The 72,089-nt window shown below is 41.8% G+C and overlaps 1 protein-coding gene and 1 long non-coding RNA gene across 2 annotated transcripts; both read left to right on the top strand.

Annotated features, from left to right (window-relative positions):
• The first annotated feature begins 33,634 nt into the window (after window positions 1-33,634).
• LOC121321162 (zona pellucida sperm-binding protein 1-like) lies at window positions 33,635-35,453 on the top strand. The gene is made up of 6 exons (XM_041260061.1): window positions 33,635-33,692; window positions 34,014-34,194; window positions 34,487-34,631; window positions 34,756-34,831; window positions 35,023-35,187; window positions 35,329-35,453. The coding sequence occupies exons 1-6, from the start codon at window positions 33,635-33,637 to the stop codon at window positions 35,427-35,429; spliced, it is 726 nt and encodes a 241-aa protein (XP_041115995.1). The 3' UTR covers window positions 35,430-35,453.
• A 29,597-nt stretch (window positions 35,454-65,050) lies between these two features.
• Window positions 65,051-67,278, top strand: LOC121321126. Its single transcript, XR_005950912.1, has 3 exons — window positions 65,051-65,288; window positions 65,386-65,507; window positions 67,087-67,278. It is a non-coding gene; the product is annotated as an uncharacterized LOC121321126 (long non-coding RNA).
• Window positions 67,279-72,089: the final 4,811 nt, after the last annotated feature.

Genomic DNA, 72,089 nt, shown 5'->3' with positions numbered 1-72,089 from the left:
GACATAAGTAAAGCTTCATTAATACTTTCATTTCCCAGTATAAAAAAATAGACTATACAATAATTATCCAAGCCTACAGTCAGAACTTTTGGAGATTAGCAAACTAACTAAGACCCTTTAGTTACTGTACACTAGCGAGTTAACTTCATAAACAATTGAACTTAAACTGTTCTATACTATGGTGAATTTTAAGATTAGCGTGCATTTCATGTCAGGGGTATCAAATTATGAAGGCCAATTACTGTACCCTAAACAAACATTAAAAAATGATCAAAATCTAAACTTGCATTCATGCTACACAATGTGTTTGCAAACATACGTGTCTAAAAACCCCAAACCAAGGTATGTATTTATTCTTTAACTCCAGTTATTTGTAAAATGAACTAAGTCATTAGCAAATTATATACAGAGAGACTGCAGGATACTTAACATATTATGACCCAGCTAAGAGTGTAGATTTGATCTTCAGCGCTTCAGTAAGCTACTTTGCAAAGTTACAAATACCCTACTCACAGGACCTTAATAATGTACAGTGCAATATATATATATATATATATATAGTATGTGTGTGTGTGTTTTTCTTTTGCAAGTTCATCTTATTCATCACTTTTGAGACCCTGATCTTTTCATCTTTCTCAGCAGTGGTTGAAGTAGCTCTAAAAGTCTTTGCAAGATGTGTGCCTGAAGTTGTGCTGTACCAGCAGGATCCCTTTCAGAGACTCCACAGCCAAGTTGTTCCTTTCATTTGCCCACTGGCTTTGCATCAGTGAAAAAACTCGCTCTACATTTGCATTATGCGAGGGAACAGCAAATAACTGTGCAATAAAGTATATAACAGTGTTGAATGACATTCTATGTTTTTGGACCTGTCGAAATAATTTGCCTATTTTTGGAATGCTAGCAAGTTCTTGAACTCTTCATCACTTTTACAACCTTCCACACATTTCTTAAGATTGCAGAATTGCAAAGCACTTACCTAAGCAACAAGAAAACATTTTGAATTTGGAACTCACTGTAGCTCGGTGCTGTTTACATTATCGTTTGTGCCTTACTGCAGTTTGACGTTCAATCAACATCTACGTATTTTAAGTGATAGAAACTGAAACTTTCAAAGTATTTTTAAATACAGTTTTTTTAAATACCAATACAGTACTGGTAGCATTTTAATAGCAAATTGTATTTATCTTACATACCGGTATTTAAACCTCAGCGTTTCCTGAAATATATTTTAAGGGGAATTCTCATACCTCCCACTATAATCTACATTATGCCACACTTGCTTTAGCGTTCATGGATAATAAAGAGCACATTTTAACATGAAAATTGGAAGTTCTCAAGCCTCCGCTGGTAAAAGTGCAGTTTGTCAACAATACTTACCGGTAGTGATTTCGTTATGCAAATCTCTTTGATTTATTTGTGCAGGGCAACTGAATGAACTAATTCCTGTTTATTTATTTATTTAGCAGACGCCTTTATCCAAAGTGTTACATGGCAATACAAGGTTAAATAATATATATATATATATATATATATATATATATATATATATATATATATATATATATATATATATATATATATATATATATATATATAATGTGCATTTATATAATTTTTTTCTAGTGATGGTCAAAAAACAGAAACATACAAAAACATGGTCAGATCTTTTTTTTTTTTTTTTTTTTTTTTTTTTTTTTAATTAGTTTTGACACATTCATATTTGGCTCGTTTAACAACGTGTGTTATATTATAGTTGTACCAAACAAGTGTTTTATTTTTGTTGTTATTTGGTGGCTGTGATGCAAATGTATTTATTCAGTGCATACAAAAAATAAGGGCTGTTTTATCCTGCTTCATTGTACTATATTTTATATTGCAAAGCGCATTTATTTGAAGCAAAACTAAAGTATTACAGAGCGCTCTATAACGCAATAAACCCGAAGAGGCTTTTTTGCCGATCACTAAATACGCACTACAGTCAGTGTATGAATGAGCCGCTGTATTTCCTCCATTTAAATACGTTCGATCAAGCTTTGATCCGAATGTGATTCTGCTCTGAAGCAAGATAGAGTTAGGATCAGACTTTGGGATCAACCGTTATTCTGTTAGTATAAACCAGTACGTCACAGGAGCAAGATCAAATCTGGGATCCAGTACAACTGGCTCCAACGAACAATACAGTCGTCAGCGCTGGCTCGTTGCTATCAGTACACGCCGGGAATTCCAGATCCGCAGGTATCAACAGCAGCAAAGGGGCGAGCAAGCAAAATCACGGGCATTTGTTCATTTTTCGAAAATCCAACCGGGATGAGATCGGAAGGCCAAAAAAGAGGACATGTCCGGGAAAAAAACGGACGTTTGATAACCCTAGATTAATTATTAGATAAAACATTTTTATTGTTTCTTTCATTACGTTCATTCTTATATCTGATGCAATGCTATTATTATCTTTCAAGTATAGGGCACATTTACACACGATTCTCAGCATTCGCATACTTACATTTTTTTCTCTCGAGCACAATTTAGTCTAGCAGTGCTTTATTAATTATCTAAGAATGCTGATAATTCAACGGCAGCAATTGGCTTGCCAATTACAAATTCAATTAAAACACTTGAATCCTCACAATTTAAATACCCGCTCCCTTAGCACGCAGACATATTGACTGAGTTCTTTTGTTTTTTTTGGTTGTGTTTTGTTTACAGTAACGATGTTACGGAGAGGGCAGACAATGCTGCCTCTCTTCTTATTGGCCTGGTTTTTGAGGCTCACACAAGCTCTAGCTTCAGCTCATGATGGGCTGCAGGAGGAAGCAGCTGTGAATTCCATGTCAGAGACAGGAAGCTTGGATCGTGGAGGGAACTTGAGCTTGCTTACCGATTTAGCCTTTCCTTATGCTGAGGACCTTTTTTCTGAACAGGATTACTTTTCACCAGAAGGAGAAGGTGAACTTTCTGAGACTGCTGGTTATTTTGCAGATCAACAGAGGCAGTCTCTTGATCGTGTATTTGCTGAGACTGAATCTGATGCTGCAGACTATGGGCTTTTTGATTTCAGTCAGCATTATAGATATGATGAGGATGGATTTGAAGAACCTCTCTCTTCTAATCCAGATAGTGATGACTTTAGTTCTGATTTGATCAAGAACTCTGTCCCTCCTGTTTCTGATGAATACCCTGTGGCTTCAGAATCTGAAGGAGTGGTGGAACATGATATCTTTACTGAGCAGAGTAATGACCCTGATGCTGACTTGACAACTTCAGATAAAGCGAATGAGTCTAACACCAGTGCCCTTGATTTTCTGGAAGTCAATGATTCTGTTAATCTTGCAGCAGGAATGGGTGTAGGTGAACATGGCAAAGCGCTTGACTCTTCTGACAACAATAAATCTGGTACCTATTCTGAAACCCTAGGCTATGATTCTGCTGCCTTTGCAGATCTTGAAAAGGAAGGCATTGATACTTTACATTCCTATCATCTTGAGGACCTAGATACTGGTGACCTTAATGGAAAGCATGTTTCTTCTTTTGACTACTCTGTGCTTACTAATATAAATCTGTTGCTGGACGAAGCTCTTTCTCCAGCTGTTAAGATTGCAAGTGAACTCAACTCTACTGAGCTCCCCAGAGGTCAAGGGTTGCCAAGCAACATCTATGATGCCTCTGTAGGGCCCTATGGTGTATTTAATCTACCTGTTGCCCAACGAGACCCTCCTCCCGATAGCACAGAAGAGCCCACCACCCTGGCTTCAGCAACTACATGTAGTGTTGAAGACATGACCATCAAATTGTTCGGTGGAAGGTTGACAGACCTCAAAGTGCAAGGTAAGGGTTTATGCTAACCTGGTATCTGTTTAATTCTGGAAGAGGTCTGGTTATCAAATCTCATTGTAATTATTATTATTCCCCCCCCCCACACACACAGCTGCCTTTACGTTTGTTGAAGTAACCAAGATTATACAGAGATGCAGCTACAAGGTGTTGGAGAAAAATGGAGTTGTCCACTTTACAACTGCCTTCAAAGGTTGCAATGTGAAGGCACTGGTAAGATTTAGGTTGCAGACTTTTTTTAAAAAAAAAAAAAAAAAAAAAAAAAGTCTGCTACTCTGCCATCAGATATGTACTTGCTGGCCTTGTACAGTATAAATGTTAAATTGAGAAAGCAAATGCCACATGACTGCTGTTCCACATTTACAACTAACTTAAATGTTCATCTTTGGTCTTTTTGTCAACTACAGAGTATCTGCATTCAACTCGAGACTTTACAACCACAGATGCTGGCTATTGCATTCCTTTTCAGTCTGACTTCTTACCTTTGCTTTTAGGGTGGGCAATATGTCCTGACCCTGATGTGGAGAAACAACTATGTGCATATGTCCTGTCCAAATCCCACACCTGATGGACCTATTACAATCTGTGGTGAGAGTAGCATGACCATCAAACTCCCAGCAGGACCAATAGAAGCGCTTCGTGTACAAAGTGAGTTGTTTCTTCCAGGCACTAAATTACATTCTACTTTGAAATGTATGGGTATTTATTTATTTAACCATATACCTTGTTGCAACTAATTGAATTTGGAATGGTTGCATGTATGCTGCAGTATTTGTCCTTTAACACAAGGACTACAGCACCCTCTTTGAGTTTCGGTTCAGTTTTAAAATAGCGATGTAGTATGGTGGTCAGCCTTGGGTGCAGTGATGGATAATATTGGGATCTGTGAGTAAGATGAGGTAATGTGTGTGTGTTTGTTTTGTTTTTGTTTTTTTTTTTTTTTTTTTTGTGTAAATGTTTCATAGCTATTCTGAGTAACTAAATACAAGATTCTGTAGCCTGCTGCTTTGTAGCTAATTGAGAAATGCTGTCTGTTAGATCAGCAGATCTCTCAATTCTTTCCACTTGTAGATAAATTCAACAACTGGGTATCCATTTACGAAGTTGCTGTTCAATGCAAATATCAACTGTTGAGTGATTCAGAGGGAAGGATCACTTTCACTACTTCATACAATGGATGTCATGTGAGGAGAGTGGTACGTGTATCCTGCTTTCCACCAGTATAGGAAACATTGTGCTCTATACATACGGCCTGCATTGTAACCTAGGAAGAATGGACCAAGCCAGTATTTCACTTGTGTGCCCATACAACATGTGTTAAATATATAATGGGTTTATTTTCCCATATAAATATTGGAACTGTTGCTCAATTTGGCTGTTCACTTGCCTAATATGAAACTAGGGTAGCCTTCCTACCCATAGGAACAGGATACTGTGAAGATTATAACTCCAGTGATGCTATTTTGTTTTTGACCCTCCTAGATGGATCGCTATTTCTTTAACATCTACTATGAAATGGCTCCAGGGAAGCTAGGGCAGGCACTCCTGTCTTGTAGGACCGGAGTTAATGTTACAGTCCCACCTGAAGAGTCTTTGCCATCAGTGTTTTGTGCCAAGTCTGGCATGATGATCAAATTGCCTAAGGGAAGTCTTGATGCAGTCAAAGTGAGAGGTGAGTTGCATCTGTGTGTCAACCGACCCCCTCCTTATTAATTCACGTAGAAATTGAAGTTGTGAACCGTTCACACGTTCAATTGCAGAGGGTTCTTAGCTTGCTGGTTATAACTGAAGCCTCGAACAGACCTTGTATAATAAGCATGTGGACAAACTTGCTGTTCAGGGAACTCTCCCGGAATGTGTCTTCTGCAGATGGGTTTGGCGAGGCAATACCTGTCGGTAGTATTGCCAAGAAATGCAATTATCAACTCATTCCAGTGAAGACTGGACACGTCATCTTGATTGCTTCCTTCCAAAGCTGTCAAATTGCATTAGTGGTAAGAATATTGAATAATTTCTCCTTCCCCTTTGGCTATTAAATGTTGCTGCATGCTTCCAGTAAACTACTTCAGTACAAGCAATACTGAATATGCCAATAACAGAATCTCTCTTTTTAAGGATGGTTGCTTTGCCTTGAGTATCCAATTCCAGCATGCTGATGGTGTAATGGGAGAGGTATCTGCACTTTGCCATGCTGGTGGACGGTCAAAACCAACTTACCAACCTGAGAGCCCTGCAACTCCAGAAGTAACATCCAGTGTACTGTCTACAGTACATCCTGTAGATGTGTCTGCTACCATCTGCAACAAGGATGGCATGACAGTGGTTCTACCCAGTGGTCCTTGGTGGGGGATTAAAGTGAAAAGTGAGTTATTATATTGACTCTTCCCCCTCCCCCCAGGACATAACTTCATGTGAATTAACTAATGGAGGTACCTATGCATACAGATTCACAATGTTATTCCTTCACTCCCCTTGGTACCTTGGTGGGCATTTCGCAGCACTGATTATCATAATATTGGCCACTATTCTTGGCTCTTGGAAAGCCATTCAAACAACTGGTGACGGAGCTCTGATGCCTGGTTTTAGCTGGTGTAAATAAGCAGTGCATGGAGAATGCATCTTATGCTTGTTCCCTTTCTTTGGCTTAAAGCTGTAATGGAATTTCAGAGACTTGCACTTGCTGTAATGATGTCGTCTTTATTGCAGATCTTTCTGGCAAAGAAATCGCTGTGACTAGTGACTTTGCGGAACGATGCCATTACAATCTCTCTCTGCAACTGGAGAAAATAATATTTACAACTGCCTACACTGGCTGTTTTGTTGAGCAAGTGGCAAGTACATTTCAAGTGACATTAGAGCACTTCATGGTTACCTGGGGGCTAGCTTGATATGTAATCCTTAAATTTCAGTTTGACCTTGAGCTAACATGTTCATCCATGAAGTTGAATAGGGCTTTACTGGACAGTCTGTTTGTACATCCTTACATGGCAGTGTTACTTGTGAGATTCAACTTTTACTCTTGGTCATTTTCTGTTCCTACTAGGGAGACAAGTATGTCCTGACTGTAATGTACAGGACAGCTACTTGGAATCGAGGGTCTGTGCGGATGGAATGCCCAAGCAGTGCTGGAAGCCCTACAGAATTGCCTCCTCCTCTGACAGCCACTGTGGGGAAACCCATTCCTGTCTGCAGGTCCTCTAACATGACTGTGGTGCTGCCTGGAGGATCTCTGGATAAAGTCTTGGTACTAGGTGTGTTACAAGAAGGATGTGGGTACTAGAACATTTTTACGATAGGGTACTTGCACTAGCAACTATCAAGGACTAGTCCTATCCTGGATGTGAACGCATGGACACATTTTGTGTTGCAGATGAACTCAACAGGCCAGTTAAAGTGATTGATGCACCCCAGTCCTGCAATTACAGCTTGGTGGAGAGAAGAGACGAGATCCTCTTCACAGCTCCATACAGCGCCTGTGATGTCAAGATCCTGGTAATTCTCTTCAGTGTTTGTGTACTCTCTATAGTCAATTACACTGTCTATTTGTTGAAACTAACTTAAAAGCCCCTTAATGTTTTAAGGCATATTAGAACCCTGGAACTCTGGAATGTTTTAAAGTGGGGCTGGCTTATCTGAAGGTGATTTGAAAGCATGTTTGCCTTCAGCCAGCAGTTGCATTTTCAGAGTTTGAACAGTATCCTGACTCCTTCACAAGATTACCTCAATCTTAATCCTAAATGACACTGCTTTGCTTCTGGGGGATATGGCAGCTGTCTTTCTGTCACTGTTTTGAGTGTGTCTGGAGAACAACTTGTCTGTCAAGTTGGTATTAACATTTAGCTTGAGTATCAGTTTCTGGGGATAAGTGTGTTGGTTCATCTGCATGTCCCTTGCATTTGATTCTGGAAGTTATTTGGTTGGCTTGCTATTTTTGTATGTAATGTTCTGGTAATTGATTTTCCTAACTGATGCGCTAATGTTTAATCTTTTATACCCCCTACACACCTTGTGGTGAGACTGCTAAATCCTTAATTTACTTCTACTTGATAGCAAAATTGGCAAGGCAATATACTTGTAATTTTAAAGTGGGAACAAAGTTTGGGTGGTTTGACTACTGAATTGGCTTTAGATGGGCCAAATGGCCTCTCTTCCTTCATAAATTATTATAACGGCATCAAATCAACTAGCTTAGAGTAGCATTTTGTCCAACTAATGCTTTACTACTTTGCCACTGTCTCATCCTCCTCCCCTTGTCCATCTAGAATGGAAGCTATGTCCTAATCATTATCTATACAACTTATTCTGGAGACTTTGCATCAGTGGAGATAGAATGCCCTACCACTGGAGAACCAACAAAACCCCCACCCTCTACAAAACCCATTCCTCTAACTCCTGTCTGCGGAGCTTCCAGCATGATGGTGGAGCTGCCTGAGGGACCTCTGGAACAAGTCAAGATAATGAGTGGGGAGTTTTTTTTTTTTAGTGTGTGTTTAAAATATGTATTATATTCTGTTATGGTAGTCCTCATGGAAACATATCTGCTTTGTAGATAAATCCAATGGAATATGGGTAGCTGTGAAGGATGTCTCCAAGAACTGCAACTACACGCTGATGAAGGAAAGAGGAAGAAGCATCTTCATAACCTCCTACAAGGCCTGTCATGTCAGGATACTGGTAATGACTAACCCCAGTGATCTGGGCAACATGATATAAATGAGCAGGGCCCATAATATTGGGTTCCATATAATGTGCATGTTTAATGGGGAGGCATTGAGTTTATGGAGGCTTCTTGCTGGTTAACTTTCACTTATTTATTCTTTTTTTTACTTGCACATACATGTGTACTGTAATGCTAGTTCAGGTGTTGCTATTGTGAGAAGAAAATTGATTATTGATTAGTGCTCCACCTTGGCAGCTGCGATTTTTGGGTCGGCACCCCTTGCTGCTTTTTTTTTGGGGGGGGGGACACAGATGAGGACCAAGCATTTCAGTGCGATTCTCCCCCAGGACAAGGTGCTTTTTGGTTATAATTGACTCTCTTCCTATAAACTCACTAGAAGCCTATTTTGCAGTAGCATCTTGCAGATAGTGTCTTTTTAAATTATTTTAAGAACACAATTTTAAATTGCTTTAGAAACCATGTAATTTTTTTTTTTTTTTGGTAATTTATGTATTCTGGTTAGATAAATGTAAGGCATTTTATGACCAGAAGGGCCTTTTCAATACTTCCTAAATATTTGTTTGGGCAGATTACAAGACATTGTTTTTCCCCGAGGCGATTGCAGTAACATTAATACACATCTTATTCTCTGGGTCTTATAAGCAATGGACACTACTCTATTCTCAAAATAAATATTTGTAAATACCAGAAGTTTCATGAACTAAATGTATTTGCTCGTTTATTTTATAAATGGTAAAATATGTTAACACAAGACGCTAAATGTTCTAATCAGTCAAATAAATCCGATTTAGTGTTCCCTTTTATTAGCTCAAGTTTCTTTTTTGCTTTTGACTTCCTGGCTGCCATAAATGCTCCGCCCTTTAGCCACAAAATGCCCCTTTAGTGACGTCGCAGAAAAAAATCAGGAAGTGAATGTTGGTCCCTCCCCTATCCATTGTGTGCTTCAGGCCTGTACTGCAAAGTACAGTGGCCCTGTAAATCCTCTTTTTTCTATTCTCCTGGTTTACATGGTCACGGTCTTCTGCCCAATTCCGTATGATTTGTGTTAATGCTATCCTGGTCCTTAAAGGGTTAACTAGTAGAATCATTGAGCCATATGACTGGCCTCTAAGTCTACCAGTAAATTTGTCGTTTCTTTAGTTTGTCGGTAAGTTTAGGCTTTGAATGTCATGTAGAACATTTGATTCCAACCAAATCAGTTGAGAAATGTTCCCCCCCTGTAATTGCTTGGTGTCAATGATGTTCCTGTGTCTACCTTTTGAACTTTCCAGAATAAAAACTATGTCTTGACTATAATCTACACAACTGCAACTGGGATAAGAGGGATGGTGCAAATGACTTGTCCAGCTGTAGAGACAACAACCCATACTACTAGGACTACAACTACTAGGAAGCCAGTGACTACTGGGAAACCTACAAAACCAACTCTCCCTCCCACTGCTGTCTGCAAAGCCTCCAGCATGACTGTAGAACTGCCCTCTGGGCCACTTCAGGTTTTGTTATGGAGTGAGTGTGAATTCAGTTCTAATGGTTTTGGAGGGAACTGATCAATCCTGGTAGTTGATGGGAATCCTTGTTTCTTTGTAGATCTGTCCAATGAATGGGTAGATGTCAATGATGCTCCCAGTTACTGCAACTACAGTTTGGTGCAGGGAAGAGGAGGAAGGAACTTCTTTACAACCCCCTACAGAGGTTGTGATGTCCGGATACAGGTAGGAATCATATATTCTATGCTAATCTGGAGTTTGATCTCTAATGCTACAACCTACATAACTATTTTTTCTCCGATTTGCTGATTAATATCCCTTCACTGGCACATTTGACCTGTGAGGGCTCTATATGGCTACAGGTGGTAACTTTTTTTTTTTATATTTAGTTTAGTCATTCTAACTACAAATTCATGATATGGCTGTACTTTTGGTCTAATTTGAACAACATTTGTGTGTCTTTTGGCTTTAACTGTCTGGATACAGGTAGGAATACATTATGCTAAACCTCAATTTTGATCTGTAGCAGTTATTTTTCTATTAATCTTCAGTAATATTTGAAGGCAGAAAATATAATGAAGGAAGTGACTTGGTACCCAACTACATACTCTTGATGTGCCAATTCCACGATGTACAGCTAAGGCCAAAAATCAAGATAAAAAGGGATATCTGAAATTGTTACAAGTAAGTGACACTCGCCGGCAAGCAAAAAGACTTTTCTCATTCAAACTGTCACAGCATGGGTGAAACAAAGTCTGGGAAAAGAAGTGGCAATCACAGCACCCACTGGAGTTGCAGCTTGCAATATCAGTGGGATGACCACTCACAGACACAGAAAAACACTGGTGTATCGTAACCTCTCTGATGAGGTACTGCAATACCTTCATACAGACATGTGAGATGTGACTCTCCTCATTATTGATGAGGTGCCCATGATTTCCAATATCACCTTATTGCACATCCATTTTTGTCTGTGTGAGATTTTCTAGGCTGCTAACACAGATAATGGCTGGTTTGGAAAAATCAACATATAACTTCTGGGGGATTTGCTGCAGCTTCCACCTTTGCATGAGGAACCACCTTTTGTGCCACTTACTCAAGAAGAATTGCACCAATGTTTGCGTATGATGAACTCACACTTATGTGCCAGAAACAGGACATAACTTTTTGGTAACCTCCTTAACCGTCCCTGACTCGGAGCCACCAACCAAGCTGATCGCAGACTGCTGACTTTAAGCGCAATACCTTTGGAAATAGGGAATGCTTCCAGCTACATAAAACAAATTATCAAACACATGAAAGACTTAGATGACAAAGATGCAAGCTCAACCTGCGTCATGCCTACTGTAGATGCCTGTAACCAGATCCAGACTGCTGTGCTTGATCATATGCCTGGAGAAGACATTCATCTTATGGACTGTGAACTGTCCTTTTAACTTCCAGAGAAATGTGCTGAAAAAATGAATGCCTACAAGGCTGACTGCAGTCGTACAGCTGGACTGGAAACTACCATACAAGTCAAAATAGGCTGCAAACTGGTGCTTCACAAGAACATTGACATTGCCACTGGTCTCATCAATGGAGCAATATGGAAGCTTCAAGCTGTTTCCTACTATCTGGAAAACACAAGTATGGTCAAAACCATAACCATCAAATTTAACAATGGAGTCACCCATACCTTTGAACGTTTACGCTCAAAGTTTGAAATCATGGACAGAGCAGTTCCCAGTCATTGGTGCTCATACAATCACCATTCACAAATGTCAGGGTATGACTTTAAAAACAGTTATGATGGATCTTGGTAACTCTATTTCCTCCTATGGACAAAGCTGCACTTTCCAGAGTTATATCCTTAAGTGGTGTCCAGCTTGAAGTTGTACAAAGAGCCTTTCAATGTGAAGTGGAGCGATCAAAAAAAGAAGCCAAGTTAGAAGCAACAATTGTGTGAATGTTGGGCCCCAGCACCTTTCCAATTGTGTCTATTTGCTTGATGCTTGATAAGGTTGCCGCAATTACTTATCCTCTTGGGCTTTTTTGTTTGATATCACCACTTTAAACGGCTTTGGCGTTTTTCTAGATTGTTTTATTACATTGACATTTGTTATAGATTCAAAGGACAGCGATCCCTAGGAATTTGATTCTTAATATTAATAAACTTATTTTGAAAGTAATTAAGAAATTCCTACCATTTAAAAGCTGATAATTCAAAATGAGGAGGATCATCAGATCAGTGGCATAGCCAGGATTTTTAAAGATCTGTGATATGTTTTACATTAAAACCATATTTACAGCCAATACAATGCATTTACCAAACATACAAAAAAGGTAAAATTAAATTACAAACAAAAAAAGTATCTTACCTTATAGATGTTTAGATCACTAGGTCCACCCTTCTGTTTTTCATTCCAAACTTGACAATTACTTAAAATCGGGTGACACTATAATGTTACTGTGCTCAGAAAGCAAAGTCAGTCCATTCAATCTATATTCTCCCATTGTATTTATTGCGTTGGATTTCATTTGAGACAACCATGAGAAACTTACATGAGCAGTGGTCACTGGCATTGTTGCAAAGATCCCTATTAGTTTGAAAATGTTTGGAAATAAGTTCTTGTCGCAATTATTTTGAGTAGTGGTTCTTAAGCTTTACTGCAGCCTGCACCCGTTTCGTTCTCAAAATATGTTCTCGCAACCCTTCTCAAAAATCTTTGAAGTAGGCCAGTTCTTTAAACCTATGGTATATCATAACTATAGAATGAAATAGATAGAATTATATATTTATTTTAATTTTGCAGTAGATTTAAGAATACATGAAAAATTACACACTTTTTTAAATTTACACTTGTTCGAGAAACAAATAACTTTTTTTGAAATAGCCACATGCATGTCACCACTCGCATTTAAGTGGTTTCTGGCCTATGTTTTTATATGTAAGAGTGATGAAAATCCTATCTCACACAAGCATGTAGTTGCAAATGGAACAAGGATCTCCAGCGCTGTCTTCGCCAGTTGTGGAAACGGTGCTAGTTGAGCACACCAAAGATTCTCAAGCTTCATTGTCTCAAACTCCATTCGGATTCGGTCATTGGCTCATAATTCAATGAGATCATCTTTCATCAAATCACTACTGGTGATGGAATCCAGGTTAAAAAGAAATGTATCCAGTATCCATTTCTTTGCCACATCAAGATCTCCAGTGGAAAAATATCCTTGGAAAGAGTCACTCAACTTTTGCAAATGCTTTGTCACTTCAATTGCAGTGGTCATTCCTTCATTTTCCAAAACAACTGTTTCTTCAAGAAAAGGAAAGTTAGTGAAATTTCTTTTCTCAGCACACTTTATCCAAACTGGAAGTTTCTGGATAAAAGCAGTTAACTTCTCTCTGGCCGTTACAGTGTTCATCCCAGTTCCTTGCATAGATGTGTTGAGTTCATTTAGGTGAGTGAATACATCTGCCATGTACGTTAGGCAAAGAATAAACTCTCTATTTTCAAAGTCATCAACTAAATTATTGCATTGATTACAATAAAACTGACTTATTTCATCACATATTTAAAAAATATGAGTAAGCATTTGGCCACGGGAAAGCCACCTCACTTCTATATGGAAAAGAAGGACAGTGTGCTCGCCACCAATTTCTTCTAAAAAAGTACTGAAGAGGCGGTGATTTAGCGCACATCCTCACTGCATACCTGGATTATAAATAAAAGAACCTTTTCACTGGATTACTGTTGTCTGTCTGTCACTCCTGCATCGCATCACCGCTACAACAGTTCCCCTTACCAACCACTTTGCCACGAGGCGGGTAACAACTCGGGTACCACCAGTCGTCTTGACACGGACAAGTAATGACACCTTAAAAAGTATCGGTATGTACAGACGGTTTTGCTCAGGGTACCACTCGAAGTACTGACACGTAACTACTGTGTTAGACAGCATACGCTTTGCCCAGTTCGGGCTCTGCGCTGTTAGTTGGATAGGACGGCATCCTGGAGACAGTCCAACCAGCTGTTTGTCTGCTACGGGTCCCGCTCTAGAGGTCAGGCCCTATCGAAGCAACGTCTAGCGCACTGGGTGACAGATGTGATATGGCCCATTCTACCAGGGGCCAGGCAACTTCGTGGGCTTCCTTTCATGGCGCCTCCTTAGATGAGTTATGCAATGCTGCTACATGGACAGGTAGTCAGACGTGTGTGCGTTTTTACCGCCTTGATGTTACAAACCGAACGAGACCCTCTCTGGGCTCTAGAGTTTTGCAGGCAGCATGCCCTTAGGCGTCATGTGGGCTCTGTTGCTATCGCCGTGGGGCTGTACTGTCGGTAATCTGGAGCCACGACAGCTTTGGTACAGCTTCCCATTCGGTAATGGTTGTCATTCGAATTGAAAGGGAACGTTAGGTCATTACCATAACCCTGGTTCCCTGAAAAGAGAATGACAACCATAATCCTTTGAGGTCGTGTCCCCAGCTGACCTCTGTTTTCGAAAGAAAATGGCGATGTGCTACTGTGAGGACGTCCCTCTTCAACAGGAGGTGGGAGGGACTTCCCCCTCACAGCAGGGCCCTGATAGGGCAGCTTTTGTATATTTGCTTAGAGATTGACGGTCAGAGAGGCTCTTCCCATTCGGTAATGGTTGTCATTCTTTTTCAGGGAACCAGGGTTATGGCAATCACCTAGCGTTACTGGGCTTCACGAGGCATAGCCCCGGCACCTCTTCAGCTATTTAAAAATAATAAAGTGTTTTGCTCTCATAAAATGTTTTGCTCTCAAATGCGTTTTCTTACAGTTCTCAACACATTCCTCTGCCAGGGACATTTAATTACTTTACGAGTTCAGCTACGTACCATGAAGAAGGGCCGCGACTCTATTGTCGTTCTTTATATACAAATAAGCTTAAGATGCTTTGAAAAACGTATTGAACGATACATGCAGATTCTTACAGTACCTTGCTTGATTGAATGAGTACACAACATGCTTCAATATGACAGCTGAACATTAATTTCAATAAATTGTTTTTGTTAAGTTCCAAAAAATGACTTTTCTTTTAACATCCGATGGATCTGTTCATCCACAAACTGCCCTTTATTTTTAAATACCACTGCTTCCGATTATTATGTAGAGTGCGGTGTATGTTTTTTTTTTTTTTTTTGACACAGTCGGCCTTCTGGAGTCACCTGAATGCCTTTCCACTTTTTACATTTGATTTAATTTTAAACCGTTTAAATACCAAACCACAATAAACCATAACAAACACTGTAATAGTGCATATACACAGAACAAAAAAAATAGTTGTCGGGGAAAATAAATAGTCGCACCAGGGTCCCTTTAATTTATTTTTCTGCACATACTACTACTTTGTATATGATGTAGAATACGTGATTATAAAATATATCACCAGTGCATGCTCTTTTATGTGCGGTTCATAAGAACGATATTATTGTCATTGCTTGCGCCCCGGCACCTCTTCCTTTACAAATTAAGCACTGGTGGTTACCGGTTACAAGAATCGTTGCTTCTTCATTGTTATTGTTTCTTTCATTACGTTCATTCCTATATCTAATGCGATGCTATTTTCATCTTTGAAGTTTAGGGCACTTTTACACACGTTTCTCAGGATACACATACTGACATTTTTTGAAAATTAAACCAGGTGATTTTCTCTCGTGCAGAATTTTGTCTTGCAGTGCTTTACTAATGATCTAAGAATACTGATAATTCAACGACAGCAATTGGCTTGCCAATTACAAATTCAATTAAAACACTTAAAGCCTCACAATTTAAAAACATGCCCCTGTAGAACGCACCCATATTGACTGAGTTTTTTTGTTTTGTTTTGTTTTTGTTGTTGTTTTTTTTTTACAATAACGATGTTAGGGAGAGGGCAGGCAATGCTGCCTTTCTTCTTATTGGCCTGGGTCTTGAGGCTCACACAAGCTCTAGCTTCAGCTCATGATGTGCTGCAGGATGAAGCAGCTGTGAATTCCATGTCAGAGACAGGAAGTTTGGATCATGGAGGGACCTTGAGCTTGCTTACTGATTTAACCATTCCTTATGCTGAGGACCTTTTTTCTGAACAGGATTCCTTTTTGCCAAATAGAAAAGATAAACTTTCTGAGACTGTTGGTTATTCTGCAGATCAACAGAGGCAGTCTCTTGATCGTGTGTTTGCTGAGACTGACTCTGATGCTGCAAGCTATGGGCTATTTGATTTCAGCCAGCATTATAGGTATGATGAGGGTACACTTGAACAGCTTATGTTTTCCGATAGTGAGGATTTCAATTCTGATTTGACCAAGAACTCTGTCCCTTCAGTTGCTGTGGAGTACCCATTGGCTTCAGAAACTGAAGATGTGGACCATGCACTCTTTACTGATCAGAGTAATGACCCTGATGCTGACTTGCCTGAAGTCTTTGCATATGCAACTTCAGCTAAAGAGAATGAGTCTAACACCAGTGCCCTTGATTTTCTGGAAGTCAATGATTCTGTTAATCTTGCAGCAGGAATGGGTGTAGGTGAACATGGCAAAGCGCTTGACTCTTCTGACAACAATAAATCTGGTACCTATTCTGAAACCCTAGGCTATGATTCTGCTGCCTTTGCAGATCTTGAAAAGGAAGGCCCTGATACTTTACATTCCTATCATCTTGAGGACCTAGATATTGGTGACCTTAATGGAAAGCATGTTTCTTCTTTTGACTACTCTGTGCTTACTGATATAAATCTGGTGCTGGCTGAAGCTCTTTCTCCAGCTGTTAAGATTGCCAGTGAACTCAACTCTCCTGCCCTCCCTGGAGGTCTCAGGTTGCCAAGCAGCATCTATGATGCCTCTGTAGGGCCCTATGGTGTATTTAATCTACCTATTACGCAACAAGACCCTCCTCCCCATAGCACAGGAGAGCCTACAACCCTGGCTTCAGCAACTTCATGCGGTGTTGCAGACATGACCATCAGATTGTTTGGTGGAAGGTTGACAGACCTCAAAGTGCGAGGTAAGGGTTCTTGCTATCCTGGTATCTGTTTAATTCTGGAAGAGGTCTGGTTAACAAATCTCCTTGTAACTATTCCCCCCCACAGTCTCCTTTACATTTGTTGAAGTAAGCAAGATTACGCAGTGGTGCAGATACAAGGTGTTGGAGAAAAATGGAGTTGTCCACTTTACAACTGCCTTCAAAGGCTGCAATGTGAAGGCACTGGTAAGATTTAGGTTCTTTAACTTAGACTGCTACTTTGCCATCGGGTATGAACTTGCTGGCCTTGTACAGTGTAAATGTTAAACCGACAAAGCAAATGCCACAGGACTACTGTTCCACGTCTACAACTAACTTAAATGTTAATTGTGGCTCCTTGTGAACTAGACAGTATTGGCTTTACAAGCGCAGATGCTGCTTATAATATTCCCATTCAACCTGATTTCTTCCCTTTGCTTGCAGGGTGGGCAATATGTCCTGACCCTGATGTGGAGAAACAACTATGTGCATATGTTCTGTCCAATTCCCACACCTGATGGCCCTATTACAATCTGTGGTGAGAGTAGCATGACCATCAAACTCCCAGCAGGACCAATAGAAGCACTTCGTGTACAAAGTGAGTTGTTTCTGCTGCGCAATAAATGACAGCCTACTTTGGAATGTATGGGTGTAATTATTTTTGAACCATATACCTTGTTGCAACTAATTGCATTTGAAACTGTTGCATGTATGCTATAGTATATGTCCTTGAACACCAGGACTGCAGAATCCTCTTTGAGTTTTGGTTCAGATTTAAAGTACTGATTTGGTGTGGTGGTCAGTTATGGGTGCACTTCAGTGATGGTATCTGGGATCTGTTATTTTATGTATTTGTCAGTGTTTTGTAGCTCTTCTGAGTAACTAAATGCAAGATGTATTGTGTCGCCAGTTTCCCATTACTGCTGCTGTGTAGCCAATTGAGAAATGCTGTCATGTCAAATCCTCACTCAATTCCTTCCAATTGTAGATAAATTCAACAAATGGGTATCCATTTACGAAGTTGCTGTTCAGTGCAAATATCAACTGTTGAGTGATTCAGAGGGAAGGATCACTTTCACTACTTCATACAATGGATGTCACGTGAGGAGAGTGGTACGTGTATCCTGCTTTCCACCAGTATAGGAAATATTATGCTCTATATACATACAGCCTGCATGGTAACCTAGGAAGAAAGGACCAAGCCGGTATTTCACTTGTGTGCCCATACAACATGTCTATAAATATAGAATGGGTTTATTTTCCCATATAAATATTGGAACTGTTGCTCAATTTGGCTGTTCACTTGCCTAATCTGAAACTAGGGTAGCCTTCCTACCCATAGGAACAGGATACTGTGAAGATTAGAACTCCAGTGATGCCATCTTGTTTTTGACCCTCTTAGATGGATCGCTATTTCTTTAACATCTACTATGAAATGGCTCCAGGGAAACTAGGGCAGGCACTCCTGTCTTGTAGGACCGGAGTTAATGTTACAGTCCCACCTGAAGAGTCTTTGCCATCAGTGTTTTGTGCCAAGTCTGGCATGATGATCAAATTGCCTAAGGGAAGTCTTGATGCAGTCAAAGTGAGAGGTGAGTTGCATCTGTGTGTCAACCGACCCCTCCTTATTAATTGACATAATTGAAGTTGTGAACCATGCAAACATTCAATTGCAGAGGGTTCTTAGCTAGCTGGTTATAACTGAAGCCTCGAACAGACCTTGTATAATAAGCATGTGGACAAACTTGCTGTTCAGGGAACTCACGGAATTTGTCTTCTGCAGATGGGTTTGGCGAGGCAATACCTGTCGGTAGTATTGCCAAGAAATGCAATTATCAACTCATTCCAGTGAAGACTGGACACATCATCTTGATTGCTTCCTTCCAAAGCTGTCAAATTGCATTAGTGGTAAGAATATTGAATAATTTCTCCTTCCCCCCCTTAAGGCTATTAAATGTTGCTGCATGCTTCCAGTAAACTACTTCAGTACAAGCAATACTGAATATGCCAATAACAGAATCTCTCTCTTTCTTTTAAGGATGGTAGCTTTGCCTTGAGTATCCAATTCCAGCATGCTGATGGTGTAATGGGAGAGGTATCTGCACTTTGCCATGCTGGTGGACGGTCAAAACCAACTTGCCAACCTGAGAGCCCTGCAACTCCAGAAGTAACATCCAGTGTACTGTCTACAGTACATCCTGTAGATGTGTCTGCTACCATCTGCAACAAGGATGGCATGACAGTGGTTCTACCCAGTGGTCCTTGGTGGGGGATTGGAGTGAAAGGTGCGTTTGTTATATCTCTCTCTCTCTCTCTAGGACAAAGCCTCCTGTGAATTTGCTAATGGAGGCACCTATACATACAGATTCACAATTTTATTCCTTCACTCCCCTTGGTACCTTGAGGTGGGCATTCCGCAGCATTGATTATCACAACATTGGCCACTATTCTTGGGTCTTGGAAAGCCATTCAAACAACTGGTGACGGAGCACTGATGCCTGGTTTTAGCTGGTGTAAATAAGCAGTGCATGGTGAATGCGTCTTATGCTGTGTTCCTTTTTATCTTTGGCTTAAAGCTGTAATGGAATTTCGGAGACTTGCACTTGCTGTAATGATGTCTTCTTTATTGCAGATCTTTCTGGCAAAGAAATCGTTGTGACTAGTGACTTTGCGGAACGATGCCATTACAATCTCTCTCTGCAACTGGAGAAAATAATATTTACAACTGCCTACACTGGCTGTTTTGTTGAGCAAGTGGCAAGTACATTTCAAGTGACATTAGAGCACTTCATGGTTACCTGGGGGCTAGCTTGATATGTAATCCTTAAATTTCAGTTTGACCTTGAGCTAACATGTTCATCCATGAAGTTGCATCGGGCTTTACTGGCCATTCTGTGTACATCCTTACATGGCAGTTGCTTGAGAAATTCAACTTTTACTCTTGGTCATTTTCTGTGTCTACTAGGGAGACAAGTATGTCCTGACTGTAATGTACAGGACAGCTACTTGGAATCGAGGGTCTGTGCGGATGGAATGCCCAACCAGTGCTGGAAGCCCTACAGAATTGCCTCCTCCTCTGACAGCCACTGTGGGGAAACCCATTCCTGTCTGCAGGTCCTCTAACATGACTGTGGTGCTGCCTGGAGGATCTCTGGATAAAGTCTTGGTACTAGGTGTGTTACAAGAAGGATGTGCATACTTGAACATTTTTACGATGGGGTACTTGCACTAGCAACTATCAAGGACTAGTCCTATCCTGGATGTGAACGCATGGACACATTTGTGTTGCAGGTGAACTCAACAGGCCAGTTAAAGTGATTGATGCACCCAAGTCCTGCAATTACAGCTTGGTGGAGAGAAGAGACGAGATCCTCTTCACAGCTCCATACAGCGCCTGTGATGTCAAGATCCTGGTAATTCTCTTCAGTGTTTGTGTACTCTACGCTATATAGGCAATTACACTGTCTTGATGTCTTGTGGCATAGTAGAACCCTGGAACTCTCTGGAACCTTTTTTAGTAAAGGTGGGGCTAGCTTATCTGAAGGTGACTCTTGAAAGCATGTTTGCCTTCAGCCAGCCTTTTGCATTTTAGATTTTGAGCACTGTCCTGACAACTTTGATTACCTAAATGACCCTGCTTTTGCTTCTGGCATGAAGTCTTTGTTCCTCTTTTTAGAAGTAGCATCAGATGGGGACTAGAGACTGGGGGATAGTGGCAGCTGCCTTCCTGTCACTGTTTAGTGTGTCTGGAGAACAACTTGTCTAATTGTCATTGAAGTTGGGGGCAAGTTCTAAATACAAATGGCCCTAATTCCAACCTTTCTAAAGCCAGAACAATTGTAGGAACAGTACTCCTGCATCCACTGGGACATTTGGAAGTGGAATGCCCAAGTGGTGCTGGTGAACAAAAACCAAACACTACCACTACAGGGACAAAGAATACCTACACCTTCCTCTTGATGCTTCCAACAAGATGAGTTTTTGAGGAACCTCAAAAGCAACCAAAAAAATTAGGAAGCAAACTTTGGTTCCTCCCCCCCAGCCACTGAGAGTTTCAAACCTGTACTACAAAGTACAGTGGCCCTGAAGTTCTCAAAACAGTGGGTTTTTCTTTTCTCCCTTGTGTTTACACAATCGTGGTCTTATAAGCCCACTTTGGTATGATTGTGTAAATACTATCCTGGTCCTTAAGGGGTTAACTAGGAGAATCGGAGCCATGTAGCTGGCCTAAATCGACTAGTAATTGGATTAACTAGCTCAGTTGAAATGTTCCCCACTATAATTGCTTGGTGTCAATGACGATGTTCCTGTGCCTACCCTTTCCAGAATAAAAACTATGTCTTGACTATAATCTACACAACTGCAGCTGGGATAAGAGGGATGGTGCAAATGGCTTGTCCAGCTGTAGAGACAACAACCCATACTACTAGGACTACAACTACTAGGAAGCCAGTGACTACTGGGAAACCTACAAAACCAACTCTCCCTCCCACTGCTGTCTGCAAAGCCTCCAGCATGACTGTAGCACTGCCCTCTGGGCCACTTCAGGTTTTGTTATGGAGTGAGTGTGAATTCAGTTCTAATGGTTTTGGAGGGAACTGATCAATCCTGGTAGTTGATGGGAATCCTTGTTTCTTTGTAGATCTGTCCAATGAATGGGTAGATGTCAATGATGCTCCCAGTTACTGCAACTACAGTTTGGTGCAGGGAAGAGGAGGAAGGAACTTCTTTACAACCCCCTACAGGGCTTGTGATGTCCGGATACAGGTAGGAGTACATCACATTCAAATCCTCAATTTGATTTGTAGAAAAAAGCGTACTTGCTATTAATCTTCAGTAATATTTGAAGGCAGAACATGTAGTAATTTAAAGGCGGTGACTTGGTACCCAGCTATATAATCTTGATGTGCCAATTCCACAATGTACAGCTATGGCCAAAAGCTTTCCATCCCCCTACAGAACTAACCAATGTTCATGACGTTGACTGAAACCTGTTTGTTCTTCTAAGCTATTGAATTGCATAGCACTTTGTATCCCTCCCCCCCATCTACTTAATGGAACTGACATTGAAACGTGACATTTTGATTTGTAACATGAAATACTGTTATGGCTTCTGGTGGACTTTGATATTTTGTAGTTTTTGATTTGCATGTAGTGCCAGATTAACCCATCCCTAGGCAAGCTGCCACTTGTGTGCCTCTGTGGCAGAGTGTTAATAGGTGCAGGGGTGATTTGCAGTGTGATATTTAGCAGACAGATTTGTAGTCTGGTCTGCAAAGGTTTCTGGATCTTTATCCAGGTCTGGTGACCAGAAACAATCCCCGGGCAATACAAAACATGTACTGCACGGTGTTAGCAATGAGCTTGCAGTTCCAAAACATCAACAGTAAGTATCCGCCCACACAACAATACAAACACGGTCACCAGTCCTGGGTACGTGCAGTAGTTCTCAGGGTGGCTGATGGTTTGACAGTGGTGCTGTGCTGGCTCTTGGCAAAGGCTCTGGAATTGTATTGGTTATTCTAGCAATTTACAAACCATTACATAGACAATACACTTGCAATACTGGGTCTCTCAGTCTTGGGTGCAAAACACAAACCAAGCAAAGGAACAGCTGACCCCTTTGGAGAGGAGGTTGCAGTCATTTACAATCTGCAGTTGCCATGTAGTTTCCCTTCTGGGTTATTGCAACAGTCCCGCCCCCTTTCTAGCTGGCTGCTTTCCCTTGAACCCTGGGAAAGAACTGGGAACTGTGTTCTTGCTGCTTGTCGCCCTCGCAGGTTGGGAGGGAGATTTCTAACCAAGAATCATTGTATTTGTCAAAGCCCCTTACTCCTGTGAACAAATGGCTGGGTGTGTATTCATTGTAGCCTTTTATAACCTAGCCCTTGACCCCCTTTTTTTAAACTGGTAATCTTGCAGTTCAGACTGACTGTAAATCCTACAAACTGTAGGGGATGTGCTAAACATGTTTCGGTGTAAACTGGAAAATGGAAGCCTATATTAAATCATGTCCCGCAGCTTGCCAATGACTGTTCCTGATTTGCTAACTAAAGGCAACATCAACAATATGGAGTTGAAAGAAGGTAGCATGAAGGGTGTTCAATTTTGCTCCAACTGTAGCTCCACAAATGGTAAGCCAACATACCTGTACATGGTGTAGTGAAATGTTGATGTTGCGTGCAGTAAACCAACAAAACGCTAACCTGATTGATCGGGTGGGTTTTGGCTCTTTGTTAATTTGTTTGGTATTAAATCTGGTATTTCTGTACCCAATAGAATTCTGTATCCTTTTGATGTCGCACCAACACAGCTGCATGATTACATTCTATATCAACGTTTGTATTCTCAATCCTATTCTAGATAATAGCTTTGCAAAAGGATTACTAGCCACTTGCTCAACAATACCAACACAGTTGTGTTTTTCCAGCACACTAATTTTCTATTCTAACAAAAGGTGAAAACAAACAAAACCTAGCTTCCTCTGAGCCCTAACTATCTTGAAGGGCTGAGACTTTAATCCCTCATTTCAAAACTATCAATTTCCCATCTGAAATATGAAATTCAAAATGGTTCTTCAGTACAGTAGTCAATCGCTGGTTTAATCGACCGAACGCACCTGTAATCCCGTGGTGAATTGTGTAGGTGTATTCTGCAGACAGCTTCTGCTGCTAAAATGGCTACAAGATTTAGCTGCCAAAAGGGACCATCAGACTGAGGCAAAGGAATTCAGACATTAATTGATCAGCAAAGCCTTAGATGGAGCATTATGTGCTTTTTCAATTGTTGCAGTGAAGCATGTTAAAACTGGCCTGTCCTTCCTTGTATCTTGTCAGCAAGGGCTGGACATCTTGTATTTGAGCAGCTAAACTTTTGTGTTCATTTCAGTTGTTCCAGTGCCTTAATAGCAAGTATAGCTACCCTTTTACTGAATGTTTGGAGTATAAGGATGCCTGAAGTTGTGTTATTTGGCAGTTGTACTGATTTTGTGTGTTTGGTTGTTACAGTAGGTATCTTGCTTGTAGTTTTTACTGACTTGCATTTAATATTTCTAATGTTGTTGTATGCTTAATGTGATGGAATAGGTTACTAAATAGCCATAGCTACTCGTGTACAAAGTGCAGATGAACCTGCTTTTTAAATCATGAATGCTGTGCAGGCATAATTTCTGCTGTAAGCGGTGTTTTCATGTTTGCTCTTGTAACCAGTGCAAAGAGTGGTGAATTGGAGAAGTGTTAATACTGTACACTATTTTAAACAAATGCACAGTGTACTACAGGACATGTCTTTTCTCTTTTTATAGAAGGCAGGAATGGGGGTAGGGGAGGGGGCGCGGTTAAATTCTCCCATCTAAGCTTATGTCTTTGCTAGTGTGTTGGGTTCTAAAATGTCTGTTACTGCAGCACAGTTGCTGTGTCGCTCTTCTAGGACCCGGGTTATGCCTGTGGCAGGCATGCATTCAGGTTACCATATGAATGTTCACTGGGACAGTTCAGCTTTAACTTGTAATGCATTTTAATGATTGTTTCTGGTACCTTTCACAGCAGGACTACCCTTGAATGCATTGGGGTGCAAGTTGAAAAGCCTCAACTGTCCCAGAGGTGCAAATGTGGCTTTATGGTGCAACTGTTGTAATGTTGCTGTGGGCAAGCATGAATATGGGTGGGGGTTTAGGTGTGTAGTACACTATAAATTAAGTAACATTAAACTTGATCAAGGTGGTTGCCAGCTATGGAAGCCCCCCAAGTTGAAGACATCTTCAGGATGAGATTTACACTCTGTGTGGAATCAAGTCCTTCTGGTCTTCAACTTGTGTCCCTTCACTTTCAGAATGGAAACTACATCTTGACCTTGCTTTACATAACTGCTGATCAACGAGGGTACTTTGACATTAGATGTCCAGCCACTGGTGGGGAGCCAACAGAGACTACTAGAACCTCTGGTGGGGAGATGACCAGACCCACTGCTGGAGAGCCAACAACTACTTGGAAACCTGTAATGCCAACTCTCCCTGACGCTGCTCTCTGCAAAGCCTCCAGCATGACTGTGGAGCTGCCCTCTGAGTTGCTTCAAGTTCTAGTATTGAGTGAGTCTGAATTTGGCCCCAAATTCTTTTGGGAGGGAACTGATCTGTCTTGGTAGGTAATGTAACTTTTTTTTTGTATAGGTCCGTCCAATGAGTGGGTGGATATCAATGATGCTCCCAGTTACTGCAACTACAGTTTGGTGCAGGGAAGAGGAGGAAGGAACTTCTTTACAACCCCCTACAGAGGTTGTGATGTCCAGATACAGGTGGGAACCGTACATTGTATTCTAATGCTACAACCTATATAAAATTATCTTTTCAGATTTGCTGACTAATGCCCCTTCTCCACTGGCACATCCCGACCAGAGGGCTCGGTATGGTACGGCTACAAATGGTTCTCCACTGGCTATTTGTCAAGCTGTGTGAGAACCAAACCACACAGAACTTGTTTTCTTTAGCACTAAAACAAATTGGAGAACTATCCTTAAATGAGATCTTTAGCAAATCCTGTTTTAACCCCCCCTCAACAGAACTAATTTAAGGTTGATATTATAATGGGGTAATTAGTTTAGACCTTACTAAATATTAAGTGATAGCTGTACTGCTTTGTCTAATTTGAACACCATTTGTGTTTTGGCAACTTTCATTGCGTGATGTCGGTAGCTTGGCTCTGCAGTGGAAAATCTAAAAGCGTAATGTCCTTCCACATTCAACTAGTTCTGTCTCTTCACTTGCAGGACGGAAGCTACAGCTTAACATTGCTCTACATTACCACTGCTGAGGGAGACTACGTGCACATGAGATGTCCAATAAAAACTACTACTAGGAAGCCAACACAGACTTCTAGAACCACCCGTGGGAAGACTACCAGCACAACCATTGGGGAGCCGACCAAGACTACGACCAGCGCCACCAGTAGGAGGACGACCAGAACCACCAGTAGGAGGACGACCAGCACAACCATTGGGGAGCCGACCAGGAGGACGACCAGAACCACCACTGGCAGGAGGACGACCAGCACCTCCACCGGTAGGAGGACGACCAGCACAACCATTGGGGAGCCGACCAAGACTACGACCAGAACCACCAGTAGGAGGACGACCAGAACCACCATTGGGGAGCCGACCAAGACTACGACCAGAACCACCAGTAGGAGGACGACCAGCACCACCATTGGGGAGCCGACCAAGACTACGACCAGCACCACCAGCAGGAGGACGACCAGAACCACTAGTAGGAGGACGACCAGAACCACCAGTAGGAGGACGACCAGAACCACCATTGGGGAGCCGACCAAGACGACCAGAACCACCAGTAGGAGGACGACCAGCACAACCATTGGGGAGCCGACCAAGACTACGACCAGAACCACCAGTAGGAGGACGACCAGCACAACCATTGGGGAGCCGACCAAGACTACGACCAGAACCACCAGTAGGAGGACGACCAGAACCACCATTGGGGAGCCGACCAAGACTACGACCAGAACCACCAGTAGGAGGACGACCAGAACCACCATTGGGGAGCCGACCAGGAGGACGACCAGAACCACCATTGGGGAGCCGACCAAGACTACGACCAGAACCACCAGTAGGAGGACGACCAGCACAACCATTGGGGAGCCGACCAAGACTACGACCAGAACCACCAGTAGGAGGACGACCAGAACCACCAGTAGGAGGACGACCAGCACAACCATCGGGGAGCCGACCAAGACTACGACCAGAACCACCAGCACCAAGGAGGACGACCAGAACCACCAGTAGGAGGACGACCAGCACAACCATTGGGGAGCCGACCAAGACTACGACCAGAACCACCAGTAGGAGGACGACCAGCACAACCATCGGGGAGCCGACCAAGACTACGACCAGAACCACCAGCAGGAGGACGACCAGAACCACCAGTAGGAGGACGACCAGCACAACCATTGGGGAGCCGACCAAGACTACGACCAGAACCACCAGCAGGAGGACGACCAGAACCACCATTGGGGAGCCGACCAAGACTACGACCAGAACCACCAGTAGGAGGACGACCAGAACCACCATTGAACGAGGAGGACGACCAGAACCACCATTGGGGAGCCGACCAAGACTACGACCAGAACCACCAGTAGGAGGACGACCAGAACAACCATTGGGGAGCCGACCAAGACTACGACCAGAACCACCAGTAGGAGGACGACCAGAACCACCATTGGGGAGCCGACCAAGACTACGACCAGCACCACCAGTAGGAGGACGACCAGCACAACCTTTGGGGAGCTGACCAGGAGGACGACCAGAACCACCAGTAGGAGGACGACCAGCACAACCATTGGGGAGCCGACCAAGACTACGACCAGCACCACCAGCAGGAGGACGACCAGAACCACCAGTAGGAGGACGACCAGAAGAACCACAAGCAGGGAGACTACTAAGGCCCCTACAACTGTGGTGTGCACACCTTCCAGTGTGGTGGTGGAGCTGCCAAAGGAACCTCTAAGACTTGTGAAGGTTCTGGGTGAGTTAAGCTTTTGAGTATTTGGAGGAGCATCATATCTGATGCTGTAGAGGGAGTCTTCTATGGTAACTTTCCCTCTTTCTTTGTAGATAAATCCAACCAGTGGGTAACTGTCATTGATGCTCCCAAGCATTGCAACTACACCTTGTTGCAGGGAAGTGGAAGGAACTTCTTCATAGCCCCTTACGCTGCCTGTGATGTCAGGATACTGGTAATTGTTTGGACTAATTGGAGATGGTGAACACTTTCCACCTTTGTGTCATTTTGCATGAAATGATGCCTTTTGCATAGTCAATCCATTTCTTTTTTCCAGACCCTGTTTGTTCATCCATGAGATCACCTAGATACTCCACACCATACTGTGTGCTTTCTCTTCTCCCTCCAACCAGTAAACTTCTGTGCTTTTTAATAGCTTCATATACTGAACATCAAAAGTATTGCTTGTATCTGGATCAGATTTACTACATGTGATCAAAATGATGGGTGCAATGGCTTTAACCATTGACAAAGATGCCAAAATGATCTGGTCTTAAGCAGGTGTGACTCTTGGTCTCCCAGTTTGTGGCCTGTCATTTTGACGGTGTCGGGTTCTGCCCTCTTGCCAGGTTTGAAATTTCTGGCTGTGAGCACCCAAGATGGCGAGCCACAATACGTTGCCTTAGTCCAGCCTCCAACATGCTGACTTGCACGAAGGTGCTGCCTTTCACAGATGTGGCATTGTTTTTTGTATTTCTTTATTCCTTTTTATTCAAGCTTGCAATTCAACACTCCCTAGCAGTGTCCAATCAAGTGTCTCAGTAATTGGGTGATTTAAATGCATGTGCTGGAGTCATGCAAGTGTGTCATGGTCAAGGATGAATGATCAAGTATAATATATGTGTAAATATAAAACACTAACAATTTTTTGTTCCTGGGTAGTAGGTGTTATTTCCTAATTGCTTATGCCTCAGGTATAGAAAATGGCTATTCCCCCACAAACTTTGCTTTTGTGACCAGGACAGTGATATTTCAAAATATCACTATTTCCAATGGGGAAATGTGTGTGTCTTTTCGTTCAAAGGCAGAAAAACATGAATCCAAATTAACATGTATTTATACTAAAGTAATACAAAAATGACTACAAAAGATTTAGGAGTGAGTAGTTTTTCAAGATTTACAATGACTGTATTTACAGTAATTGTAAATCTCAAACTACTCTCTAAATCTCTTGTAGTCATAGTGTAATCATTTTGTCCATTTTCATACCACATTTTCAAAAATATGTGTAATAGGGAAGTTTCTTTTGATGTTCAGTATATATTGTTGGGCAATGGTGGTATGATTGGCCCATCTTGCTCTGCTTTCCTCTTGGCCTTTAACAAGTGTAAATCGTTTTCCAGCTTGTATGATCATTTTAAAACCATGGCAATCAATTTCTGTATATTACATATGTTCTTTGTTCTAGAATCAAAGCTACGTTTTGGAAATATGGTATCTGACAACTGGTGGCAAAAAAGGGTATATGGTATTGAAATGCCCCACCAGTGCTGGAGAACCCACAAAAACCCCAACTACAACCAGGACCACCGGAAGCACTACAAAGACAACTATGACCACCAGTGGTGGGAAGCCAACTGTGGTCTGCAGTGCCTCTAGTATGGTGGTGGAGCTGTCCAAGGAACCTCTGGTACTAGTAGAGCTTCTAGGTGAGTTGGGCTTTTTGCCCCTATGTGGATGAATTTGACAAGGGCACTAGGGGAATTGTATGTAAACTTCTCTTGTAGCTGAATCCAGCAAGTGGGTAGCTGTCATTGATGCTCCTGAGAATTGCAACTACACCTTGATTCAGAGCAGAGAAAGGAACTTCTTCAAAACCCCCTACATGGCGTGTGATGTCAAGATTCTGGTAATCCATTTCTGCCAATGGGCTACTCTTGTACTTCTATTCAAACTTGGCCTGTAAATGCACAACTGTAAAAGAGTTTCTGCAACCTAATACCATAAGGGGGAGGGGTGGGATAGAGAATGCACCAGTAGTGATCATAAAAGATGGGGCTAGTTTCATATGCCCTGACTTACACAACATTAGGAAATCCAAGAGCAGTGCAAGATTAGTGTTGCCCCAAATCCCCTCATTGGGTATTAGCTGGTTCCAGAGTCTGCTTCAGATTTACTTTCCTCTTACCCTAAACCTTTTATGCAAATTCTAGAATGAGAACTACTACTTGGCTTTGCGCTATACAACAGTTGATGGAGAAGTAGGGTATGTGCAGATGAAATGTCCAACTAGTGCAGGAGAACCAACAAAAGCACCTGCAACTACAACCACAAAATCAACAAGGACCCCTCCCACACCAGATGTGGTGTGCAACTCCTCTGGCATGATGGTGGTGCTGCCCATGGAACCTTTGGACCTAGTGGAGCTTCTAGGTGAGTTGGGCTTTTGCTAGACACCTGTAAGCTTTTGTCCATGGCACAGTAGGGGGATTTTATGGCAACTCTTCTTTTGTAGATTATTCCAACAAATGGATAGTTGTCGTCAAGGCTCCAGTGTACTGCAACTACACCTTGCTGCAGGGAAGCGGAAGGACCCTTTTCATAACCCCCTACAAAGCCTGTGATGTCCGGATACTGGTAATCCTGGGGAGGGAGCTGTGAGGGTATATAAAAACAAACTAGAACAATGGTACAGAAGGTTTTTAAAATGGTGCGTACATGCCACTTTGTATATTGGTTAGTTGCATAGCATGTGGCAGGTCCCTTTTTTAAGTGCATCATTCTGATTGCATGATATGGCTCGACTCATAACTTGCTTTAATTGCATAAAGCTGCATGGTCCATTGCAATTACCCAAATTAAAATGCATCGCAATGTTCAAGTGTTAGTTGAGTTTCTGCAATAGCAGTGCTATAGAGTGCATGACCTGGGGGAAGCAGTTGGAAGACCTAGAGAAATGGCCAAGTGGATGTGTAAAACTCAAGCCTCAGTCCACTACGAGCCTTCATGGAGGCAATGGTTGTCAGTCTTATGACCGGTTTCATACACTATTGGTAATCTCCCAAAATACTGTGGCTATTTCCATCATTTTGTTACTTTGTAGTTGCAAAATCTATAGTACTGTAAACACCTGCTGACCAGTTTTACTGGATTACAATAACTTGGTTTATGCAGGCGGTTATCTACTGCAACACTTCATATGCGTTGCCAGAGAAGTTATACTCAATACAACACATTGAAGTTTGTTTATTCTGAACCTGTACACTTGTGGGTATATTTGTAATAAAATATATAAAAATAACTTGGAATGGCCATTTCATACAGAAATCAAAGCTAAAATCTTAAGGCTAAAACAAAATTTAATTCTAAAACTATGCAAACCCCTTTGCAGTGGTAGCCTATACAGACTCTTTGAGGCAGGGGTAATTGAATGCTCTGCACCTAAGCATTCAGGCCATTTTGTATTGGAGGAACTGCCTTTACATTTTTAGAAAATCTTTCGCACACAATCCATAGTTATTTTCTTCTCAATCTGTCGGCGCTGTCAATTCTGTTTGCAAACTACAGTAGCCTGCTTGGAGTATCACTGGGCTGACCTGCTGTTCCAGCACTAGGGGCTCTGCCTCATGTCCCTGTGAAATACCTTTTGAACACTGTCAAACCCTCCCTGGACAGAGAAGCATGCAGCGGTGTTGAACACCCCAATAAACCTTGAATGGGGGGGAGGGGGGATGGCCAACACCTGCTCTTCAGCCTACCTCTCCCTTCCAATTCACTTGAACCCCCCAACACTGGGCTTCATAGTTCTGAAGTGTGCCTAGTAGATTTTCTAGTCGTTGCTTCAAAGCATGCCATTTGTGACACCTGCTGACATGATCACTGTGTGAGTGAACTACCTGCAATTTGCTTGTTTCCTGGTTATACTTTTTGATCAAGCCAACTTCCTCCTTGTTCTAGAATGAGCACTACATCCTGACCCTCCGCTACACAACTTCTGGACAACAAGCTTATGTTCAGATGCAATGCCCAACCGGTGCTGTAGTGCCCACAAAACCCCCTCCCTCTACAACCACTCCTAGAAAACCAACAATACCCACTGCCTGCAGAGCCTCAGTCATGACAATAGAGCTGCCTGAAGGACCAATTGAACAAGTAGCTGTGATGGGTAAGGTTGTGCCTTGTCCCAGATAACTTCCCACCCAAATTGCTTGGCAATGAGGATAACCTAATCTCGTGGCAACGTTGCCTCTTGCAGATAAATCCAACACTCTGGTAACTGTCCAAGATGATAGCAGAAAGTGTGGCTACAGCTTGGTGCATGGGAGAGGAAAGAACATCTTCACAGCCCCTTACACAGCCTGTGATGTCAAGATGCTGGTAAATATTTTTAGCTTTCTGTACTGTTGCTTTTAAACTTCCTATGCATGTAAATACCCTCACTTGTGCTCTCTCTCCTCCCTTGATTCTCTTCCAGAATGGGAATTATGTCCTGACCCTAGTATATGTAACCCTTAGTGGGAGAAGGGTACAGGTGCAGATGAAATGTCCAGCCAGTGCAGCTTTACCAACAGGCTCCCCCCTCCCTCCCTTTGGGGTTTCTGTCCTCTGCAGTGATACTTGCATGACAGTGGAGCTTCCTGGGGGACTGCTACAAGATATCCATTTAATGGGTGAGTTGGCTTGGTACACAGTAATGTGGATGCTGTGAAATGGAAAGCATGCTCTAAATGTGGCATCTGTTGTAGATGAATCCAATAACGTGGTAGCTGTTACCGGTGCTCCCAAGACTTGTGGCTACAGTTTGGTGAGGAGAAACGGCAAGAACATCTTGACTGCTCCTTACAAGGCCTGTCATGTCAAGATCCTGGTAAGCTGAGAGCAATTGTGGCTGTGTTCCCCCATTTTTTGTATTGCAAGTGATCAAAATCCTGTCAGTCAACTCTCTTTCCATTTCTAGAACAACGTCTATATCCTGAGAGTCCTCTACACAACTTTTACTGGGGAGCGAGGAGATATACAGGCCAAGTGTCCTGTTCCTGGTCTAGTACCACATGTGGGTGAGTGTTTGTTCACTGGACACTAATACCGGCGTGCTCAAGTCTGGTGTTGCTTGTCTGCCAAATGCTGTTGCTGCATAATGTTGCTTTTACTTGAATACGATGTGCCCCTATACAAGATATTAACACCTAAACTACAGGGTCTTCCCTGTACAATTGTACAACATTGAAGGTTACTCTTTTGCAGGGTGCAAGATACCAAGAAGTCAGCAGGTGGCTTGTGGTCCACCTAATGTTGATCCACAACTGTGTGTGGCCAATGGATGTTGTGTGGATGTAACAACTTCCCAGTGTTACTATCCTTTGGATGGTATGGCTTGGTTTTACACTTGATATAGCACTGCTCATCTAAGGAGCTATCCAGAGTAATTTTGAACAGCTTGTATAGGAAAACCTGGGGGGTGGAGGAGATAATTGATCTGATTTCCAACCTTGCTGTAGAGGGGACTGGTCCTTCAGGTTAATAGTTTCACTGTTTTGCATTAATGGTTTCTTTGCTTCCTGCTTTTCAGCGTGCACTGCAGATGGGCATTTTGTATTCTCTATATACCGCACCTCAACCAAGCCAGAAATTGATCCGAGCAGCCTAGTAATTGCAGGAAACCATTCATGTGTCCCTGTAATCTGCACTCCAGACTTTGCTGTCTTCAAATTTCCTGTGACTGGCTGTGGGACACGTGTCTTTGTAAGTTCGTCTCCTGGGGTTTGCATTTTTGTTACTACTTCACCCCAAAGGTTAGTTCTAGGACTTCTAGGCTGCAGTCCTTTTTACAGCCATATGTTTAAGGGGATGCTATTGTAGTACTACAATCTACTGGAATGCCACTGGTTTTGGGCTGGCCAGGTTGATTACAATCCTCAACTGCTTCAGTGTTCTCACTTTGTAATCATTTTTTTTTCTGTAGACTGTGGCGGAGACTACAATCTATCTTGCTGAAGTTCGTGGTTTGGTTCGGGGGATCCAGCAGATGTATGGACAAATTACCAGAGATGGCCCTTATCGGTAATTTCTTCTACATGCGCTTGGAACAGGCAGCCACTGAACCCTCTTTCAGCATACTTTGCTGGTTGTAGTGGGTGGGGACCCCATGATCGGAGTTAAAGCCTTTATGGATTTCTCACTGACTGGAATATTTGTGCCAACTGGTAACTAAATGGATTCCTTGTGTTCACTGTTTCCTCTTTGCACTGCAGTTTCCATGTGGAATGTCGCTATTCTAAAGGAAACTTGGCCAGCACTGGTTACTTTGTGGTGAACCCACCGCCTCCGTCAGCAGCCTTGGCTTTTGGCTGGCTTGGGGTTAGGTTAAGGATTGCCACAGGTAATTGAACATGATGCATGATGCGTAACTTCTCCTCCCATTTGGTCTTGTTGGGCATCATGTCTGGTAATGACTACTAGATTTGACTGGCTCAATTTCCTCTTTCAATGGCTGGTGTGTTAACAATGATGCACCTCTCTTGCAGACGCCAGCTACACTAGCTTCTACCCACAGTCCCATCTGCCCCTGAGCTTCTTGCTAAGAAGCAAGGTGTATCTGGAAGTGCAGCTTGTAAACCCTCCTAACCCCAATGTAGTTCTGCTGGTCCACTACTGCATCGCCTATCCCCGGTCCTCTCAAGCTGCCTGGGTGATCATCTATGAAGGGTGAGTATCCTGATGTCTCCATGACCCTTTTTTATTCTCCTGTCCTTCTGAAATCAACCTTTCACAAACCTACCTAATCAATGGCTACATCAGCACCTGCTTGTATTTCAGCTGTTTTTATACAGGATTTGGAATTTCAGCTACTGGTTAGGTGACTGGCTGTAAACATCTAAATTAAATCTTTGCAAGCTAGACTGTTGCAGCTGCTAGAAGCATTACAATATGGCTACCATGCACTTCAAGCCTCCTAGTTGGCAGCTGTAGGACTCCCTTCTGAATTTCTCCCCCACAGTTGTCCAAACATCCTGGATTACAGCGGTGCTGCTGGCCTCCATGTCAAATACAATAACATGCCTGTATCCAAGCACATTCGACGCTTTGAAATAGAAATCTTCCAGTTCCTGGACTACAAGACCAAGCAGCGTTTGGATGAGGAAGTGAGTTTAATAGTGGTCCAATAGTGTGTACTCAAGCTTGCTTCCAAATGCCTAGTCATAAATGGTATATTTTAGACCAAAGCAGATATACAGCTGCTCCTAACTCCATTTACTTTCTTTTTAGATCTATTTCATGTGTTCAACCGAAGTGTGTTCCCCGGAACGCCGTGTTTGCAATGAAGGATGCTTTGATGGAAGAGGTATGGTCCTGGACTTACAATTTCTGAGGATGAGTCCTTCTGAAGTTTGGCTATTTAGGTTAAGCCTTAAATTTATTGCAGCAAGAAGTCTTCCATCTTGCGTTCTTTAGACACCCTGAAGTATTTAAGTCCTGCTCCCTTGGTTAAACCTTTGAGCAGTTGTGCCACTTGAGAATGTTCTCCCTCCACAGAGATGCCTGTTCCAGTAGATCTTGGTGTGGGAGGGCGCTGTGCAGGAAAGCCCTGTCCTGGGAAATCAAACGTAGACAAGCGAGCTGCTCCTGGTCATGCTGGCTTTGTTGCTGTTGGTGAAGGAACCTTCACTTTGGATGAGAATGTGCCCCATGAACAAACGGGTAAGTGATTTTGAGATCCCCTGCATTAAAGCAGTATGAGCGTTTTTCATGTGGTGTTGCTCTATTGGTTTGGGCCAAAGCCAGACCTGAAGCTTCATTTTATTCCTCACTTTGCCACTACCTGTTTTGTTCCTCTTGCAGAGAAGCACTGGACCCACTTCCATGGTTTCCTGGGGCTGCTTGGTTTGCTGATCCTGGTATCTGGTGTAATGCTCTTCCTCAAATGGGTTGTCAGGTCCTAGAGAAGCAGTCTGTAACTTGAATAAACCTTTGTCTTGTGTTTTGAAATTCTGTAGTGTTTGTGGGTTTTAATTTTAAATTCTTGCGCGAAATGGGGGCGGGGGGGGGGGGAGAAGGTTGTCGCATATCTAAGTAGGATCAGAGAAGCTGACAAATGTTGGATTTGCTGTTTTCAGTAAACTGAGGTTTGTGTGTTAATGCCCTGAAGTGACAGCTGCATTATTTTTAGGGCACGCAAGACCACTTCTGCTAGTGCCAGTAAAGGAGCTGCTGTGCAATTCAGTAGTGCCCTAAGGGTTCACTACTTGTGTTTATCCAAATACATTACCTAGTCTGCAATTTTGAAGTGTATTGCATCTAAATGGTGTAGCAGCCATGACCAAGGGCCAATAAACTGCTGTGCAGTATGCAAGTGTAGAGATTTCCTATTTAATAGTTCAATTGTGCCATCTTGATGCTGATTACAATTCCCTGAGTGGTGCTGGACAATAGCAACTAGAGCTGTTGCTACTTCTGGGCTGTCCCTGCTGCGAGACCAAGCTTTGGATTGAGGGCAGACAGAAGTCCTCTGACTCTGTATCGCAGGACTCTAGTTATACATAAGTAACACCTTGGCATGCCAATGTGTGTGGGGAGGTGGGATTGATATACAATCGGAACATGTGATCTTGTGAAACCTATAAACAAGATGGTAGCATACACTAATGTAATACACTCCAGCATGTGACACCAAATGGCTTGGAGAGGGACAAAGCTTACCTTAACCAGGAGTGCAATTTTGATCAATGCTTTAAATGGGGTGCTAAATTAGTGACAGTGGGTCAAGACTAACTTGTTGGTCAATACAAGATTGGTTTTTGAGACCCCTAGCCAAAAGGAACAGACTTGACTGGAAAGTCATCGGGTAAAAGCATTGGCGTGTGTACTGCAGGCTTGGTTTTATGAGCAAGTGTTTAGTTTAAATCCTGCTTGGACCAATGGCTGATTTTTGGCGCTCTGGGTGCATCACATTGGCTATTGGGTTAGGATGGCAAATCTGGTGGGGATAGTTTGACTTGCTGTGTGGTCAGTGGTCTCTACAGGTCATGCTGAAGTGTGTGAGGGTTTTTCTTTTGTGAAACTTCAGTTCAGCCAACTGAACTGATTTTAAAATCCAATTGTTTTAAATCTTACTTGCCTTTGGCAGTGTGCCCCACCCATGTGTGGATTTTGTGTTGGTGCATAGGATAAGAATGGGTCTGTAGCACGAGTGCTTTTAAATATATATTTGTATTTAGGCACGGAGGATTGCACATCATGTGTATTTTAATAGTATGTGAGCATGGGGTTGCACGGATGGATTCAAGTGAATAATTGAATCCTGCACAACTTTTGGTTTGCTGACAAAGGGGTTAAACAGTAGTTTGGAAGTCTCCAAAAAACAGGAGAGTCCCAGCAAATAGGGTAGAGTTGACAGGTCTGATTTAAAACCATGTAAATTAAGCCTCTCTGTGATGAGACACAATGATTGTTGGTGAGAAATGGCTCTCCTGACCTGTGAAGGTGCTGGTTTAAAGGGAACAGAATGCCCTGGACTGGATGACCAGACAATTCAGTCCCAGGGTTAGAAGGAATGCAGTCATCTAGAAAGGGGGTGGAGCTGCAATACACTAAATCATTGACCCAGAAGGGGTAAGAGTGGAGAAGTGGTTGCACTAGTTGACCAAGGGGTCATGATTTGACGGTACAAAAGGGGGCATAGCGACGTGATCTGTTCCTTTGTTTATGGTTAAGCTGAACCGGAAGGAAGCATGTGTGGAATCGTGAGTTTTGTGTTGTAGTTATTGATTATACAGTTTGTTCTTCGATGGCTAATGCAATCTGGAGCTGTCGCACGCCAGCACAAACCGGGGAAAAAACACTGCACTTTATTTCACGAATAACTGTGTTCATACAACAAGCACTTTAGCACTCATTGTGGAGACTTGCATTACTTGTGGGTGTACAAGATTGGGACTTTTGGGAACAACTCGTGGATTAAAACGGTGCAATAAACTGCGCTGTATTGCCTGCTTATCGGTTATTGTTTACTGCGGTTTTGTTGTCTGACTTTGGATATAAAAATAAATAACATTGCACCTGGATTACTGTTGTCTGTCTTCATTCATCAATGCTGCATTCCTGCATGCTGTTAACCACTTGGATAAGTGGGCATAAATATAAATCTTGTATCTTTTTCAAAAACCGTACTTTGCCTCTGCTGCCTCAATGTACACCTCGCCCCTGATATTGACAAGGAGGTAGCGTGGTTCAAATCCCACCTCTGCCACTGACTGACTCGCTGTGTGACCCTGAGCAAGTCACTTAACCTGGTGATAAATGCATTGGCATTCATGTTCTTCGGTTTCTGTGGCATCATTTGTTCGAAAATGATGTTTCATTATAATTCCTTGTTGAGATGCAACTGGTGTGTATTTGGCCAATAGGGTGTGCTACTGTACTAATGTGTTATAATTATTGTTTTGTTTAATGTACTACCATTGTGTGTACAGTTCACAAACCAATATACAACCCACATGTAATTCTAATAACACAATTGTGATCTAGAATATGATGGATTCATGTGTTGTATATCGCATCTAGAGTGCCCAATAATTTCATGCTTCTTTATTCCACAAATTCTAATTTCTTTCTTTGCATTTGGCAACATTGACTAGCTTTTTGGAAACTTCGCAATTTAGCTATTTCTGATGACATCCGTATAGTTGATGTTGTGCATTTAAAATGTAGTACCGAAATAATGTTAGTCTAAAAGTAGCCTATCTAGGCTATACAATAATGACAACAATGTAAAGTACAGTATATAGGACTTAGGTTGGGGCAAAGCACACATTTAAAACACAAGTGCTAGTGGTCTAGGACTGGAACACTGCCATTTAATCCTGGACTTTAGCACAGTTTCACAATCGTGTACAGTAAACTGTGCTTGTCAGTTAACTTTTACCACACTCGGTCTTAATGGCTTGAGATCTGCCAATTGGAGTGTCATGACAAATGTTGCTCACTAGTTTATACTGAGCATAATTAGTACATAATATTCCCCATGCACTGTCCAATTATAAAACTGCAGTTAACAAACATCTTAAATCTACTTTTGTTAATACAACATATTCATACCACTGACAACTGTGAATTGGGTTTGAGAATGTTGAGTCTTCTGCTCAGTTTCATTCAGCTCCAAGTCACAATTGGACTTTAACACCACTGTGAAGGAGAGCAGGACTGTGCCACTGTTGTGGGATGATGTTTAAAATAGATTAATTTTAGCCTCCAGTTAATAAATCTCACCTGCTATTCTTTACCACCAATCCCTGACCCACAACAACTTTGGGAACATTTGGAGCAAACTGTAAAACCTTAAGACAGTGTAACCCTTATCTCTTGTATATTATTTCACACACAGAGCTGGTTGCAGCTAGATACACTTTATTCCCCCCAAGGCTAATAGAAGACTGTAGGGAATGAGTCTAAACCCATGTCTGTTGAATATTTTAGTAAGTCAAGTCACTGATCCTGTTTCCCATTTAATGAGTCAAAAAATCACCATCCTGAAAACAGGTATGGAGGCAGACCCCTCCCCCAGCACAACTCTTAGTGACAGCATACATAGCCTTTCATACTGAATTTACCATTGGGTTACACCTGTGAGTAAGCTGTGGGAAACGGAGAAAAGTATATTTACTATATCAAATCAGACACAATTCACTGTACAAGTCTACTATTGTCAGGCAGGGAAATAACAGACAATTGGTTGTTGTATTTCTAAAAGTACAGGGTCAGTTTGCAGTGGTTACTGGTAGTAAACTTAACAGAGACGCACAGGATTCCAACTGCAAGACAAATGTCTTGTGGTGATGAAAAGCATTTGTGCTACACAATGCTGGTGTCTGTCCAACCAATGCACAGCACTTCAAAAAGAGTCAGTTACTGTACCTGGAATCTCGACATCAAGCAGGGATAGCACTTTCACTAGAAAAATAGGTATCCAGCAGAGGGCGTCGGAGAACTAAACATTGGCCACAGCAAATGTAATAAGATTATGGATTAAATCATTTACCATATTAAAAAAAAAAAAAAAAAGGGGGAAAAAAAAAAAACATGCAGTGTAATTTTACTAACCAACCTGGACTGTACCACTCCAAGTGGAACTTAATTTATGAATAAGTTTTTTATTTTCAATAGTTGACATCTTTCATAAATGCTATAGTAGACTACTTTGATTCTGCCGTATGTCACTTCAGTTTCCCATTGTTACCCTTGATCAGTCAGAAAACTCATGCAAAGGATTTATTAAAACCTAGATGAGACAACACTACTACATTATACATATTTTACATGACATTCTTTGGTCTCGCCTTTCGATGTACCCCTGCCTATACATTAGCTTGCAGATAAGTGGAGAGGCTGACCGTAGGGAAGCCATGGGCGGACGGGAAGGATAGCTGCCTTCCCCGTTATACAAAGCCAAAAAGCAGCTTGAGGCTGGGGAGGGGGAGGAATATTCTTCCGCACAGAGGGGATATAATGGGTTGAGCTAAGATATACATCCTTTACTTACAGATTTCACGTATTGTTTAGTGATGGACACATAAGATACTAGCAAACCCATTGACGATTTGATCTGGTATTGGAAGCGCCTAAAATATGCTTGATATTTACATGATCTGATCAAAGGTTAAAGGGAGTTCCCTGCCAGAGCCGTCGCTTTTCTTAATGAATGGAATGTTTCTTACACTTGTAGCTGTTATTTTGTAATTTGGATGATTTGTCGCCATTATCTTTAAGTTTAACCCTTAAATAATGTATCAATTGACTCCAACTAGATTCATTTGATAAACAGCTTCTTTCATGATTTATATTATTCACAAAGTCAGGTAAGTTCTAAATCTGTAACATCCTAAACCTGTTGGAAGTTCCAGCAACATAAAAAAAAATTATCAAAACATTCAGTAACTGCTGGTTTGCTGGGCACCAGCATTAGGGGATACAACACATTGACCAGAGACACAATTCACTTTTAAGGTTTGAAAACATTTTGAGGAATAACAAGGTCATACACAGAGCAAATGTGAAGCAATATTTATATGTAGGCCATTTTATTTCAAATTAAAATGAATGTTGCCTGCTTTTGCTCTGCTCACTGCATGCACAAATATTTCTCTTGAGCAAACAGTTTACTTTTTTTCCCAGAAAAGAAAGTTGTATACCGGTAATGTTTTAGCTTTTGTGAAAATGGGCTGTCCCTCATTTGACAGATTATTTATTATTATCCTAATTCCATCCCTGACATGTCTTCTCTTGCAGATCCATTTCAGTCACAATGGAAAGAGCCCTTTTGGCAGACTTTGACAGAAGGTTTATAGACAGCACTTGTTAGCAGGTGCTCTGTAATCCAACATTGGAGTATAGACTTACCATTAAAAATTTCTCACAGGACAGTAATCCTGCTTTACCTGTTATGACTCTACACCCTAGTGACAGCATTATGGCAGGTATTTATAGTTCTGTTCAACCTCTTTTGTCCCTGTGCAATCATTATTTTCCTTTTAACCCCAAGAGTCACAGGACAGTGGAGAAGTTGTATGAAAGTGAGTACACAGCTGCAGCCTAAATGTACTAATTGACTAGCAGGTAGCGAAGACAACGGAATGGGTTAGTTTCACAGCTTCTAAGTCACAGGCACAGGTCTCAGTGTGGACTCCCATGGGTGGGTTGGAGGGCAGGCTGGTCGGAAATGCTGGCATCGGCAATGCTGGCAGCAGCGTGGATCACTACAGCAGTGGAATTGATGGCAGTGGCGCAGGGGACTGAGGCATGGTCATACTGGCAGTGGTGCAGGGCACTGGCAGTAACAATGCTGGCAGGGCATTATGGAGGTGTAGCTGGCAGTGGCATCGATAGCACCTTCGGACATGCAACTGGCAGTAGTGTGGGGCACTCTAACAGTGACCGTGTTGGTCTCTCTTCATCCTAAAGTGGGCAGCACACTGTTTAATGTCTGAGCACTCCACAGATGAGGCACCATTCCTGGCCATTGAAGTAGTTGAGGAAGGCTTTCAGCCAACCCCTGTAGAAGTCAGAGATGCCTGTCTCCAGCTTTAGGGCTGGTGGCGCTGAGCACTGGCTGTGGGGATGCTGGGCAGTCTAGTATCAGCAAGGCTGGCAGCTGTGTTTCCTGCTCTTGGAGGAAGCAGTTGACCACGAAGTGCCCTCACTTCCCCGCAGGCGAGACACCACCACGAGGCCTCAAGAGCATTGAGGTAAGCATCTAAAGCCACCCTCCCACAGCACTGGGAAGGAGGAGGAATCCATCTTTGGCATTTGGAGAGCCTTCAGGTGGAGATATTCCTCACATGACTACCTCCTGCTCAAAGTAGGCCTCTGTGAAGAGGAGGTCTGCCCATGGGAACTCCCCATAAACATGCCCATGGAGCCTCTTCTGCCTCCAACTGGCGCTGGTGCTCATCCATGCTTCCTTTTCCATTTTATTATTTAATAAACCTGCAGTTCTTGTCTGAGTCTCCAGGGGCGCTATCTCGCTTCAGACACCAAGTGTGACAGGGTAGCGTCACGGCCCAAGTTGATATCGACAGGAAGAGAGACTCAGAAGGAAGAAGCTGCAGGTTAAGCACTAATGCGCATGTTTATTTATAGAACAGACACATAAAAGCACATTAACAAATAAACAGGTACAGTGGCCAAAACAAAAGGTCTGAAAAAAGGACTTACGAATATACAGCAGAGCACGCTCCTTCACCTTTATAACACCAGCATTGGCTCCAACATTAACACCAGTGACTGGAGCCTAACTAATCATCACTTATTCAATTTTCAGGTCTTGCCACATGTTTCTGCAGGGAGGAATTTAACCCCCTCCCTGCCAACACAATATTCCCCACACACACACCCCTTATACCCGCAGGGCAAATTCATCTACTAAGCATTTGAATTGTTAAATGTATGCTGCGTTACAATGTGATTTGAATCAAACAGTTCCTGGAGATTAGTTTCACTTATTTACGTACATTCTAGTCTTTCTGTTCACACCCTCGCTATAACGTCCTTCATTATAACAAACCTTCAGCTATAACGAACCTGACCCCTGGACCCCAAATAATAATAATAATAAAAAAAATATATACAAACACACACTGTCAACATCCTGGTCTGTACGCACGGGATGCCACCTTTGCCTTGAAATTAACTCTTTTGTCTTAATAAAAAGTATGTGCTGTGTAACTATGCCTCCGAAACGAAAATAATTTTATGTTGCATCAAAGCTGGAAAGAATAATGTAGGCATCACTGTCGTGAATATAGGTTATCAAAAAGCACTTCGTTTTTTTGGCTTGTTTAGCAGACATGTGGCAAATCAAATTGGATTAAAGAAGAAATAATAACAAAAAACTTGAGGATCTGATTCACTTTTCATGTCAGGTTGATTTGGAATAAAAGATGATGAACAAAAGGCTTGGACCCCAACCGTTATAGCAAGGCTGTACTGTGTGTTGAACAAAAAAGGATTTTTTTTTTTGTTTTTTTATGACATAAAAGAACAAATAATTTTAATAGAAAAACTTCACGATGCAGGTGTGAGTTCACCTCATTATCCTTCAGTGCCCCTTCTTAGATCATGCCCAGATGAGCTGGGCCTCACCTCCAGGGTTTACTAGCTTGAAAAAATCTGTTTCTTAGGTTTGGCAGATTCTATTTGTGTATTTCAAATTGGGAATAAATCACAGAAGATTCATAGGACCCTCTCTGCTGTTTCCTTTAGTTATTACAGTAATTAGTTAAGCAACAGACAAAAAGTTGACATTTAAAATTTCCACAGGAAGCACACATTTTATTTTTACTTTAATAAATATTTTAATGAAACTATATTGTAATTTTAAAACACGTGAATATGTTTGCAGTGATAAAATATGAAGGTTTACCTTCATTAAGAATCATTTATACACATAACAAAACATATTCATCCTTCAATGAAGGATCCCACAGATATATCAAAATTTTCCACCCAGGGAAAGGTTTATTTTAAGAAAAGTTAGTTAAAGGAACGTGCATATCTATAAATTGCACTACTTGTAAACAGTATTGTCTTTAACTGCTATGAATTAGCTTCTACATTCACATTATTTAAGAGCTGATGTGCTTTCTTGAGTTGTTTCCTAGAAAGAGGCTTCTTCTTGGCTGCTTCTAGGGTCCAGCAATCATGACACAGCTAGCCTGTAAAGTAATGGCACAGTGCTGATGAAACCAACCACCAGCAGCATCTGGCTCATGTGCATTTAATATCAGTGTGCATCAAGACTAAAGTGCATTTAATATCAGTGGTATCAAACTATGAAGACCACATACTGTACCATGCACATAAAAAAAAAAAAACCCAGAAAAAACACACAACATTTAAAAAAAGTAATCGAAATGTAAACTCACTTGCAGCCCACACACTGTTTGTAAACACACATACCGGTATCTAAAATGAAGGGATGCATTCATTCTTTAAGTCAAATTTACAAAGCTAATTTATAAAGTTAAGAATGCCCTACTCACTCTACCTTAAGAATTCTGTGTATAATATATAACAATATATTGCAACTAATGTACCATATAACTGGAAATTTTGGCTGGTATTAAATTTGCAGATTTGCTACCTTGGTAGATTTTGATGGTTTTTGAATTGGCATTTATCACTAGCAAGTTCACAAGTTTTGTATTCTACTTTTAATTTAAAAAACATTCAAACACATGTTTACTTAATGAAATGTGTCTGCTAAGGCAGTATCTCATTTACAGTAACTACCTTTAGCATCTACAATGTCACTGCAGCAACTTGGAGAACAACAAGGAAGGCCTTCTAAAAATGAGTTACAATGTTTATTGTTCTTATACGGCCCTTCAATTTTAAGATCTCAGTAATTGGAAAGGATTACTAACTGCAGTACACTTTAACAATAGGCATTTGCTAACTCTCAGTTTTAAAACCTAGTTATGGTTCATTAACATAACACAGTGCAATGATCACAGTATCATGTAGTAATTTTAGGACAGTATTGCACGTGTGAACTTTGATAATAAAGCTGAAACTAAAACGCTTTAAATTTAAAACTGGTTAATAGACTAGCAAGCACTGGCAAAACCAGCTTTTTTATATGGTGCAGAACTAATTAATTTTACCATATTGTTTAGGGACTTTGCAATACCTGCACGGTGGATAGTAGATGGGCCATGGTCATGCCGGGTTGCCAAGCTGGGTGTGGCATGGTAAGCACTACATTCCCTTATAAAGGTTACCAGTCTTGTTGTAGTTTTCCCATGGTTATACTATTCATTTACCATACTATGCCATATTTATCTTTATGCTTTACCATACTGTGACAGGACAGCATCACAGCCCATGGTGTTAGCTGCAGGAATAGAAGACTCAGAGACAGAAGCTGCAGTCTAAAGCACAAAGCACACATGTATTAAACACAAAACAAAGAAAAAGACACTAGGTACAAAATAAAAGGTTCAACAATCCAGGCTGTAGACTGGGCCTTACCTCAGAACCTCAAGTAAACAAAGGATTTATCCTTCCTTATTTATATGTGGCCACTCCCCAATTAGCATAAATTACCTAATTGGGGAATGGCCACACCTGTGATTGCTGGCAGGGCCAGATTTAACCCCATTCCTGCCAACCTTACATTCCCCCACACACAATACTTACAGGTGCAGGGCTGTTGCCCTGCCATACATACATCATTACTGTTTACACTTATTACCTGTGCTTTACCATTTTATTCACTATGCCTCTCTCCCTCTCTCCAGGCAGAGACTTTCCAGGCTGCTTTGAACACTACTGGCCTAAGCCCTATTTGTCCATTGTGTGTTCCTCTTCATGTCCATTGTTCACACCCACTTCATATAACCTTCTGATGCTGACCCATATTGCTCACACCTACCGGTATATTAAACTGGTGTAAAGCAGGGGCTTTCCAACCTTTATAAGTTCCATGGCTTGTAGCTAAAACAGTTTTACGCTTACAATTCTAATTCCTATAGTTATTACACTAATTAGCTAAACAACAGACAAAGAGAAAAAATGTTTAATTTCTAGAGCATGCATTCATTTAACTTTTAATACCATATTTGCTCAAAATGTTAATTGTTTTTGAATGAATGACCAGACAAATGAAATCATAATATGTGTACAAACAATTGTCAGCAGTAGATTTTTAATTTAAAGCCACTGGTGACAAGCTATCTACTATATCATGCAGGTGCTTGTCATTTCTCTTCTTGTGTAACACTGACAGCTTAGCATTTAGCTGAAAAAAACTGACTACTATTAGCATATACCAGTTTTACACAGGTATTCTCTGTATGAATTTACCCACATTTTTCTTCATGAAAAAATGACAGGATAGGCAGTGAGTAACTCAACATTTTTTCCAGCCTGAAGAAGCTTCATTGTTCTAAAATCTAAATCGTTTTTGACATGCACTTAACTGAAAACCTCTTGTACTGTACAAACATTCTATAGTGTTAATTTTACCAGTCCTGCTGTGGAAGGGACATGGTTACTGGGTAGGTGAAGCCCTCAGGAAGGGCTGCACTTTAGGTGAATCTAAACAAACATGCACTTTTCTAAAGGTGGAAATAATGAAATTAAATCATCATTTTATCAAACTAAAACACATTTCACAATGTAAACATGTCTTTATGTTTTGATTAGGAAACTGCTCTGTTGTAGACATTCATTACAGTAGCAAACCTCTTCATAATCCCAAGGTTATTACTGAAGTTGGTAGTTTATATTGATGTTGTCTATATACCCTCCTTCTGCCATAAAGTTTGTTCTGTATGTAGTATAACATAAACATATCCCTTTGAAATTAAAACGTATTGCATTATAATGTATCCACCATAATACAGCTATGTGACATTTCAACAATGGTTAGTGGATTAATATTGCTTTAGTAAATCTTATCAAGTTGCAAGAAAACTACCAGCCCCCCCCCACCCCCCAGTGCTTTTTATGTACTTTCAAGCTTTTATGGATTTTAAATAAGGAAGGTATTACATGTCCTGGTTTAAATGACTCTGCCTGAAGCTTGTCTGTGAGCTGCAAACAAAGCAGAGTCATGGGAATAACAGAGGCCTGAACAGAAAAAAAAAAGCTTTTTAAAATATTCGTTTATTACAGAAAAACACAACACAAAATATATTGTTCCTGGAAGCATAAAAAAACCCTAATGGAATAGAATAATGAGACATAAGTAAAGCTTCATTAATACTTTCATTTCCCAGTATAAAAAAATAGACTATACAATAATTATCCAAGCCTACAGTCAGAACTTTTGGAGATTAGCAAACTAACTAAGACCCTTTAGTTACTGTACACTAGCGAGTTAACTTCATAAACAATTGAACTTAAACTGTTCTATACTATGGTGAATTTTAAGATTAGCGTGCATTTCATGTCAGGGGTATCAAATTATGAAGGCCAATTACTGTACCCTAAACAAACATTAAAAAATGATCAAAATCTAAACTTGCATTCATGCTACACAATGTGTTTGCAAACATACGTGTCTAAAAACCCCAAACCAAGGTATGTATTTATTCTTTAACTCCAGTTATTTGTAAAATGAACTAAGTCATTAGCAAATTATATACAGAGAGACTGCAGGATACTTAACATATTATGACCCAGCTAAGAGTGTAGATTTGATCTTCAGCGCTTCAGTAAGCTACTTTGCAAAGTTACAAATACCCTACTCACAGGACCTTAATAATGTACAGTGCAATATATATATATATATATATATATATAGTATGTGTGTGTGTGTTTTTCTTTTGCAAGTTCATCTTATTCATCACTTTTGAGACCCTGATCTTTTCATCTTTCTCAGCAGTGGTTGAAGTAGCTCTAAAAGTCTTTGCAAGATGTGTGCCTGAAGTTGTGCTGTACCAGCAGGATCCCTTTCAGAGACTCAACAGTCAAGTTGTTCCTTTCATTTGTCCACTGGCTTTGCATCAGTGAAAAAACTCGCTCTACATTTGCATTATGCGAGGGAACAGCAAATAACTGTGCAATAAAGTATATAACAGTGTTGAATGACATTCTATGTTTTTGGACCTGTCGAAATATTTGGCCTATTTTTGGAGTGCTAGCAAGTTCTTGAACTCTTCATCACTTTTACAACCTTCCACACATTTCTTAAGATTGCAGAATTGCAAAGCACTTACCTAAGCAACAAGAAAACATTTTGAATTTGGAACTCACTGTAGCTCGGTGCTGTTTACATTATCGTTTGTGCCTTACTGCAGTTTGACGTTCAATCAACATCTACGTATTTTAAGTGATAGAAACTGAAACTTTCAAAGTATTTTTAAATACAGTTTTTTTAAATACCAATACAGTACTGGTAGCATTTTAATAGCAAATTGTATTTATCTTACATACCGGTATTTAAACCTCAGCGTTTCCTGAAATATATTTTAAGGGGAATTCTCATACCTCCCACTATAATCTACATTATGCCACACTTGCTTTAGCGTTCATGGATAATAAAGAGCACATTTTAACATGAAAATTGGAAGTTCTCAAGCCTCCGCTGGTAAAAGTGCAGTTTGTCAACAATACTTACCGGTAGTGATTTCGTTATGCAAATCTCTTTGATTTATTTGTGCAGGGCAACTGAATGAACTAATTCCTGTTTATTTATTTATTTAGCAGACGCCTTTATCCAAAGTGTTACATGGCAATACAAGGTTAAATTAATATATATATATATATATATATATATATATATATATATATATATATATATATATATATATATATATATATATATATAATGTGCATTTATATAATTTTTTTCTAGTGATGGTCAAAAAACAGAAACATACAAAAACATGGTCAGATCTTTTTTTTTTTTTTTTTTTTTTTTTTTTAATTAGTTTTGACACATTCATATTTGGCTCGTTTAACAACGTGTGTTATATTATAGCTGTACCAAACAAGTGTTTTATTTTTGTTGTTATTTGGTGGCTGTGATGCAAATGTATTTATTCAGTGCATACAAAAAATAAGGTCTGTTTTATCCTGCTTCATTGTACTATATTTTATATTGCAAAGCGCATTTATTTGAAGCAAAACTAAAGTATTACAGAGCGCTCTATAACGCAATAAACCCGAAGAGGCTTTTTTGCCGATCACTAAATACGCACTACAGTCAGTGTATGAATGAGCCGCTGTATTTCCTCCATTTAAATACGTTCGATCAAGCTTTGATCCGAATGTGATTCTGCTCTGAAGCAAGATAGAGTTAGGATCAGACTTTGGGATCAACCGTTATTCTGTTAGTATAAACCAGTACGTCACAGGAGCAAGATCAAATCTGGGATCCAGTACAACTGGCTCCAACGAACAATACAGTCGTCAGCGCTGGCTCGTTGCTATCAGTACACGCCGGGAATTCCAGATCCGCAGGTATCAACAGCAGCAAAGGGGCGAGCAAGCAAAATCACGGGCATTTGTTCATTTTTCGAAAATCCAACCGGGATGAGATCGGAAGGCCAAAAAAGAGGACATGTCCGGGAAAAAAACGGACGTTTGATAACCCTAGATTAATTATTAGATAAAACATTTTTATTGTTTCTTTCATTACGTTCATTCTTATATCTGATGCAATGCTATTATTATCTTTCAAGTATAGGGCACATTTACACACGATTCTCAGCATTCGCATACTTACATTTTTTTCTCTCGAGCACAATTTAGTCTAGCAGTGCTTTATTAATTATCTAAGAATGCTGATAATTCAACGGCAGCAATTGGCTTGCCAATTACAAATTCAATTAAAACACTTGAATCCTCACAATTTAAATACCCGCTCCCTTAGCACGCAGACATATTGACTGAGTTCTTTTGTTTTTTTTGGTTGTGTTTTGTTTACAGTAACGATGTTACGGAGAGGGCAGACAATGCTGCCTCTCTTCTTATTGGCCTGGTTTTTGAGGCTCACACAAGCTCTAGCTTCAGCTCATGATGGGCTGCAGGAGGAAGCAGCTGTGAATTCCATGTCAGAGACAGGAAGCTTGGATCGTGGAGGGAACTTGAGCTTGCTTACCGATTTAGCCTTTCCTTATGCTGAGGACCTTTTTTCTGAACAGGATTACTTTTCACCAGAAGGAGAAGGTGAACTTTCTGAGACTGCTGGTTATTTTGCAGATCAACAGAGGCAGTCTCTTGATCGTGTATTTGCTGAGACTGAATCTGATGCTGCAGACTATGGGCTTTTTGATTTCAGTCAGCATTATAGATATGATGAGGATGGATTTGAAGAACCTCTCTCTTCTAATCCAGATAGTGATGACTTTAGTTCTGATTTGATCAAGAACTCTGTCCCTCCTGTTTCTGATGAATACCCTGTGGCTTCAGAATCTGAAGGAGTGGTGGAACATGATATCTTTACTGAGCAGAGTAATGACCCTGATGCTGACTTGACAACTTCAGATAAAGCGAATGAGTCTAACACCAGTGCCCTTGATTTTCTGGAAGTCAATGATTCTGTTAATCTTGCAGCAGGAATGGGTGTAGGTGAACATGGCAAAGCGCTTGACTCTTCTGACAACAATAAATCTGGTACCTATTCTGAAACCCTAGGCTATGATTCTGCTGCCTTTGCAGATCTTGAAAAGGAAGGCATTGATACTTTACATTCCTATCATCTTGAGGACCTAGATACTGGTGACTTTAATGGAAAGCATGTTTCTTCTTTTGACTACTCTGTGCTTACTAATATAAATCTGTTGCTGGACGAAGCTCTTTCTCCAGCTGTTAAGATTGCAAGTGAACTCAACTCTACTGAGCTCCCCAGAGGTCAAGGGTTGCCAAGCAACATCTATGATGCCTCTGTAGGGCCCTATGGTGTATTTAATCTACCTGTTGCCCAACGAGACCCTCCTCCCGATAGCACAGAAGAGCCCACCACCCTGGCTTCAGCAACTACATGTAGTGTTGAAGACATGACCATCAAATTGTTCGGTGGAAGGTTGACAGACCTCAAAGTGCAAGGTAAGGGTTTATGCTAACCTGGTATCTGTTTAATTCTGGAAGAGGTCTGGTTATCAAATCTCATTGTAATTATTATTATTCCCCCCCCACACACACACAGCTGCCTTTACGTTTGTTGAAGTAACCAAGATTATACAGAGATGCAGCTACAAGGTGTTGGAGAAAAATGGAGTTGTCCACTTTACAACTGCCTTCAAAGGTTGCAATGTGAAGGCACTGGTAAGATTTAGGTTGCAGACTTTTAAAAAAAAAAAAAAAAAAAAAAAAAAAAAAAGTCTGCTACTCTGCCATCAGATATGTACTTGCTGGCCTTGTACAGTATAAATGTTAAATTGAGAAAGCAAATGCCACATGACTGCTGTTCCACATTTACAACTAACTTAAATGTTCATCTTTGGTCTTTTTGTCAACTACAGAGTATCTGCATTCAACTCGAGACTTTACAACCACAGATGCTGGCTATTGCATTCCTTTTCAGTCTGACTTCTTACCTTTGCTTTTAGGGTGGGCAATATGTCCTGACCCTGATGTGGAGAAACAACTATGTGCATATGTCCTGTCCAAATCCCACACCTGATGGACCTATTACAATCTGTGGTGAGAGTAGCATGACCATCAAACTCCCAGCAGGACCAATAGAAGCGCTTCGTGTACAAAGTGAGTTGTTTCTTCCAGGCACTAAATTACATTCTACTTTGAAATGTATGGGTATTTATTTATTTAACCATATACCTTGTTGCAACTAATTGCATTTGGAATGGTTGCATGTATGCTGCAGTATTTGTCCTTTAACACAAGGACTACAGCACCCTCTTTGAGTTTCGGTTCAGTTTTAAAATAGCGATGTAGTATGGTGGTCAGCCTTGGGTGCAGTGATGGATAATATTGGGATCTGTGAGTAAGATGAGGTAATGTGTGTGTGTGTGTGTGTGTGTGTTGTTGTGTTTTTTTTTTTTTTTTTTGTGTAAATGTTTCATAGCTATTCTGAGTAACTAAATACAAGATTCTGTAGCCTGCTGCTTTGTAGCTAATTGAGAAATGCTGTCTGTTAGATCAGCAGATCTCTCAATTCTTTCCACTTGTAGATAAATTCAACAACTGGGTATCCATTTACGAAGTTGCTGTTCAATGCAAATATCAACTGTTGAGTGATTCAGAGGGAAGGATCACTTTCACTACTTCATACAATGGATGTCATGTGAGGAGAGTGGTACGTGTATCCTGCTTTCCACCAGTATAGGAAACATTGTGCTCTATACATACGGCCTGCATTGTAACCTAGGAAGAATGGACCAAGCCAGTATTTCACTTGTGTGCCCATACAACATGTGTTAAATATATAATGGGTTTATTTTCCCATATAAATATTGGAACTGTTGCTCAATTTGGCTGTTCACTTGCCTAATATGAAACTAGGGTAGCCTTCCTACCCATAGGAACAGGATACTGTGAAGATTAGAACTCCAGTGATGCTATTTTGTTTTTGACCCTCCTAGATGGATCGCTATTTCTTTAACATCTACTATGAAATGGCTCCAGGGAAGCTAGGGCAGGCACTCCTGTCTTGTAGGACCGGAGTTAATGTTACAGTCCCACCTGACGAGTCTTTGCCATCAGTGTTTTGTGCCAAGTCTGGCATGATGATCAAATTGCCTAAGGGAAGTCTTGATGCAGTCAAAGTGAGAGGTGAGTTGCATCTGTGTGTCAACCGACCCCCTCCTTATTAATTCACGTAGAAATTGAAGTTGTGAACCGTTCACACGTTCAATTGCAGAGGGTTCTTAGCTTGCTGGTTATAACTGAAGCCTCGAACAGACCTTGTATAATAAGCATGTGGACAAACTTGCTGTTCAGGGAACTCTCCCGGAATGTGTCTTCTGCAGATGGGTTTGGCGAGGCAATACCTGTCGGTAGTATTGCCAAGAAATGCAATTATCAACTCATTCCAGTGAAGACTGGACACGTCATCTTGATTGCTTCCTTCCAAAGCTGTCAAATTGCATTAGTGGTAAGAATATTGAATAATTTCTCCTTCCCCTTTGGCTATTAAATGTTGCTGCATGCTTCCAGTAAACTACTTCAGTACAAGCAATACTGAATATGCCAATAACAGAATCTCTCTTTTAAGGATGGTTGCTTTGCCTTGAGTATCCAATTCCAGCATGCTGATGGTGTAATGGGAGAGGTATCTGCACTTTGCCATGCTGGTGGACGGTCAAAACCAACTTACCAACCTGAGAGCCCTGCAACTCCAGAAGTAACATCCAGTGTACTGTCTACAGTACATCCTGTAGATGTGTCTGCTACCATCTGCAACAAGGATGGCATGACAGTGGTTCTACCCAGTGGTCCTTGGTGGGGGATTAAAGTGAAAAGTGAGTTATTATATTGACTCTTCCCCCTCCCCCCAGGACATAACTTCATGTGAATTAACTAATGGAGGTACCTATGCATACAGATTCACAATGTTATTCCTTCACTCCCCTTGGTACCTTGGTGGGCATTTCGCAGCACTGATTATCATAATATTGGCCACTATTCTTGGCTCTTGGAAAGCCATTCAAACAACTGGTGACGGAGCTCTGATGCCTGATCTTAGCTGGTGTAAATAAGCAGTGCATGGAGAATGCATCTTATGCTTGTTCCCTTTCTTTGGCTTAAAGCTGTAATGGAATTTCAGAGACTTGCACTTGCTGTAATGATGTCGTCTTTATTGCAGATCTTTCTGGCAAAGAAATCGCTGTGACTAGTGACTTTGCGGAACGATGCCATTACAATCTCTCTCTGCAACTGGAGAAAATAATATTTACAACTGCCTACACTGGCTGTTTTGTTGAGCAAGTGGCAAGTACATTTCAAGTGACATTAGAGCACTTCGTGGTTACCTGGGGGCTAGCTTGATATGTAATCCTTAAATTTCAGTTTGACCTTGAGCTAACATGTTCATCCATGAAGTTGAATAGGGCTTTACTGGACAGTCTGTTTGTACATCCTTACATGGCAGTGTTACTTGTGAGATTCAACTTTTACTCTTGGTCATTTTCTGTTCCTACTAGGGAGACAAGTATGTCCTGACTGTAATGTACAGGACAGCTACTTGGAATCGAGGGTCTGTGCGGATGGAATGCCCAAGCAGTGCTGGAAGCCCTACAGAATTGCCGCCGCCTCTGACAGCCACTGTGGGGAAACCCATTCCTGTCTGCAGGTCCTCTAACATGACTGTGGTGCTGCCTGGAGGATCTCTGGATAAAGTCTTGGTACTAGGTGTGTTACAAGAAGGATGTGGGTACTAGAACATTTTTACGATAGGGTACTTGCACTAGCAACTATCAAGGACTAGTCCTATCCTGGATGTGAACGCATGGACACATTTTGTGTTGCAGATGAACTCAACAGGCCAGTTAAAGTGATTGATGCACCCCAGTCCTGCAATTACAGCTTGGTGGAGAGAAGAGACGAGATCCTCTTCACAGCTCCATACAGCGCCTGTGATGTCAAGATCCTGGTAATTCTCTTCAGTGTTTGTGTACTCTCTATAGTCAATTACACTGTCTATTTGTTGAAACTAACTTAAAAGCCCCTTAATGTTTTAAGGCATATTAGAACCCTGGAACTCTGGAATGTTTTAAAGTGGGGCTGGCTTATCTGAAGGTGATTTGAAAGCATGTTTGCCTTCAGCCAGCAGTTGCATTTTCAGAGTTTGAACAGTATCCTGACTCCTTCACAAGATTACCTCAATCTTAATCCTAAATGACACTGCTTTGCTTCTGGGGGATATGGCAGCTGTCTTTCTGTCACTGTTTTGAGTGTGTCTGGAGAACAACTTGTCTGTCAAGTTGGTATTAACATTTAGCTTGAGTATCAGTTTCTGGGGATAAGTGTGTTGGTTCATCTGCATGTCCCTTGCATTTGATTCTGGAAGTTATTTGGTTGGCTTGCTATTTTTGTATGTAATGTTCTGGTAATTGATTTTCCTAACTGATGCGCTAATGTTTAATCTTTTATACCCCCTACACACCTTGTGGTGAGACTGCTAAATCCTTAATTTACTTCTACTTGATAGCAAAATTGGCAAGGCAATATACTTGTAATTTTAAAGTGGGAACAAAGTTTGGGTGGTTTGACTACTGAATTGGCTTTAGATGGGCCAAATGGCCTCTCTTCCTTCATAAATTATTATAACGGCATCAAATCAACTAGCTTAGAGTAGCATTTTGTCCAACTAATGCTTTACTACTTTGCCACTGTCTCATCCTCCTCCCCTTGTCCATCTAGAATGGAAGCTATGTCCTAATCATTATCTATACAACTTATTCTGGAGACTTTGCATCAGTGGAGATAGAATGCCCTACCACTGGAGAACCAACAAAACCCCCACCCTCTACAAAACCCATTCCTCCAACTCCTGTCTGCGGAGCTTCCAGCATGATGGTGGAGCTGCCTGAGGGACCTCTGGAACAAGTCAAGATAATGAGTGGGGAGTTTTTTTTTTTAGTGTGTGTTTAAAATATGTATTATATTCTGTTATGGTAGTCCTCATGGAAACATATCTGCTTTGTAGATAAATCCAATGGAATATGGGTAGCTGTGAAGGATGTCTCCAAGAACTGCAACTACACGCTGATGAAGGAAAGAGGAAGAAGCATCTTCATAACCTCCTACAAGGCCTGTCATGTCAGGATACTGGTAATGACTAACCCCAGTGATCTGGGCAACATGATATAAATGAGCAGGGCCCATAATATTGGGTTCCATATAATGTGCATGTTTAATGGGGAGGCATTGAGTTTATGGAGGCTTCTTGCTGGTTAACTTTCACTTTTATTTCTTTTTCTTTTTTTTACTTGCACATACATGTGTACTGTAATGCTAGTTCAGGTGTTGCTATTGTGAGAAGAAAATTGATTATTGATTAGTGCTCCACCTTGGCAGCTGCGATTTTTGGGTCGGCACCCCTTGCTGCTTTTTTTTTGGGGGGGGGGACACAGATGAGGACCAAGCATTTCAGTGCGATTCTCCCCCAGGACAAGGTGCTTTTTGGTTATAATTGACTCTCTTCCTATAAACTCACTAGAAGCCTATTTTGCAGTAGCATCTTGCAGATAGTGTCTTTTTAAATTATTTTAAGAACACAATTTTAAATTGCTTTAGAAACCATGTAATTTTTTTTTTTTGGTAATTTATGTATTCTGGTTAGATAAATGTAAGGCATTTTATGACCAGAAGGGCCTTTTCAATACTTCCTAAATATTTGTTTGGGCAGATTACAAGACATTGTTTTTCCCCGAGGCGATTGCAGTAACATTAATACACATCTTATTCTCTGGGTCTTATAAGCAATGGACACTACTCTATTCTCAAAATAAATATTTGTAAATACCAGAAGTTTCATGAACTAAATGTATTTGCTCGTTTATTTTATAAATGGTAAAATATGTTAACACAAGACGCTAAATGTTCTAATCAGTCAAATAAATCAGATTTAGTGTTCCCTTTTATTAGCTCAAGTTTCTTTTTTGCTTTTGACTTCCTGGCTGCCATAAATGCTCCGCCCTTTAGCCACAAAATGCCCCTTTAGTGACGTCGCAGAAAAAAATCAGGAAGTGAATGTTGGTCCCTCCCCTATCCATTGTGTGCTTCAGGCCTGTACTGCAAAGTACAGTGGCCCTGTAAATCCTCTTTTTTCTATTCTCCTGGTTTACATGGTCACGGTCTTCTGCCCAATTCCGTATGATTTGTGTTAATGCTATCCTGGTCCTTAAAGGGTTAACTAGTAGAATCATTGAGCCATATGACTGGCCTCTAAGTCTACCAGTAAATTTGTCGTTTCTTTAGTTTGTCGGTAAGTTTAGGCTTTGAATGTCATGTAGAACATTTGATTCCAACCAAATCAGTTGAGAAATGTTCCCCCCCTGTAATTGCTTGGTGTCAATGATGTTCCTGTGTCTACCTTTTGAACTTTCCAGAATAAAAACTATGTCTTGACTATAATCTACACAACTGCAACTGGGATAAGAGGGATGGTGCAAATGACTTGTCCAGCTGTAGAGACAACAACCCATACTACTAGGACTACAACTACTAGGAAGCCAGTGACTACTGGGAAACCTACAAAACCAACTCTCCCTCCCACTGCTGTCTGCAAAGCCTCCAGCATGACTGTAGAACTGCCCTCTGGGTCCCTTCAGGTTTTGTTATTGAGTGAGTTTGAATTCAGTTCTAATGGTTTTGGAGGGAACTGATCAATCCTGGTAGTTGATGGGAATCCTTGTTTCTTTGTAGATCTGTCCAATGAATGGGTAGATGTCAATGATGCTCCCAGTTACTGCAACTACAGTTTGGTGCAGGGAAGAGGAGGAAGGAACTTCTTTACAACCCCCTACAGAGGTTGTGATGTCCGGATACAGGTAGGAATCATATATTCTATGCTAATCTGGAGTTTGATCTCTAATGCTACAACCTACATAACTATTTTTTCTCAGATTTGCTGATTAATATCCCTTCACTGGCACATTTGACCTGTGAGGGCTCTATATGGCTACAGGTGGTAACTTTTTTTTTTTATATTTAGTTTAGTCATTCTAACTACAAATTCATGATATGGCTGTACTTTTGGTCTAATTTGAACAACATTTGTGTGTCTTTTGGCTTTAACTGTCTGGATACAGGTAGGAATACATTATGCTAAACCTCAATTTTGATCTGTAGCAGTTATTTTTCTATTAATCTTCAGTAATATTTGAAGGCAGAAAATATAATAAAGGAAGTGACTTGGTACCCAACTACATACTCTTGATGTGCCAATTCCACGATGTACAGCTAAGGCCAAAAATGTTCTATTTCCCTATAGACTTTACCAATGTTCATTCATGAAGTTGAATGAAACCTGTTTGTTCCTTTTGAGCTATTGAGTTGCATAGCATAATCCCCTGGTAATACACAACGTGTACTGCACGGGGTAAACAATGGGCTTGCAGACCCCAAATTTAAACTCTATCTGCCCCACAATAATACAAACATGGTCACCAGTCCTGGGTGCATGCAGTAGTGCTGTTCAGGCTTTGTGCTGGCTCTTGGCAACGGCTCCAGAATCATGTTGGGTATCCTAGCAAATTACAAACAAGACAAATTCCACAGACTACTCATGATACCGGTCTTGCTATACGGGGTCTCGCGCGTAGGTTCAAAACACAAAGCGACAGATTGCGATTGTCTGTCCCCTTTTTATGCTGTCACAAGCCCTAACTAAACTCTGTTCCTAACTATCTTGAAGGGCTGAGACTTTTTTTTAAATCTTTTTATCCTTGATTTCAAAAACCCAGTCAAATATGAAATACAAAATGGTTCCTCGGTACAGTAGTTAATTATTTGTTTAATCAACTGCATGCACCTGTAATCCCGTGGTGGATTGTGTAGCTGTATTATGCGCACATCTTCTGCTAAAATGGCTACAAGATTTGGCTGTCAAAGGAACATCAGACCAAAGCCTTGGATGGAGAATTGTGTGCTTCAAATTGTTGCAGTTAAGAAATCTAAAACTTTTTTTTTTTTTTTTTAATCTTGTTGGGAAGGGCTGGACATCCTGTATTTGAGCAGCTAAAATGGTTACTTATTTTAATTGCATATTATTCCAATGCCTTAACAGCAAGTATAGAAACCCTTTACTGAAACTCTTTACACTGCTTGAAGTTATAAGGATTCCTCAAGTTGTCATTTTGCAGTTGTACTGAAATTGTATTTGATTTTCAGTTTGGTTGTGACAGTAGGTATCTAAATGCAATTCAGTAAAAACTAGAGTTCAATTTGTAATGCTTTCTATTTTTGTATGCTTGATGTGATGGAATAGGTTAGTAAATATCCAGGTACTTGTGTACGAAGTACAGATGAACCTGCTTTTTACATCACGATTGCTGTGCAGGCATAATTCGTGATAAAGCGGGTCATGATGACTGTTCATGTTTGACTATGATGGCACATTACAAGTGCAAGAGGGAACCAACACTGAATTAGAGAAGTGTTAATACTGTACACAGTTCTTTACATGTAAACTTTGATTTGTTTACTACAGGACATTTGTGTCCTAGAAGGTATGAATTATGGGCTGCACCATCACTGTGTGCATTGTTTAACTTGACTGATTTGATTACGTTGGTGTTTTGTAACTGAACTGTATCCCGTTCTAACTGCCCACGCAGCATTTGACAGACTGCAGAATGTCATTTGTTGGCAGATGTGTGGTATGGTCTATTGGAAATGATTTTACTTGGTTACTTCGTTAAGCCCAGCCATGAAGCATTTGAACGGCTGCACAAAACGTGACCAAAGCAGTTTGTGAGATTATATAAAGAGGTATCTTCTCAAAGAACCTATGATGAGTAGGTTTAAATTGCGTAAGTGAGGGGATATGAAACTGGTTCACCTACTTGTGTTAGCTTTATTCTATACACTAGTTTCAGTAATACCTGTTTATCCATACAAATAGGCTATGTAAACTAAACTCTGTTGTAACGCAAATCTTCATGAGCTTAACCATATTATCCTGCTCTTCAAGCAATAATCGGCTCTTTGGTTCATCCCAGGGTCAAAGGCAATTTCTCCTGCGCTTGGACCTGTTGCCTCCCCTTTTATTTACCGGGAATCCTTTTACTTTAGGCATTTCTCCTTATGGAAAACCTTATGGGGTGGCTTCTGCTGTATTTCAAACTAAAATCTCGGTTACTGCAGCACAATTGCTGTGTCGCTCTTCTAGGACCCGGGTTAAGCCTGTGGCAGTTCAGGTATAACTTGTATCACAATGCATTTTAATGTTAACCGTTTCTGGTATCTTTTCACAGCAGGACTACCCTTGAATACATTGGGGTGCAAGTTGAAAAAGCCTCAACTCCCAGGGGTGCAAATTTGGCATTATGGTGCCACAAGCGTGTTGCTGGTGCTAAAGACCTGTTTAACTGCTAAGCATGAATATGGGTGGGCTTTAGATGTGGAGTAAATGTTAAATATTTACTGTAACACAACACTAAACTCATCAACTTTTGAGCCAAGATGGTTGCCAGCTATGAAAACCTCCGGGAGTTGAAGCGCAGTCTCCAGCATGAGATTTACACTGTATGTGGAATAAAGTCCTTCTGGTCTTCAACTTATGTCCCTTCACTTTCAGAATGGAAACTACATCTTGACCTTGCTTTATAACTTGCCACAAAGCGCTATCTTTTTTTTAAATGAAACTAAAACCTATCGGAAGAAACTAGTGTGTAAACAGGTATGTACATACTAAAAACAAATTGAAACAAGTAATGTTTCCTCTATGTAGCACTGAATCCAAGTTGAGCTGCAACTGCCTGCTGCTTTCTTTTCAGATCAACATTTTTGCCAAAGTGCTGTGGCTTGCTTAAAGATTATCTCCTACTTTTTTTTTTCTCCCCCCCCCCCCCCAGTGCATTCCTTGAACAAAATGAAGGAATTAGTGGTTGCCAGGTCCAGTACAGAAAACCGGCTTGTATTTAAAATAAATAAAGCATGTGTTGTAAAAGTGACTGACTGCTGGTGGTTCTAGGTGGGCAGGGACAATTGAGTCTATTTGAGAGTCCTAAGCAGACAACTGCATAACATTGAGATGGTTAATTTTTGAATGCCTTGGTCAAAATGGCTGCTGTGGCAGTTCTAGTGTATGGATTATGCTTTATCCTTTGGAATGCGTCAATTGGGTGTACTATGTTAAAGGTGTCTCCTCTTTTGTTCTAGAATAAAAACTATGTTTTGAAGATTTGGTATTTGACAACTGGTGGCCAAAAAGGGTATTTGGTGATGACCTGTTCCACCGGTGCCACAGAGCCAACAAAAACTCATATTACCGCTGGTGGGGAGCAGACACGTACCGTGAGAACCCCCACTAGGTGGCCGACCCGTACCTTGAGAACCCCAACACATACCGTGAGAACCCCCACTAGGTGGCTGACGCATACCGTGAGAACCCCAACACATACCGTGAGAACCCCCACTAGGTGGCCGACACATACCGTGAGAACCCCCACTAGGTGGCCGACACATACTGTGAGAACCCCCACTAGGTGGCCGACACATACTGTGAGAACCCCCACTAGGTGGCCGACACATACTGTGAGAACCCCAACACATACCGTGAGAACCCCCACTAGGTGGCCGACACATACCGTGAGAACCCCCACTAGGTGGCCGACCCGTACCGTGAGAACCCCAACACATACCGTGAGAACCCCCACTAGGTGGCCGACACATACCGTGAGAACCCCAACACATACCGTGAGAACCCCCACTAGGTGGCCGACACATACCGTGAGAACCCCCACTAGGTGGCCACTGTGAGAACCCCCACTAGGTGGCCGACACATACCGTGAGAACCCCCACTAGGTGGCCGACACATACCGTGAGAACCCCAACACATACCGTGAGAACCCCCACTAGGTGGCCGACACATACCGTGAGAACCCCAACACATACCGTGAGAACCCCCACTAGGTGGCCGACACATACCGTGAGAACCCCAACACATAGGTGAGAACCCCCACTAGGTGGCCGACACATACCGTGAGAACCCCCACTAGGTGGCCGACACATACCGTGAGAACCCCCACTAGGTGGCCGACACATACCGTGAGAACCCCCACTAGGTGGCCGACACGTACCGTGAGAACCCCAACACATACCGTGAGAACCCCCACTAGGTGGCCGACACATACCGTGAGAACCCCAACACATACTGTGAGAACCCCCACTAGGTGGCCGACACATACCGTGAGAACCCCAACACTATACATACGTGAGAACCCCCACTAGGTGGCCGACCCGTACCGTGAGAACCCCAACACATAGCTGTGAGAACCCCCACTAGGTGGCCGACCCGTACCGTGAGAACCCCAACACATACTGTGAGAACCCCCACTAGGTGGCCGACACATACCGTGAGAACCCCAACACATACCGTGAGAACCCCCACTAGGTGGCCGACACATACCGTGAGAACCCCCACTAGGTGGCCGACCCCACCGTGAGAACCCCAACACATACCGTGAGAACCCCCACTAGGTGGCCGACACATACCGTGAGAACCCCCCAACACATACCGTGAGAGGTGGCCGACACTAGGTGGCCAACACATACCGTGAGAACCCCCACTAGGTGGCCGACACATACCGTGAGAACCCCAACACGTGAGAACCCCCACTAGGTGGCCGACACATACCGTGAGAACCCCAACACATACCGTGAGAACCCCCACTAGGTGGCCGACATACCGTGAGAACCCCCACTAGGTGGCCGACACATACCGTGAGAACCCCAACACATACCGTGAGAACCCCCACTAGGTGGCCGACACATACCGTGAGAACCCCAACACATACCGTGAGAACCCCCACTAGGTGGCCGACACATACCGTGAGAACCCCCACTAGGTGGCCGACACATACCGTGAGAACCCCAACACATACCGTGAGAACCCCCACTAGGTGGCCGACACATACCGTGAGAACCCCAACACATACCGTGAGAACCCCCACTAGGTGGCCGACACATACCGTGAGAACCCCAACACATACCGTGAGAACCCCCACTAGGTGGCCGACACATACCGTGAGAACCCCCACTAGGTGGCCGACACATACCGTGAGAACCCCCACTAGGTGGCCGACACATACCGTGAGAACCCCCACTAGGTGGCCGACACATACCGTGAGAACCCCCACATAGGTGAGAACCCCCACATACCGTGAGAACCCCACTAGGTGAGAACCCCCACATACCGTGAGAACCCCCACTAGGTGGCCGACACATACCGTGAGAACCCCAACACATACCGTGAGAACCCCCACTAGGTGGCCGACACATACCGTGAGAACCCCAACACATACCGTGAGAACCCCCACTAGGTGGCCGACACATACCGTGAGAACCCCCCAACACATACCGTGAGAACCCCCACTAGGTGGCCGACACATACCGTGAGAACCCCAACACATACTGTGAGAACCCCCACTAGGTGGCCGACACATACCGTGAGAACCCCAACACATACCGTGAGAACCCCCACTAGGTGGAGAACCCGTACGTGAGGTGGCCGACACATACCGTGAGAACCCCCACTAGGTGGCCACGTACCGTGAGAACCCCAACACATACTGTGAGAACCCCCACTAGGTGGCCGACCCGTACCGTGAGAACCCCAACACATACCGTGAGAACCCCCACTAGGTGGCCGACCCGTACCGTGAGAACCCCAACACATACCGTGAGAACCCCCACTAATACCGTGAGAACCCCAACACATACTGTGAGAACCCCCACTAGGTGGCCGACCCGTACCGTGAGAACCCCCACTAGGTGGCCGACACGTACCGTGAGAACCCCCACTAGGTGGCCGACCCGTACCGTGAGAACCCCAACACATACCGTGAGAACCCCCACTAGGTGGCCGACCCGTACCGTGAGAACCCCCACTAGGTGGCCGACCCGTACTGTGAGAACCCCAACACATACCGTGAGAACCCCCACTAGGTGGCCGACCCGTACCGTGAGAACCCCCACTAGGTGGCTGACCAAGGCTCCTACAACTGTGGTCTGCACCTCCTCCAGTATGGTAGTGGAGTTGCCAAAGGAACCTCTAAGACTGGTCAAGGTTCTAGGTGAGTTGGATATTTGGAGGGGCATCATGTCTGATGCTGTAGGGGGATTCTTTCTTTATTGCAACTTTTCCTTTGTAGATAAATCCAACCAGTGGGTAGCTGTCATTGATGCTCCTGATTACTGCAACTACACCTTGTTGCAAGGAAGGGGAAGGAACTACTTCATAACCCCCTACATGGCCTGTGATGTCAGGATACTGGTAATACTTTTCTCCAATTGCAAACAGTGAACCCTGTCCACCTTGTTTTTGCATGAAATGATAATATGGCTTATGCCTTTGCCTAGTCAATCCATTTGTTTTTAAGACTATGCATTTATCTGCGAGATCACCTAGCTACTCAACACCCTACTGTGTGCTTTCTAAAGCTTCATATAATGAACGTCAAAATAAAAGTATCACTTTATTTGGATAAAACTCACTGATCAAAAAATGACGCTCTTTTGGAATAGGTGCAGTGATTCTGTTGTACTGATTTTTAACAATTGACATCAAAGATTCTGCATAATTTGTTAATCTTGGGCAAGTGCTGTGACTCTTGGTCTTGCCTCTTTGTGGCCTGTCATTTGACGGTGTCTGGTTCTGCCATCTTGCCAGGTTTGAAATTGCTGGCTGTGAGCACCCAAGATGGCGTGCCATAGTATGCTGCCCTAGTCCAGCGTCCAACATGTCAATTTTGTACAAAGGCGCTGCTTCTCTCGACACGTGACACATTGGCTTTTTTTTTTTTTTAATTTTTTATTCAAGCTTGCAATTCAACCGATGAAGCCAATCCATATCCAGTGTCCAATCAACTCTCACTAACTGGGTGATTTAAAGTGCATATGCTTGTCACTCAAGCATGTCATGGTCAAGGATGAATGATTGAGTGATTAAAAGGAGAGATGTTTTTGGTTTCTAATTTCCATTTTTATATACCTTATTTAACGTGTTGTAATAATGAAATTTCTTTTGATGCTCGGAACAAATTTTTTATTCGACAATGGTATGATTGGCCCAACTTGCTCTGCTTTCCTCTTGTCCTATTAAATTAAGTAATCAGAAGTGTAAGTTCATTTTCCAGCTTGAATGATTAACCATGGCAATCAATTTGGTATATAACATATTCTTTGTTCTAGAATCAAAGCTATGTTTTGGAAATATGGTATCTGACAACTGGTGGCAAAAAAGGGTATATGGTATTGAAATGCCCCACCAGTGCTGGAGAACCCACAAAAGTCCCAACAACTACGACCACTACTTGGGAGCCAACCAGAACCACTATGAAGAGAACTGCAAGAACCACGGGTGGGGAACCAACTGTGGTCTGCACAGCCTCTAGTATGATGGTGGAGCTATCCAAGGAACCTCTGGTGCTAGTAGAGCTTCTTGGTGAGTTGGTTTTTTTTGCCCCTATGTGGATGATCTTGACAAGGGCACTAGGGGAATTGTATGTAAACTTCTCTTGTAGCTGAATCCAGCAAGTGGGTAGCTGTCCTTGATGCTTCTGAGAATTGCAACTACACCTTGATTCAGAGCAGAGAAAGGAACCTCTTCAAAACCCCCTACACGGCGTGTGATGTCAAGATTCTGGTAATCCATTTCTGCCAATGGGCTGCTCTTGTACTTCTATTCAAACTTGGACTGTAAATGCACTACCTGTAAAGGGGCTTTCTGCAAGGTAATGGTATAATACCATAAGGGAGGAGAAGAGGAGTGCACCCAAGTAGTGATCACAAAACAGATGGGGCTGTTTCACTTGCACTGCTTTTTGATTTCCTAATGTTGTATTAAGGTTAGTGTTTCCCCAAAGACCCTCACTGGGGATTAGCTGGTTCCAGCTTCTTATTTACTTTCGTCTTACCCTAAACCTTTTATGCAAATTCTAGAATGAGAACTACTACTTGGCTTTGCGCTATACAACAGTTGATGGCGAAGTAGGGTATGTGCAGATGAAATGTCCAGTTAGTGCAGGAGAACCAACAAAAGCACCTGCAACTACAAACACAGCCACAAAATCAACAAGGACCCCTCCAGCACCGGATGTGATGTGTAATTCCTCCAGCATGATGATGGTGCTGCCCATGGATCCTCTGGACCTAGTTGAGCTTTTAGGTGAGTTGGGATGTTGCTAGACACCTGTAAGTGGTATTTTTTTTTTTTTTTTATCTATGGCACAGTAGGGAAATCTTACGGTAACTTTCTTTTGTAGATTATTCCGACAAATGGGTAGTCGTCAACAAGGCCCCCGTTTATTGCAACTACACCTTACTACAGGGAAGCAGAAGGACCCTTTTCATAACCCCATACAAAGCCTGTGATGTCAGGATACTGGTAATTATGGGTAGGGAGGTGTGGGATATTTTAAAACCAACCTGAACAATAGTGGGTTTTTTATATTGGTGTGTAGACTTAAAATGGCTAAGCAGGTCTGAAACTCAAGCAGCTGCACACTGCAAGATTTCTTGGAGGCAAGTTGTTGTCTTATGACAGTTTTGTATAGATCAGCAATCTGACAAAATACTGTGCATACTTCCATCACATTTGGTTTATGCAGGCTGTTATCTACTACATTTCATATCATGTGTTGCCAGAAAATTGTGAGTTTTAGCAGATGAAACCCTCTCCTTGCATGCAAAGCTGTCTATCAAAATCAGACACTGTTTGCATATGTCTGATACCATTTTTGGAGAATAAAAATTCTGTCATTGGGATCATGAACAGTAATAAATGCATGTCCGATTTTCCAATACAATCCTGAACCTTCAATCGCCCCTGTATTTGTTACATTAAACTGTAAATAAAATAGCATCCCCTGCACTAAAGTTTGTGCCATGACTGAAAATAACCTCCCCCTTCCATTCGCTCAACCAACTGGCTTATATAACACTAAGTTTCTTCTGCACGAAGTCGATTCTCTTCACTAGTTCTGCCCCTGTTAATATTTAACGTGCCAATTAAGATTCTGCATTAGAAGTGAGGGGGGTAAAGAAGTGACAGTAGATTAGTCACTCAAACTGTCACTTGGCTTTTTATGGAATCATCAGTTGGAGTATGTGTTTTCACTGCCATAAATAAAGGGGCAAGTGGTTTATATAGGGACATCCAAGGCAAATTAAATCCTATGTATTTCTTGGCAGACTCCCTTACCCAGGGTGCCTTAGTTGTATACAAAATGCATATCAAGAATTACAGTAGTTAAGAGCAAAATACAATGACTGCAGTCTTCTTAAGAGCAAATGCAAAACCCGTTACGATTTGAATTCGGGGTAGAAGTGTTAGTTACATCGGGGTTAGATAGTGAAATCAAGATACTACCACAAACCATTGTGTTCTGTTTATACCACAAGTATATGTAAATCAATTACGATTATTTTATCTGCTGGATGTTTACGGTCATTAACAGACTAAGCTTTGACATGGAATAATTTCAAACCCTGCTTTATGGGCTCTTAGCCCAAGGTTCTATCCAAAATAGGTAATTACAGTTTGGAGAAGTAGAGTGCAGGCAGATCGCTAACCTGCTATTTCTTGAGCAAACTCCTTCTCCAGGAAATGAGTAAATCCATAGAAATGTGGAAAATCCACATTTCCATAGAAAAGTAGTATAAAATGCATATTGGTGGCAGTATTTAATTACCAAAGCGCAGCTCCATCCTGAAACTTCAAACTACAGGCTTGGAATGTACAGACTTGTTTTGCAACTAGTCCAGGTGAGTGTTCTCCCACTGAAGTGGGACAACACGAAGGCGTTGTTGAAAAAACACTGGGCTTCATAGTTCTGAAGTGTGCCTAGTAGATCTTCTGGTATTTGTTTCAAAGCATGCCATTTGTCACTGCTGCCATGATCTAAATGTGGCTATTGCCCCGAGCCTGCAATTGTTTCCTGAAACCAACTTCCTCCTTGTTCTAGAATGAGCACTACATCTTGACCCTCCGCTATACAACTTCTGGACAACAAGCTTATGTTCAGATGAAGTGCCCAACTGGTGCTCTAGCACCCACAAAAACGCCTTCCTCTACAACCACTACTAGAAAACCAACAATACCCACTGTCTGCGAAGCCTCAGTCATGACAATAGAGCTGCCTGAAGGACCAATTGAACAAGTAGCCCTGATGGGTAAGTTGTGCCTTGTCCCAGATAACTTCCCACCCAAATTGCTTGGCAATGAGGATAACGCTGGAAACCAAATCTCATGGCAACCTTGCCTTTTGCAGATAAATCCAACACTCTGGTAACTGTCCAAGATGATGGCAGAAAGTGTGGCTACAGCTTGGTGCATGGGAGAGGAAAGAACATCTTCACAACCCCTTACACAGCCTGTGATGTCAAGATGCTGGTAAATATTTTTAGCTTTCTGTACTGTTGCTTTTAAACTTCCTATGCATGTAAATACCCTCACTTGTGCTCTCTCTCCTCCCTTGATTCTCTTCCAGAATGGGAATTATGTCCTGACCCTAGTATATGTAACCCTTAGTGGGAGAAGGGTACAGGTGCAGATGAAATGTCCAACCAGTGCAGCTTTACCAACAGGCTCCCCCCTCCCTCCCTTTGGGGTTTCTGTCCTCTGCAGTGATACTTGCATGACAGTGGAGCTTCCTGGGGGACTGCTACAAGATATCCATTTAATGGGTGAGTTGGCTTGGTACACAGTAATGTGGGTGCTGTGAAACAGAAAGCATGCTCTAAATGTGGCATCTGTTGTAGATGAATCCAACAACTTGGTAGCTGTTACCAGTGCTCCCAAGACTTGTGGCTACCATTTGAAGGGAAATGGCAAAAACATCTTGACTGCTCCTTACAAGGCCTGTCATGTCAAGATCTTGGTAAGCTGAGGGCAATTGCAGCTGTGATCCCATTTGTATTGCAAAGTTATCAAAATCCTGTCAAGAATGATCAACTCGTTCTACTTCTAGAACAACTTCTATATCCTGAGAGTCATTTACACAACGTTTACTGGGGAGCAAGGAGATGTACAGGCCAAATGTCCTGTTCCTGGTCTAGTACCACATGTGGGTGAGTATTTGTACACTGGACAATTCTTCATAATGCAGGAGTGCTTTGTCTGGTGTTTGTCTGCCAAATGCTGTTGCTGCATGTTGCTTTTACTTGAATACAGTGTGCCTCTTGACCATTAATTTGAGGACTTCCTTACCCCAGATATTAACCTAAATTACAGGGTCTTCCCTATACAACCTGAAACATTGAAGTTTATTCTCTTGCAGGGTGCAAGATACCAAGAAGTCAGCAGGTTGCTTGTGGTCCACCCAATGCTGATCCACAACTGTGTGTGGCCAATGGATGTTGTGTGGATGCAAGAACTTCCCATTGTTACTATCCTTTGGATGGTATGGCTTGGTTTTACACTTGAATATAACTGCTCAACTAATGAGCAATCCAGAGTAACTTTGAACAGCTTGTATAGGAAAACTTTGGGGAGAATTGACCTGATTTCAATCTTGCTGTACAGGAGACTTTGACGAGTTTCACTATTTGCATTAATGTAATTCTTTGCTTCTGCTTTTCAGTGTGCACTGCAGATGGGCATTTTGTATTCTGTATATACCGCACCTCAACCAAGCCAGAAAACGATCTGAGCAGTCTAGTAATTGCAGGAAACCAATCCTGTGTCCCAGTAATCTGCACTCCAGACTTTGCCGTCTTCAAATTTCCTGTGACTGGCTGTGGGACACATGTCTTTGTGAGTTCACTTCTCCTGGCGTTTGCATTTTTGTCACTACCACAAATCTTAGTACTAAGACTTTAGGCTGCAGTTCTTATTTATAGTCCTATGTTTAAGGGGGGATATTGGGGTGCTAATCTACTAGTTTTCAGCTGGCCTAGTTGATTACAATCCCCTTATCTGCTTCAGTGTTCTCACCTGCAAGCTTTTTTTGTTTTCTGTAGACCGTGGCAGAGACTACAGTTTATCTTGCTGAAGTTCATGGCTTGATTCGGGGGAACCAGCAGATGTATGGACAAATTACCAGAGACACCCCTTATCGGTAATCTTACAAACTGGAAACGGGCAGACAGGTTTCTTTCAGCAAGAAGTTTTAGCTAAGTTACAGCCTACTTTGTTGGTTGTAATGGGTGGGTGGGGACCCCCTGATCTGAGTAAAAGCCTTCTGTTTTGTCACGGACTGGACTATCTGTGCCAACAAGTAACAATTGATTCTTTATCTTCACTGTCTCTTCTCTGCACTGCAGTTTCCACGTGGAATGTCGCTATTCTAAAGGAAACTTGGCCAGCACTGGTTACTTTGTGGTGAACCCACCGCCTCCATCAGCAGCCTTGGCTTTTGGATCCCTTGGGGTTAGGTTAAGGATTGCCACAGGTAATTGAACATCATGCATGATGGTTTTTTCACTATTTTAATAAGAACGGTGTACTTGATGACAAAGGTAATGGCTTTCAGCAATATTTCTCCCCTTTGGTCTTGTGGAGCTGTATCCCAATGTTGGGCATCATGTCCCATAATGACTGCTAGATTTGACTGGCTCAAGTCCCTCTTTCAATGGCTGGTGTATTAACAATGATGCAAATGAACTTGGTGTCTGGTTATTCTAAAGCAATTATCTTGCAGACACCAGCTACTCCAGCTTCTACCCACAGTCCCATCTGCCCCTGAGATTCTTGCTTGGAAGCAAGGTGTATCTGGAAGTGCAGCTTGTAAACCCTCCTAACTCCAGTGTAGTTCTGCTGGTCCACTACTGCATCGCCTATCCCCAGTCCTCTCAAGCTGCCTGGGTGATCATCTATGGAGGGTGAGTATCCTGATTGTCTCCATTTGTCTGGACAAAGCAACATGCCAGGGATTTGTCCAGCAGCAACTGCCAGATGTGACCAGTGACCAAATTGACTTTTTTTAAATTTTATTTTTCTCTTTCTGAAATCAAACCTACCCAATGGATGGCTATATTGGCACCTACCTGTATTTGAGCTGTTTTTATATAGGATTTGTAATTTCAGCAACAGGTTAGATGAATGGCTGCAAACACCTAAAGTAAATCTTTGCAAGCTAGAGTGTTGCAGCTGCTAGAAGCATTACAATATGGCTGCCATGCACATCAAGCCTCCTAGTTGGCAGCTGTAGGACTCCCTTCTGAATTTCTACCCCACAGTTGTCCAAACATCCTGGATTACAGCCATGCTGCTGGCCTCCATGTCAGATACAATAACATGCCTGTATCCAAGCACACTCGACGCTTTGAAATAGAGATATTCCAGTTCCTGGACTACAAGACCAAGCAGCATCTGGATGAGGAAGTGAGTCTTGGTGGTCCAATTGTATATACTCAAGGTTGATTCCAAATGCCTAGTCCATAAATTTTAGACTAATTCTTATCTACAGGTGCTCTAACTCCATTTACTTTCTTTTTAGATCTATTTCATGTGTTCAACTGAAGTGTGTTCCCCAGAACACCGTGTTTGTAATGAAGGATGCTTTGATGGGAGAGGTATGTTCCTGAAAGGCGCTATTTTGGACTCCCAATTTCAGAGGTTATTTTTAGGTCAAGCCTTAAATTTTATTGCAGCATGAAGTCTTCCATCTTGTGTTTTTTAGACATTCCCTGAATTTAAGTTCTGCTTCCTTGGTCAACACTTGGGTAGTAGTTATTCCACTTTCTCTTTCTCCTTCCACAGAGATGCCTATTCCAGTAGATCTTGGTGTGGGAGCGCGCTGTGCAGGAAAACCTTGTAAATCAAACGTAGAAAAGCGAGCTGCTCGTGGTCATACTGGCCTCGTCGATGAGGGAACTTTCACTTTGGATGAGAATGTGCCTCTTGAATTAACGGGTAAGTGATTTTTGATATCATGTGTATAGATGCAGTACTAGCCTTTTCATGTATTGCTCCCTTGAAGATGGAGGTTGTGCTATTTTGGTTTGGGCCTTAGCCAGACCTGAAGCTTAATTTATTCCTCACTTCAACACCAAAATGCTTTGCCGCTAACTTTTTTTTTTTTTTTTTTTTCTTCCTCTTGCAGAGAAGTACTGGACACACTTCCATGGGCTGCTGGGGCTGCTTGGTTTGCTGCTCCTGGTATCTGTTGTAATGCTTTTTGTCAAATGGGTTGCCGTGCATATTGTCAGGTCCCAGAGAAGCAGTCTCTAACTTAAATAAACCTGTATCTTGTGTTTTGAAATTCTGCCTCCTCCTTGTGGGTTTATTTCCCCTGCCAACTATTTAAATTCCTGTACCTAATAGGGGGGGTGGTGGTTACATGTTATCAAGTAGGATTAGAGAAACTGACTTGTACAGCATGTTAGATGAACTGACAGCTGCATTTATTTTTAGAGCACTTGACCACTTCTGCTGGTGCCAGAGTTGGTACTTTGCCACTTGCTGGAACACCAGAAACCTTGACTTGCTGTGCAGTTCGGTAGTGCTCTAAGGGTTCACTACTTGTGTTTATCCAAATACTAAATTTCCTAGTCTAACATTTTTTGAAGTGTATTGCATTTAACATGGTGTAGCAGCCATGACCAAGGGCCAATACACTGCTGTGCAGTATGCAAGTGTAGAGATTTTATTTTTAGGGCAATTGTGCCGTCTTGACACTGATTACAATTCCCTGAATATCTGGTGCTGGACAGCTGCTACTTCTGTGCTGTCCCTGCTGTGAGACAGGGCTTTGGATTGTGGGCAGACAGAAGTTCTCTACTTGGTTATATCACAAGACTATTTTACAGAAGTATAACACATTTGCATGCTTTTTTTCATGTAATCTTGTGGGCATATTCAGCTGGAATACATCTGGCACTTTATTTATTTATTTTTTGTCTTGGCTGTTTCTGAAATTCATAAGGAACAATGACATGACGCTTTCTGGCCACTTCATATACCAGAGTCTTTTCCACAAGTACTAAAGTTATTCCAGTGAGAAGCCTATAAACAAGATGGTGGCAT

The sequence above is a fragment of the Polyodon spathula genome, chromosome 9, assembly GCF_017654505.1.
Source record: "Polyodon spathula isolate WHYD16114869_AA chromosome 9, ASM1765450v1, whole genome shotgun sequence".
Lineage (NCBI taxonomy): Eukaryota > Metazoa > Chordata > Actinopteri > Acipenseriformes > Polyodontidae > Polyodon > Polyodon spathula.
This window is presented reverse-complemented; position numbering and strand designations above follow the sequence as displayed.

Excerpts from the sequence above, each read along its gene's own strand:
- LOC121321162 (XM_041260061.1), top strand. The coding sequence starts at position 33,635 with ATGATCGGAGTTAAAGCCTTTATGGATTTCTCACTGACTGGAATATTT. Across the intron at positions 34,195-34,486 it reads TGGGTGATCATCTATGAAGG|TTGTCCAAACATCCTGGATT; the intron begins GTGAGTATCCTG and ends TCTCCCCCACAG. Across the intron at positions 34,632-34,755 it reads AGCAGCGTTTGGATGAGGAA|ATCTATTTCATGTGTTCAAC; the intron begins GTGAGTTTAATA and ends CTTTCTTTTTAG.